Source organism: Jaculus jaculus, chromosome 6 (genome assembly GCF_020740685.1).
Source record: "Jaculus jaculus isolate mJacJac1 chromosome 6, mJacJac1.mat.Y.cur, whole genome shotgun sequence".
Taxonomy (NCBI): Eukaryota; Metazoa; Chordata; class Mammalia; order Rodentia; family Dipodidae; genus Jaculus; species Jaculus jaculus.
Window position 1 is genome coordinate 96942078 of NC_059107.1, and position 60948 is coordinate 97003025.

The 60948-nt window shown below is 49.0% G+C and overlaps 3 protein-coding genes and 1 long non-coding RNA gene across 4 annotated transcripts; 3 read left to right on the forward strand and 1 right to left on the reverse strand.

Annotated features, from left to right (window-relative positions):
• The first annotated feature begins 24927 nt into the window (after positions 1 to 24927).
• Positions 24928 to 31223, forward strand: Hoxc13 (homeobox C13). The gene is made up of 2 exons (XM_004649910.2): positions 24928 to 25654; positions 30967 to 31223. The coding sequence occupies exons 1-2, from the start codon at positions 24928 to 24930 to the stop codon at positions 31221 to 31223; spliced, it is 984 nt and encodes a 327-aa protein (XP_004649967.1).
• A 9215-nt stretch (positions 31224 to 40438) lies between these two features.
• Positions 40439 to 42061, forward strand: Hoxc12 (homeobox C12). Its single transcript, XM_004649911.2, has 2 exons — positions 40439 to 41045; positions 41823 to 42061. Exons 1-2 carry the CDS (start codon positions 40439 to 40441, stop codon positions 42059 to 42061), a joined length of 846 nt encoding a protein of 281 aa, XP_004649968.1.
• Positions 42062 to 48789: 6728 nt separating this feature from the next.
• On the reverse strand, positions 48790 to 57796 carry LOC123461654. The gene is made up of 4 exons (XR_006637777.1): positions 57727 to 57796; positions 51484 to 51593; positions 51030 to 51126; positions 48790 to 49294 (listed from the first exon to the last, which is right to left on the reverse strand). It is a non-coding gene; the product is annotated as an uncharacterized LOC123461654 (long non-coding RNA).
• Positions 57797 to 58102: 306 nt separating this feature from the next.
• Positions 58103 to 60628, forward strand: Hoxc11 (homeobox C11). Its single transcript, XM_004649912.2, has 2 exons — positions 58103 to 58992; positions 60390 to 60628. Exons 1-2 carry the CDS (start codon positions 58284 to 58286, stop codon positions 60620 to 60622), a joined length of 942 nt encoding a protein of 313 aa, XP_004649969.2. The 5' UTR covers positions 58103 to 58283; the 3' UTR covers positions 60623 to 60628.
• The last annotated feature ends 320 nt before the right edge of the window (positions 60629 to 60948 follow it).

Sequence of the window (60948 nt, forward strand, 5' to 3'; positions counted from 1 at the left end):
AAAATAATTACACTTGAGGCTAGAGAGAAGGTTCAATGGTTACAGACACTTACTTACACAGTCTGCCACCCAGGTTCAATTCCCCAGCACACATGTTAAGCTGGACTCAAAGTGGTACATGTGTGTGACATTTATCAATGGCAGAGTCATTGGCACCTGTGTGCACACACAAATGTACATGCAAATAAATAAAATTTTAAAACACAGTTGTTAAAAGAATCATCCTACTGGCCCAATGAGTCTCTCCCAAATTATTAGAGTCTTACAGTGTTTTGACTCTGATCATGTCTCTTTCACTATTATGTGTTCCTATTGTCCAGTATTACAATGACATCTTATTTTGATGTCCCAAATTAGCCAATGTTATTCTTGTTTACTTAGTCAATGCTTACTTAGATTACCTAAAATTTTTCCAGTTTCTTTTTTTAATTTATTTTTCTTTATTTTTTAGAGAGGGAGAGAGAGTGTGTGTGAGAGAATGGGCACACCAGGGCCTCTAGGCACTGCAAATGAATTCCAGATGCATGCACCACCATGTGCATCTGGCTTACATGGGATCTGGAGAATCAAACCTGGGTCCTTAGGCTTCACAGGCATGCATCTTAACTGCTAAGCTATCTTTCCAGCCCAATCCAGTTTCTTTACTAACTAGAACTATTCTTCAAGGTCCTGTTTATTTATTTTATTATTTATTTATTGAGAAAGAGGCACTGCAAACAAACTCCAGATGCATGTGTCACCTTATGCATCTGGCTCATGTGGGTTCTGGGGAATCAAACCTGGGTCCTTTGGTTTTGCAGGCAAACATCTTAACTGCTAAGCCATTTCTCCAGCCCCAAGGTCCTGTTTTTAATCTGTATCCTATTTTTCTTTACGTACTGAAATTTTCTTCAGGAAATTCCTAGAAGAGAAAATATTTAGTGGAAGATATGTTTGTGGTGAGAAATGTGTTTTTATTTGTCTAAAAGCTTTTTACTATCATTCCTACTTACCTCTGTTTCCTCTGCTGTCACGTGGAATCAACTCGGTCACCTAGACATCTCTGACTTGATATTCCACCACCTGTCACATGCTTCTTCTCTGTCACAAGCTAAGGATGACTTCTGGTTTGGGAACTTGACTGACTTCTTAGATCAAGTTGAAATAACTATCTAGCATGACATCCCCATACAAGATTTTCATGGCAAGGTTTCAATGTTCCATATCTACCTGCTGAAGCCACAGTCATGTTCTAGAAGGATATTGATCTTGTTTAAGAAGAGATACAATCCATCATGGCCAGGAAGGTATGGCGGTGAGAAAGTGAGGCCACTGGTCATATTGTATCCACAGTCAAGAAATAGAGAGTCTTATCACATAATGCCGCAATTCAATGTGCTTGCATGAAATCACACTTCCATCAGCACTTCATGAGCAACCTCATTCCTCAAGATTCCCCATCAATACTTCGTGTTATTATTACTTTCTGCTTGATCCAATCTGGCAATACATAATGGTGTCTTATAAAGCTTTAATATGTAAGTGATAATTTTACTGCTTGTCAATTAAATGTTACATGCCTATCCATTCCGCTTTTATATTTAGTGGATCTCCTAGATATAATCTATTGGCACTGAACATCCATTCCCATTCACTTACTTTTTGAGATGACAGGGTCTAGAAAACATAGCAAGGAAACACCTCCCTATGTTTCCCAGGATTGGGATTCAAACTAGGCTTAACCAAAAAGGATTAGAAGGCAGGAACAAGCAGGGGCCACCTTCGTGATACCTTTTATGCTGTCTCTCTAAAAACTAGGTCTAGGGCTGGAGAGATGGCTTAGCGGTTAAGCGCTTGCCTGTGAAGCCTAAGGACCCCGGTTCGAGGCTCGGTTCCCCAGGTCCCACGTTAGCCAGATGCACAAGGGGGCGCATGCATCTGGAGTTCGTTTGCAGAGGCTGGAAGCCCTGGGGTGCCCATTCTCTATCTCCCTCTATCTGTCTTTCTCTCTGTGTCTGTTTCTCTCAAATAAATAAATTTTAAAAATCTAAAAAAAAAAAAAAAATTTTTTTAAAAAAAGGTGTGTGACACCATGCCCAGGCAGGTTTTTTAAATAAATAAATAAATAAATAAATAAATAAATAAATAAAATAAAATAAAATAAAATAAAATAAAAACTAGGTCTAGCCAGGCATGGTGGAGCATGCCTTAACCCCAGCACTTGGAAGGCAGAGGTAGGAGAATCTCAGTGAGTTTAAAGCCACCCTGAAACTACATAAAAACTAGGACTGACAAAAATAATAGTACATTCTGCCTTCACTCCTCAGTTCACTCAGTGTTTGTAAACATCTAGTTCTCTGATTCCTTCCTGTTAAAACTACAGATTTCTTTGCAGTACTGAATACTGACAGATATATTAGTTGTATTACACATAACCCATGATGCTATTGAAGGTAAGAAACATCATTATTTTACTAAAAATACCATGAAAGAAATTGTGGCAATTAAACTATGGGAAGTCTGGAGAGATTGCTTAGCAGGTAAGGCACTTGCCTGCAAAGCCAAAGGACCTAGGTTCAGTTCCCCAGGACTGACATAAGCCAGATACACAAGGTGGCACATGCATCTGGAGTTCATTTGCAGTGGCTAGAAGCCCTGGTGCACCCATTCTCTCTATATATCTGCCTCTTTCTCTCTCTCTCTCTCTCTCTCTCTCTCTCTCTCTCTCTCTCTCTCTCAAATAAATAAATAATTCAGCAAGAAAGTCGCTTGAATAGCCTCAGATGAGTTAAAAAAAAAAAAAACTATGGGAAGTGCTTTTCTAATACATAGACTATTTCTCTTCCTATTTAAAGAAACATTCTAGATTTTAGAGACACATTTTATGAATTGTTACTTTTGTGTAATTATTTTAAAAAGAAAATATAACCAGGCATGGATGGTGGCACATGCCTTTAATCACAGCACTCAAGAAGCAAAGGTAGGAGGATGGCTGTGAGTTTGAGGTCAACTTGAGACAACATAGTGAATTCTAGGTCAGCCTGAGCTACAAGACCCTACCTCAACAAAGAAAAAGGAAGAAAATATAGGTGAAATAAATTAGTTAGGGTACTCCTAAACCTTTTTCACCTTCAGATTTGAACTCTTCTATTTGACCTTAAACTTCATGTTCTCCCAGACCAGGCTGTCCTTTGTGATGTCAACAGAATCAGTGTTACAATATTTTATGACAAGCATGCTCTGTCTTGTCTCTAGGACACTGACACATACTCTGTAAATTTTGAAGTGTGTACAAGCAATGACAATAGCAGCAAAGCCACCTAACCAACAGTAATGGCAAAAAATATCCTATTATCAGAGAGGCTAAAATGAACAAAAGATGTCCTAGAGTGGATGAAATATGGTATGTGTTTCAAATCTACAAATTCTTCTAGGTTCTTTTCCAAATTTGTCTATTTTTATAATATTCTGTTCTTTCTTTTTTAAAAGTCTTTATTTTTATTTATTTATTAAAGACAGAGAGAGGGAGAGAGAGAAAGAGATTGAGAGAGGAGAGAATGGGCATGCCAGGGCCTGTAGCCACTGCAAATGAACCTCAGATGCATGAGCCACCTTGTGTATCTGGCTTATGTGGGACCTGGAGAATTGAACCTGGGTCCCTAGGCTTCACAGGCAAGTGTCTTAAACTGCTAAACTATATCTCCAGCCCTGTTCTTTCTTATTTAAAAATTTATTTTTTTTCTTTAGTCATTCAAGCATACTTGTTGAATTACGTGGATTTGGTAGCATTTCACTTTAAATTCTTAAAAATCTAAACCTGCCATTTACTGTTATCAAGTGATAGTTGTTCCTTTGAATGATTTATTTTATTTTTATTTCTTTTTTAATTATAGAAAGAAAGGGAGAGAGAAAAATGGGCATACCAGGGCCTTTAGTCACTGCAAATGAACAAATGCATGTGCTATAATGTGCATCTGGCTTATACAGGATCTGAGGAATTGAACCTGTGTCTTTAGGTTTCACAGGCAAGTGCCTTAACTACTGATACATCTCTCCAGCCCCTTTGGGTGATTTTCTTGTGCCTTTTAAGTTTTGATTTGTCAGTCTAATGTGAAGTCTTTGTAAGGTTATGATGCTGACTGGGTTGAGGGTGTTTCCTTAAAAGAAGTTTTATATGTTCACTTCTGCCAATTCTGTTCAATTCAGCTTGGGATCACTTTAGATACTAATGTCTCAGTGCAGGGATTCCTATATCATGCATATGACGTAAACTTGAATCTAAAACTACTGTGCAGGGAGAGAGTAAAGCCCTTGTCCTAGGAAAATGTGTTTTGATGTTTTATAGTTCCTTTCCAGGCCTGACTAAGATCAAGTTAAACTTGTCTTCCCTCTCCCTTTACTAGTGGACAGGAAGATTTTCTTACTTTGGTGGCTGAACTTTGATTCCTTTTCCTGCCTGGCCATTAACACCCAATCCAATTGGTTACCAAGATCAGCACCTCTCTTCAAACATTCCAAGGAGCCTCCATGATCTGTTCCCATGCTCACTATCCAGATTGTCAGTTCTATTTTATTTTATTATATTGTTTTTATTCGAGGTAGGGTCTTACTCTGGCTCAGGCTGACCTAAAATTAGTCTCAGGGTGGCCTCAAACTCAAGGCAATCCTTCTACCTCTGCTTCCCAAGTGCTGGGACTAAAGACGTGCACCATCATGCCCAGCCCAAATCTTATATTTTACCCAGTAATTATAAGTGTTTTATACTAAAGCACTCCTGTTTGCTATGCCACTGAAGATAAATATCCATTATATTACTATGTGCTATAACATTCTCAGTCAACAAATGAGAAAGAAATAAGGCTCAAAGAGGTTAAATATGTTTTCCAAATTCACCCAAATAATAAGTGGCAGACCCAAAATTTAAATGAAGGTCATTTGTCTCCCAAACTTGTGCTCCTAGTATGAAACCACAACTATGCAGCCTCACTACTTTTAGTTACTTGGTGCTACTGTGATCTGTGGCACGCTCCTTGCTTATTAAATGATTCCATTCTTGTCTACAACAGAACATTTTGACTTCAATTGCCCATTATCAAAATATCACAGTGGCTGAGAAGAAGTGACAGAGGGGTGCTCAGCACTGAAATATCTCCATCACATCTTCCAAGGCTCAGGATCCACTGCAGAAGAGGTGGCAGAAAGAGTGTAAGAGCCAAAGGAAGGGTAGGACTCCTTACAACGTGCTTCCTCCAGACACAAAATGGCCTGGATATCCATGACCTCACAGTGCCTGACACTACCTACACAAGACCATCATAACACGAGGAAAAGATCATGACATGAAAATAAAACAGAGACTGATTGAGATGGGGAGGGGAGAGTGGAGTTTCAAAGGGGCAAGTGAGAGGGTATTATCATGGATTATTGTCTACAATTATGGAAATTGTCAATATAAAAATCACAGTGGGCTGGAGAGATGGCTTAGCAGTTAAGGTACTTGCCCGCGCTGCTTAAGGACTCATGTTCAACTCTCCAGGTCCCACATAAGCCAGACGCACAGTGACACAAGCATGCAAGGTTGCATATGTGCATGAGGGGGTGCATGCACATGTCTGAAGTTTGATTGCAGTGGATGGAGGCCCTGATGCACCAGTTTTTTCTCTGTGTCTCATAAAAAGGCAGTCTGTTGGGCATGCCTCAAAAAAAAAAAATCACAGTGAAATTTCAATGAATTTCTGAATATTCTATTTTTTAAACCAGACTCTGGGGCAGGGATACTACTTTACAAGGGCATCTTGTCCACCCTCTTGACCAGGCAGAACTCCTCCAGCCATCCCAGTCTTTATGGCACGGCAGTTACCTCAGGTTCTATGTGTTGTAGAAGACAAACTATGGATTCTTTTCTTCAAATTCTCAAGCTCATTGAATCTCACTGGCAAGATTTTTCTTCCTTAATTCTGAATCCATCCTCTCTTCTGCACCTTCAGTCACTGTTTACAGAAAAGCTTTCTTTGTCCTCTTCAAATAGTATTGTACCCCCCCCCCCATTTATACTAGCAAGAGCCCTGTGGAATGACTCAGACCCTTTAAGCTTCCCTGCTTTCTCTTTTTGGTCATGATTTTTTTTTTTTTCTCAGCTGTAACTCCTAGTGAGTTATCTCCCATTAATGATGCTGACATACAGAAGCCAGATAAAGTGCTATATAAATGCTAAGTAATCACAGCCCAGCTTGGCTTTGAGATACAGGTTATCTCGTGCTGCTGGGTTATGAGATCAGCCCCCTGTTGATATTCAGAATGAAGTCTACCAGCTGCGGACTTCTTGTCCCTGCAGTAGAATGCTGTACCAAGAGCTTTCAAGAGAGGACATGATATTCACTGATAGTCTTTCTCTTTTAACATAACACACACACACATCATTATCATTATCATCAATGTATACTGCAGTCTACCAGTAGGCTTTCAGAGTATGGATACCTCAGGATCCCTAACAGTGCTTCTTGGTGGGTATAGGGGTGATGGTAGAGAAGAGGAGGGCTCAACCACTTCTTAAATGGGCTGGGCACACTCAATACAGATGCTGACAGGAGCTGCTTAAAATGCTAAGAAGCCGGGCTTGGTGGCGCACACCTTTAATCCCAGCACTCGGGATGCAGAGATAGGAGGATCGCTGTGAGTTCGAGGCCACCCTGAGACTACATGGTGAATTCCAGGTCAGCCTGGGCTAGAGTAAGACCCTACCTTGAAAAACAAAACAAAACAAAACAACAACAAAAAAAAAAAAGCTAAGAAAATTATTTTGATTATCCAATGCCAAAATGAACAATCATGTAATTTCTTTCACTGGCTAAATTACATAATTCCATTGTTTTGACACTAAGTAAGGCCACCATCAAAGGGCAATATATTCAACATTTATGTAGACCAGATGACCAGAGGGCAGTTTATTCTTGGTGTGACTGTCTGTATGACCCCATCAGCTTTTGAAGGATGAAATGTCCAGTTATTAACGCCCTGGCCTTCATAATATCAAAAAGTATATTTTCACCCTGAGACTACATAGTGAATTCCAGGTCATCCTGTGCTAGAGCGAAACCCTACCTTGAAAAAACAAGTATATGTACACTTGCAGTTTCCCCACTAAGTTCAAACCTGAAACCTGGTGTGGTAGTGCATGCCTGCAGAAGGCTGAGGCAGCAGGATTGTCAGTTCAAGACCAACTTGGGCCACATAGTGAGATCTTATCATAGAAAACAACAGCTGGGTATGGTGTACGTGCTTGTAATTTCAGGACCTGGTAGATGAAGACAGGAGAATAAGAAACTCAATTTTATCTTTGGTTATATAGGGAGTTTGAATCCAGCCTTGGCTCTGTGAGTGCCTGTCTCAAAAAAAAAAAAAAAAAAAAAAAAAAAAAATATGGGTTGGGAAGTTGGCTCAGTAGTTAATGGTGCTTGCTTGCAAAGCCTGATGGCCTGTATTTGTGTCAGTATTTCCCATGTAAAGCCAGGTGCACAGAGTGACAAATGAGTCTGGAGTTTATTTGCAGTGGTGTGCTCATCCTCTCTCTCTCTCCCTCTGTGTGTGTGTGTGTGTGTGTGTGTGTGTGTGTGTGTGTGTGCTTACAAATAAATTTAAAAGATTTAAAAGCTGACCTGGGGATTTGGGGGTATATCTCCGTGGTAGAGCACTTACCTAGCATATGTGAGGCTCAGGATTTGATCTCTAGAACCAAATAAATGAGTAAATCAGTAAATCTTCCTGTATATGCATTTCCAATATCTGCCTGAGTATTATTTGACGTCGGCATGTTTATGGATATGTGGATGGTATAGAAGGAGTGCTATGATGCGTTCCTCCACGGCATGTAGGTTCCTCAAATCCCGTTATCAGTCTATCACACAAGGGGACCAATTATACTAGCATAATTCGTTGGTCCATTGTGTGTGTATTTTTTGCATATTTTTGTAAAGTGTAGAAGAAGAAATACAATTAGAACACATAATAACATGTCCGTGTAGCCTTTAACGTACAGATGAGGAGACACATAGATAAGACGAACAGACACACACACACACACACACACACACACACACACACACACACCTTCCCTAGCTTTTCCCTGGATACTTCTGCTATACAGCTGTGCCTGACAGAGTACCACTTCAGGCTGGAGCCAGTTCAGCAGCCTGCTTCTGCTATTTGCCCTAAGAGTTGACCAGATCTTCTGACTGCATTGCTCCCATCTGCTGAAGGAAAGCCTGAGCAAAAGCTGCTTCTTTTGTCAATATTTTTGGCAGAAATTCCTCTGTGGTGCATCTTATTCTGCCGTATTCCCATCTCCTCAGCTTTTCAACCTTCCTCCACCCTCCTCTCTTCCCCAGCACTCTGACCTGGGTTTCTGCTCAGACACCTGCGCTGTCCTCACCACACACATGGAGTCCTGTCTAGTCTCTGAGCTGCAGAGCCGTTGTCCATATGAGAGCACAAGACTTTCTCTACCTGCTGTTGCCCAGACTCTGAACAATCCTCCCACCTGTGGGGATTGCCACCTTGTTTAATTCCTCCAGCCCCTGCTGCAGCTCCCATGCTTCCCCTTGTCTGTGTGCCCATCCCTCACTTCCCTTATCCCTTAGTATGATCACTTGCCTTTCTGGCTGGGTCCTGAGTTTATGCTCAGTCTCCCAGCACAGATAAGGTAGACTCCCCACATGCAGGCATTGGCCTCAGCTCTTCCCAGCAGTCCCCTCCCACAGCCCAGGCAATGACTTCTTCCTGACAGGGTGTAGATTGACAGACTGGCTGGAGTAAACGCTCAGCCTTAATATTTCTTCTATCTATTTTCTTAATTAATTGGATGTGTTTGGCATCAGCTCTGCTGCTGGAGGGGTATTTTCTAGAAGGCAGAGGAGTGTCCAAGGCCTTGCTTCTTTTCCTTCCCTTCCCAAATAGACTAGTATTTCAACCTGACAGCTCCCAGCCGGTCCTCTAGCTATGGAGCATTGACTGTTTATTTTCATGATGTTTTTATTCCAAAGTCTTTGCCAGGGTCATGTTGTTGAAGTCTGCTAAGTGAAAAAGCCCCTGACCCTGCTACTAGATCTGACATGTTTTAAAGGTAAGCTGCTGTCACAAAATTATAGAGGCAAAAGACACAAAAAGAGTCCTCAAGAGGCCATTGGACATGTCCCTGCCTCTAGTCTAGGACCCATTCATTTTTACTGTAGCAAATTAGAAAAGATGTAGTATTCAAAGTGTCACAGAAGGGGAGTAGATGCCATGCTCTCAGCTACTATTGCATCATCTAGCCTCCCACACAGAATTCAGTATATGGAGCCACAACCTCCCTGTCTGTAGTTTTGGGAAAGTGGATGGTAGGGGATATAACACCTCATGTACTTGTTAAAGTGAATTCAGAGATTGGAAATAATGCAAAGAAATAATGCCACATGGCCATCCATGATGGAATAATTCAATCTTCAACACAATATACCCTCTTTCAGCAAATCAGAATAATTTCTAGATGGATTGCGCTATTAACTATGGACATGCAAGTCCATCCTGGCTTATAATGTAAAACAAGATTCCAAGTCTGAATTAGCCTCACTCGCAGATTTAAGTTCTTTTTCTTTGTCGACATCCTACCTGACAGTTCTTCCAGCTCAACCTCAGGGCATTGGTGCCACTGTATAGCCTGAATCTGCAATGAGATGCCAGTGTAATGTAAGGCAGTCACCTGCAGACAGGAGGAAATGTTTTCTGGTCAATGAAACCACTTGCTATCATTTATCTGAACATTTGGAAAGAGCTCAGTGAAAGACTGGTGCTTTCCATGATCATCCCACAGACAGACATAATTTTTGTTGTTGTTGTTTTGAGATAGGGTCTCACTCTAGCCTAGGCTAACCTGGAATTTACTATGTAGTCTTTCAGGCTAGCCTTGAACTCACAGCAATCCTCCTACCTCTGCTCCCAAGTGTTGGGATTTAAGAAATGTACTGGGCTGGAGGTATGGCTTAGTGATTAAGGTGCTAGCCTGCAAAGCCAAAAGGACCCAGGTTCAATTCCCCAAGACCCATGTAAGCCAGATGAACATGGTAGCGGCTGAAGGCCCTGGTGCACCCATTCTCTATGTCTGCTTCTCTATCTCTCTCTCTCTCTCATAAATAAAAGAAAATAAATTTTAAAAAGGTGTGTGCCACCATGCCCAACAGACCTAAAAGTCATGTATGGAGCAGCGTCTATGGGGAAAATGTCTTGCATCACTAATACTTCTTTTCTCTGTCATATTGTGGTTGACTGGCTTTTCCCCCACCTGATGACTGCAAGACTGACATGCCTGCTTTGGCACTGGTTGTAAAGAAAGATGTGATGATATGGGTGCCTCAAAAGTGCCAGAGAGTCTGACAGGAGCTGGGGTTAGAACGGCTGCTTTGACTTCTGTTTGAAAATAAGAAGCATGCATAAGAGAACTGCAGGGAGCAGGCTACCCTGCCCAGGTGCTGGTAGGGACCAAGAAATAAGAAATCATTTCCATTTTTTGGATGATGATGATGATGATGATTACTATTATTATTACTAACAACATATTTTGTATGGATACATCATGTTTTGGTACCCTCTTTTCCCTCATTCCTGCCCCCATTCCGCTGGGGACCCTCTTCAGTGGGGTTGGAGGTATTCAAGAAATCATTTCTTGAGAGTGAATCTCAGCTATAAATCCAGGGAAGAAGATTGAAAAATTTGAGAGAAGAACTTCAATGGTTCCTCATAAACTATGGAGAAAATGTTTTCATATCAGCTCTTTTTGCAAGAGACCAGCAGATGCAGTTCCTGGACCGTCAGGTGAAATAAATAGTGGTTCTTCACATAGGTTTGGAAATACACAGAACTGAATAACTCAGAAAATCTATTTTAAGTCCTAAATTTCCCAGATCTCTATTTCTATCTATATATCCAGATAACCAATTCACCAGCAAAAATGTGCTCCCTTTGGTGCTATGTCATTTCCACTGCAGTAACCCTGACCTTCAAATCACTTCCACAAGTTAGGATCACTGGAAAACTGCTTGAGCCGGGTTCCCACTCTCTTCATCACTTGAACTCCTGTGGGGCTGAAGTAGCAACTGAGGATGGGAGCAGAAAAACCCAAAGTTAAAATGTTGACCAGGCCAAATGCAGCTTCCTTCCCTGAGCATCCAGTCTCTCATATCCCGAAGCTAGAGCAGGGAGAAGATTCCATATTAAACTGAGTTCAGGATCTTAAAGAAACACTGGACAGGACATCCTAACTGCAGACTGACATGACCTGATATTACAGGACTGTTATGTCAGAGTTGACAGAAGAGTGTTGGTGTATCTTGATTTAATCTAAGGGTCAGGAAGAATTACCTAATTAATAGCTGTGGGTTGGCTATTTTTTTATGTTGCTTTTTGAAACAAAGTCTCACTTTGTAGTCCAGGTTGGCCCAGAACTTGATATATAGCCCTGACTTGCACTTCCAATGAGCTACCTGCCTCAGCCTCCCACATGCTGGAATTACAGGTATGAACCACCACACCTGGCTATTCACTAACATTTATAAGGGGTAGTGAAAGACAAACATTAAGCTTCATTTTTTTTACTTTTAATGGAAGCATGTTAGCAAGGGATGAACTGGGATGTGATAACTAAACTCCAAGATGTTCTGTGGTTCAAACCCAATCGAAGGTTGTTCCCCCTTCAGGGAAAGACCTGGTGGATGGTTCTGGTCACTGGGCAGCTTTCCTCTACATGTAATTCAGGGTTCCAAACTCTTCCCATCTCACACCTGTACTGTTCCCTAACGCCTTAGGTTCTGCTTCAGACAGAAAAAGAGGAAAGAAGGCATGAAAAAAAAATGGCTCTGGACATACTCACTGGTAAAGCTTTGGTCAGGAAATGACACAAACATTCCATGTAGCTAGAATTCAGTCACATGGCCACAACAAACAGAAAAGAAAGCTGGGGAATGTAGTCCAGCTGTGGGCTCAGGAAAAGAGCCCTTCAGATTTGAGAGGAGCGGTTGCTACAGGGACCAGCACTGGAGATCCCCGTACCAGTGGTCCAAGAGCGCTCTTGTAAGAGGACTTGTTCTCCCTTCAGAAAGGAAGTCATTACTGCCCAAAGGGACCTTTCTCTGGATGTGTTAATAGATGGTAGAGAGTACAGAGGGAATGAGGGACAAAAAGGACTCTGGAAAGGCAAGAAGCAAAAGCTATGATCAACTGCCGCACAAGGATGGACGTGTCTCCTGTCACTTGACTCCTAAGACTTTCACTTGCAAGGGGCTTTCTCCAGTGGAACTGTTATCCTCTTGTGTAATGAAGATATTCCTGGAACTCAGGGAGGCCAGAAGTGGATAAACTCCTTTAAAAAAAAAAAAAGTCCTTTTTGCTAATAAAAAAAAAATCCAGTAAAATTTGCCACTAGACACAGAAACCAATAAAATCCACGACAGCAGGATTGCCTGGCCCTCAAGCATAAATAAACTAAGCCAAGTTTACATTAGATTAATTCCAAAACTGAATTTAATTTTTTAAGTGTCTCATTTCGGTAAGACACATCTGGCGAGGATGGTCATCACCAGAAGAGACTGACTATTTACAGTAAGGGGAGAAAAGAAAACCCTCCCTCGATTGTCTCTTGTGGTAGGGAACAAACAGTTCCGCAGCGCTGGTCACAGAAGGCAAAGCTTCCAGCAACTCGATCCCCCCTGTTACCTATATTCCCTGCCTCTAACTTACTATTAAAAAATAAAAAGCCGTCTCCATTCTCCCCAGATGCACCGTTCTGCAGCGAAGCTCGACTTTTTATACCTGCGTGTGTGCAGTGAACATACATGTTCCACTCTCCCAGTCTCACAGAAGTTTTAGGTTAAGATCCTCCCTTGGCTCCATTTCTTGAGACAAGCAGGGAGGCGTTCTGGGGGTGAAAGTAAAGGGGTGAACCAAAGAGGGTCCGTGTGATCCCAAAGAAAACACAGCCAAGGCTTCCTCGTTGAATGTAGAGTTGGGTAAGAAAAGAGCCTTTCGTGCAGACTCTTGGCACGGATGGCGAGAAAGACTCCCACAAACTTCCTGCGGTGGGTGCAGCTTCGAGGGGGACAAAGATGCCACGTGCGGTCTTTGGAGGCCGCCCGAGCCGGTAGCCCCTCAATGTATTCTTCCCCACCTCGGTTCTTTCTCGCCAGGGTCGGCAGGTTTTGGAGGGGCCGCGTGAACCCCTGCGATATGACCCCCGCGCGCCGCCTGCAGAGGGGCCCACGCCCCTCGGGCCACCGCTTTCGGGGCGCAGGGGAGAGCGAACCCCGCTGCCTTCGGGAGGGGCCACGGCCTCGGGACCCGCTCCGGGGAGGGCTTGCGGCGCTGGACGGATGCCCAGCCCCGGGGCAGCGCCAACACATACAACTTCCTCTAGGTTAGGAATGTTTGAAAATACGAGTTCCCTCCGATTGAATTCTTTTTTTTTTTTTTCTGAAATGTATTCACTATTCACTTAAAAAAAAAAAAAACCACACATACACACACACATGCACAAGACGTGGACAGGCAGGCGCCACCCGGTCTGGAAGCGGAGGGTCGTGGCTGATCCAGATTTCGTTTGATTCGAGTTGAGAAAATAAGGGTCGCCCTGTCTTGGGCTGGGACCTTAGGGACCTCACTCTCCGAACTGTGCAAGCCGTGTGCCGCCCCAGGACAGGCAAGCTCCCCTCGCGGCCCGAAGCCTGGGGAAGCTTCCTGGGGGGAAGGGGGGCCGCTGGATACAGGACCCCTGTGCGGAGAGACCGAGAAATGCCCGAAGCGCTACGACGCACGGGTCCAAGCCGCATCCCGCACGCGCTGGTGCAAGGCTGCGGGGGTCCGAATAGCGAGTTCTGAGCCCGGGGCTTCCCCGCAGCCTGTCATACCCTCCGCCTGATTTCGGCTGGAGGAAGCTGCTGGGGAAACAGGATGATATTCCTGAGCTCTGTAAGCAGCCTTGGAAGAGAGAGAGAAAAAAAATTAAAGCCAACAATATGACTAGACTCGTCTGTGAGATGTGGAGTGGGAGTGCGACCCTCCCGGATTACCCCAGAACGAACGAGCCTGCACGGGGCAGAAGAACCGCGTGAGAAAAGGCATCTACTTGGCTTGGATTAGTCGGGGACTGCCCCCCCCCGCCCCCCGCATCTGTCCATCCCTGAAACTGAAGCTACCACTGAAAGGATGAAGAAGTGGTGAAGGAGATGCCAGAGGGGGGCTTCCAGAAAGTGCTAGGTGTTTCTAACCGAGGTAGATGTCGAAGTTATACTACAAATATGTTGCCTGTTCTGATAGGTGGACTTCGGTGTCCAGGCTCCACTCGAAGTAGGTCTCGGCCTCGGAGTCCCTGTGTTCTGTATTCCTAAAAACTGGCTCCAGCTCCAAGCCTCATCCTTGAAAAGATCAGACTCTTCTCTCCTACCTTTTGTTATTCAAATAATTCTCCAAAAGGCAAATTCTTTTTTTTTTTTTTTTTTTCTTGTGGAGACTAGTCATCGCTGGAGGGAAAGAGAGAGAAAAGGAAAAGCTAACAGATCAGCGCTGAGGTGGTGGAATGAGTCCTGGCATTCCCCCTGGCCCCTGTGCTAAAAGACAGTCTGCCTTCCTAGGGCATCAATTCTTGGGCGGGATGTTGTTTCTGTTGTGATTAAAAAGCACTGGACTAAATCAGATTATCAAAATAAACATATCTATTGGACACAGTGGCTCATTCCTATAACCCCAGCACTTAGGAGGCTGAAGTAGGATTCCCAGAGTTTGAGGCCAGCCTGAGCTATAGAGTGAGTTTCAGTTCAATACAGGCTAGAGTAAAACCCTGCCTCAAAAATGCTTGTGTGTGTGCATGTGTGTGTGTGTGTGCATATGTGTGTCCAAAACAATGTACAGTCAGTTCTCCATATCTATAAACTCTGCATTCCTGTATGTAGACAACTGTGGGTCACAAGCAATATATTTTAAAAACTGGGTCTATATCAAATGTGATAGACTTTTGTCTTTATTCCTAAACAACACAATGTAACAATTATTTTCATAGCATTTACATTGTAGTAAATATTGCAACTTAGAACTGATTTAAAGATTACATATGCATTATATGCATGGAAAGAGAGAACAAGAGATTTTACTTTTCCACTCATGTTGATAAAAAGCACATTTCTTGGCTAGGAATAATGCTTGCTCTTCACATAGTCTTTGAACTGAATACCACTTGTAGAGTGAACCTCAGGCATCACCCCACAAAGCCTTCAGGTGAACACTTAATGTGGCAGGTTCAGAGCAGACTGAGACCCATGTTCCAGACATGCTGAACAGAGCATCTGAGACACTTGCTGGAGATCAGAGCTTAAGAAATGAGCCCAGAGAAGCCGCCACAGGGACCTGGCAAAGAGCCCACTAGGAGTTTAGAGGGCTAGACCTAAGGAGGATGAAGGAGCATTCACCTTTGGAAGAGAAAGGGTTGGTTGGATTTTCTTCTTCTTCTCGGGATGAATCATATTTGGGAAACTTTATTCAAGGGTGGGGCTAAGCTGTGAAAGGTAATGAGTCCAATTTTCTTACTGGTAATATTCAGAAGAAGAAATTTATCACCATTTATGATCCTGATCCTACTTTTTAAAAACATTCTAAAAATAAGAATATAGAGGCTGGAGAAATGGTTTAGCGGTTAAGGTGTTTGCCTGCAAAGCCAAAAGACCCAGGTTCAATTCCCCAGGACCCACATAAGCCTGATGCACAAGGTGGTACATGCATCTAGGTCCGTTTACAGTGGTTGGAGGCCCTGGCACACCCATTCTCCCCCCTCCCTCCCTCTCTCTCTTTCTATCTCTCTCTCACCCCCTTCCTCCCTCTTCCTTCTTTCTGTCTCTCCCAAATAAATAAAAATAAGGGAGAAAAAAATAATGCAGAAATTTTGCAGACCTGCAATGCACCAAATTTAGAAGTATATTTGAGCAGGCATAGTAGTTCATGACTTTAATCCCAGCACTCAGAAAGGCTGAGATAGGAGAATTGCTGTGAGTTCAAGGCCAGCCAGAGACTAATTCCAGATCAGCCTGGGTTAGAGCAAGACCCTATCTTGAAAAAAAAAAGTATATTTGAAACAGGTGTGATGGATATTGTCACTGTGGATGTCTATATTAGACATGGCCATGCTATTTTACGTGACTTACTTGCAGCAACTGACGGTACATGCATACACAGCCACTCACTCAGAAGTTAATGCTAATATTCCTAAACTCTGAATAATTTTCTTTCCTCCTTTCCTGTTATGCCAGCTAAGGTTTACCCAGCTTTGCCGAAGCCTGTTCTGATGACTCTCTCCCTTCACATCCCAGTCTTTTCTATTTTTTTTTTTTTTTTTTTTTTTTTTTACCACCACCACCCCACACTTGGAAGCCTGAGCTTCCCTGAACCTTTTTGGAAAAATCTTTGTAGTGGGTCATTATTATTGAATCACGCTATTTCAAGACTGGGCACAAGGAAAAGTAAATGGGGTGCTGTTGTTGCTTTACTCACTTTGGGAGGTGCCCTTTTCCAGGTACCAGCCATCAGGCAGGGAGAAGACAGGCAAAGGTGATGCTTAATCTCAACTGTGGACGTCACTAACAGGAATTTGCTGGCGGAGGGGGGGGGGGCGGGGTAGGGAGTGGGGACGAATATGAATAAAGTATAATGGTGAAAACGTCATGATAAACCAAGCATTTTGTACAGTGAATACTAAAGGAGTTGACTGTTAGGACGTGTCCCTATAGATAAGCGCATGAGCAGCTGGAGTGCAGAAACCTAACTCCCAACGTCTCCATTTCTGCTCACACTGCCAACAGCCTAGGAATGCCCTGCGTTTCCCCACACACCCGGATCATCCAGGGATCCCACTGGAGTCGGTTCTATACCACAAACGACTGCACCCACCTGTGTGCTCCGCTATCGCGCCCAGAGTGCACCCCAGCGCCTCAATCAGGATTACTCGCGGGGTTCCGGGGAAACCGCGCGCTTCCAGCCCGTCCAGTGCGGGCTCGCGTCCCGCCGGCCTCCCGCCTCAGCCACTGATTGTCCTGTGTGGAAGCTGTTTGCCAAGCTCCAGCTTGGTCAGCCTTAGTGAAATACAATACTAAAGAATTACCACGTGTAAATTTTTTTTTTAATCGGCGTATTAAAATAAACTACGGGACTCTAAAAGACTTGGGAGCAACCCAAAAAGAAAGAAAGAGTTAGCTCAGGGCTGACGCCCCGCCAAGTTCCCGATGGAGCCAGCTCCGTAGTGACTCCCTTGGCTGAGCAGAATCGCCATCCTGGCTGTACAAGTGACCCAAATCTCCCAACATCTGTGCAAGGAAACTGGGTTTAAAGGACAGTGGCAACTCTCGGATTCTGCCACGTTTGGAGAGGTGACAAATAGTTTTCACTAGGAAAAAAAAAAATCCTCCCAAGTGAATCAGAATTGCATGCTGCATTCCAACCCGATGTCTTTGTTCTCCCCTAAAATAATAATAATGATGATAATAATAATAATAATAATAATAATAATAAAAGACATATCTGCATTTACAAATGAGAGAATACCATTCCCACTTGAGAGCTAATGGCATCAGAAAAATAAAGCTCAGAGACTATCCAAGATGTCTGCGCCAAACACACATCTTTACCTATAGAACCACCCATCACCTCCCCCTCCATCTCAGCATGGGCATAAAGATAACTAAAGACCTTAAAATTTTAAATCAATCATACCTAGGTTGTCACAATCAAGGGAAATACTCTGTTTGAAAACAAAAATAAGTAAAAATTACCTAATTGTATGAGTATCTGGGAGCACATTTATATTAATATTTACCTAAAATTCCCTTAACATGTAACAAAGCAGATATTGCATACTTATTTGTCTAGAAATGATAGGTCTATAAACAGATGGGAGAGAAATAAATCTGTGTTACTTTTCTGGAGGAAAATTATTGATAAGGTAAGCACTAGAAAGAGGACTACAAGTGCTTTAAATCACAAATACAGACTGAAGCAAAAAGAAAAGAGAGACTTCTAGTTCTCACAGTGGGAGAGGAATTACAGAAGGTCACTTAAAGTCTCAGCCTGGCAGTGGTGGTGCACACCCTTAACCCCAGCACTTAGGAGGCAGAGGGAGGATTATTGTGAGTTTGAGGCCACCCTGAGACTACAGAGTGAATTCCCGGTCAGTCTGGGCTATAGTGAGATCCTACCTCGAAAAAAAACAAATTAAAAAAAAAAAAAAGTCTCTCCGAAACTTGAGGTTGATCTTTGTCAACATGTTACAGTGGCTCAGTCAAGGGAGAGATGTTAGTCTATGGAGAGAACAGGGGTTGTGTATTCACGGGGTCCCCCCCAAGCCCCCATCTTAACCCTGTTCTTCCTTTTCATGCTCACCCTTTTCATCACCTGCCCCAGTCAGCCAGCACTCCGGTTGATATGATTCACAAATGCCTCCATGCTGAACAAGTGCAGTGCATACCCTCAGCACAATCACTATCCAAAACCCACACCCAACAGTTGTGCTCCCCAGATGTGCTGACCAACATCAGATCCGAGTCTCCCAGGGTGGCCTCTGTGCCTGGAACGATATTTCCCCTTATCTGAGTTACATTTTCTCTTAACCATGAAAGTGAGGGCCCTGATATCTGGGAAGACGGAAAATGAATGTCGCCATCTTCCTTCCTAGTTCTTCATATTCTCCTGCTGCAAGCACGAGGGAGCTACTGGGAGAAAAGAAGTGCCTCTAAGACTCCTGAAAGAAGGGAGTATTTGGAGAAGAGAAGGTGTGAGGCAAAGAGAGTCAAACAGGCCCCGCCCCCAGAATGATAAATCCCTCCAGTTGCTAAACTTTAAATTATACTTCACCTATCTTTTACTTAGTCACTCTCATCAGGAATCTTGTTCTAGAAACACAAGCTTTCTTGTGTCTTTTTGCCTCATGTATCCCAGTACTAGTTGGTTGTTTTGGCAGCAAGGGTTAAACCCCTCTTAGTTAAGCCTTGACTCTCCCCTTCTTTTTAGAGATAGGGGATTGAAATTTCTTTTGATGGGGCATCTTTTAAGGGTTCTTTGACTTCTTGCATTCTGCCCAGTGATTTTCAGATTGAAATGTTCTTTTGCCACAATTGCTAAAGGTCTGGTCATACAGAGAGCTAGGCTGTCACCTATTAGCTTATTATTTTCTCTCTTCCTCACAGTGAAGCATACATACTCTCCACACCTTCATACCCCACAAGACTCTGGTTCCCACATCATGGTGGCATTCTGGGGTCTCTTCCTCTAGTAGAAGAAAAAAGACTAGACCTTCAGCTCTGCTTTTTACTTATAGCCATTCTTTGAAACAGGCTAGTCTACCCCAACTCAGAAGGCTATTGGATTGGCACCCACAATTCCTCCCTGCCCTAAGAAAAAAATACAATTTTTCATATTTCTTTTAAAGTATCTAAATCTTTCCTTTTTAAAAGTGGTAAGTTTGCCTCCCTTTTAGGAGCCCCAAACCCAAACTTTAAAAGATGAAGGAAATGATGGAAAGTGATAAATACCTTTTCCAGGCATTCAGTTTGTTGGCTTTCTGACCAAAAGGGGCCTTTGTTAGATCTCTGCAAGGAAGCCAAATCCAGCCCCCAGCAAACACTCCTCCACCTCTTCCCCAACCCCCTTAGTTCCCTTGTCTAACTTGAAAATGAACTTGGACTTCCCTCTCAGACAGGCCCTAAAACTAGGAGAGATTTTATTTGTCTGTTTCTGAAGGGCTTCCTAAAGGGGGGAGGGGCTTGGGGGAGGGGAAGGGGACAGGGGGCCCTTTCCTGCAGCCTAGGTCAGAGTGGGAGGAGATAACTGTTAATTTCTTAACGCTATGTTTATTCTCCGAACTTCTGGGGGGGGGGGTTGGGAGGGGAAGCAAGTGACTGAAATGCTGCCAGCTCCAGAAGGGAGGGAAGTGTAAAGGGTGGAGATTGGAAACTGGCTGGGGAAAGAGCTGAAGAGCGTTGGAGAAAGGGCTCTGGGATGAATTTGGAGGAGCTAGGAGCCTGGCAAACTGGGGAAGAATGAGCGGTTGGCCTTGGAGGTGGCTGGAAGGATCCCCCTGGAAGGAGCCACCTAACTTCCTCGGGCCAAACCCATTGTACCACCAGAGTCTGCAACTGAGGATAGGCTGAGGAGAATCCAAGAAAGGATTACTGATGGCCTAAACCCAGACCACTGTATGGATTCCTGCAAAGCATAGAGGAAAAGTTTAGGATCTCCCCAAACTTAAACCAGCACTACAAGTCCTAGTGAGGCAGCAAAAGGAGTAGATTTCCCTGGTGCCTAAAAAATTGATGGCAACTTTGATTTGTAAGAGTGTAAAACTCTGAAACAAAGCAAAGTGAGGCCTCAGCCACCCTTCAATCTGGGAGCCAAGGGAGGGAAAAATATAAAGTGGAAGGTTTCAGTCAGCTACTATCCAGGGGTGATTCTTGACCTGGGAGAAGAGGACCAGTGGTCCTTCTTTAAGGCAGAATTGTGAGGATGGAAAGATCAAAGTAGAGCCAGTTCCAAAGGGATCCAGGAGCCTGAGAGACTCTTGTGAGCTCACACTCCTAGGCTGTCCAACCTTCCAAAAAGAGGCAAGAAGCGACCTATTACAGGGCTCAAAAACACCAAGATCAGCCACATTTCTTTCTTTCCCCACTACTGTCATCCTTTAAAGTTCACCAGGAATTTTCTTCAAGTGTATGGATCTCTGTTCTCAAACATACATCCAAGGATGTCCCCTCACGGGCCTTTTATGAACACCGATTCTCTTCTTCAGTCTCAAGCTTGGATAGCACGGACCTGTGTCTTCTTGTCCACAAATCTCTTCTGTCTGGCAGCCAGGACCCTGGACAGGAAAGCCCCCCTCCCCACAACTCTGTGCCCGCCCTACAAGGCCCCAAGTCTGGGCCAGAATCCAGACCCCATGGTGGTGAGGCTCTTTGTTCTCCTACAGCCTCAGCCCACCCCCTCCTTTTTTAAAACTGGAATTTCTCCCATAAAAGGGGGAACTGAGCTCCAGTAATTTAAGCACCCCCCCAAATATGGAGGAAACAGCAAAAGAGCAAGAGGAAAATCATCTAATGCCCGATTTCCAAAGGAGAGAATCTCAGTACCGAACAAGGCACACACCAATTTCATTCCTTTCATCCTTCTTCATCTTCCTCGCCTAGAATTCAAGCTGCAACCAAACCCTGCAGCGTATGCATCAAGCTCACCCCTTCTGCTGCAAATGCTGCGAAGTTACACCTTCGACTTTGTCTTTGGTACGGTGGGCCAGAAATTCCAGCCACCAACTTCAGAAAGACACAAATATCTACCGCTTCATTTTCTTTGGGGAAGTTTTTGTGAGCAGAGAGCAGGATAAGAATGTGAATTACATGTACCTCCAGACAGATGAGCAGACGAGCAGGGGATCTTTATTTATATATAGAGGATTTGGGCAGAGAGCCATGTTCTTCGTAAACACACTTGGCTGTGTCCACAAGGATGTGCTGAAACAGTGCACGTATCTGCCCATATCCCTAACCCATAGGCACAGGGTGTCACATGTACACACACACACACATACACACACGTGAAAAGGCACATGAAACATATCCTTCATATGCTGGAGGAGTTGAACTTAGCTGAATGCGGTTGGTAGGAACACAGGACGCACAGATGCCTTGGAGAAAACAGCCCAGAGTCAGGCTGGGCTTCCTGAAGCAGCCGAAGGCCAGCTTCCATTTTCCTTATAGGCTTCCTCCTTTTTGCTCACTCACATAGCAGCTCAGCTACACACTCCCGAAGCTTCATATCTTCACATTTCTCTTGATTTTTCTCAAAACTTCCAGTCTAGCCCTATTGCCCCATCCATGAAGCTGGGTGGTGGAGGTGTGGGGGGGGTGGGGGTGAGCGGCTCAGCCCTGGGTGGCAGTGCAGGGCTTTCTAGGGTGCGATTGCCTCAGAGATGTAATTACTATGTTTCCAGTGGGGCATATTCTCCTGGAGTGTTTAATTTGATTTTGCTTGTGTCTCAGCAAGATACACATTTTTTTTTTCAGGGGAAGGGGGAGCTGCGACCCCAGACTTAAAGTTAATTAACCAACAAGGCTTTCCTTCCCACCTCCTGCCCGCAGGCGCTGGCATACACGCCGCGGGATCCTTGCAGCTCCAATTGCAGTGTAGGCACCGAAGGTCTTGTGGAACCAAGCTAAAAGGGAAGGTCGACACAAGTGTGGGGACCTCTAAGTCGCTTTTTGGTGCTTTAAGCCCCCAAATTTTCTCTTCAGGCCTCCCACTTCTCCAGCTCGCTCTGGGGGAGGGGGCTACATCTTCAGCTGATTTCCACGAAAGACGACTTTGTCTCCCTCTGTCCTCATGCCGCTAAATTTTGGACGCCTGGTGCCCCTAATAAATGGAATTGTAAAGTTGCTGGGTTAATTAAATCTATATCTCACTGCAATAGGAATAGTTAATGTCCTTATATAAACCTGGAAAAGAACATACCATTAATTTTATTTATCACTGGGCCTCCCTGCACCCAGATCCTTCCCGCAGTCATTCTGACCTCTCCTCCGAAAGGCTGAGGGACCAGCTTTCGGGTATCCGACGGAAGGGGAGTCTGGCTTTAGGCCGGGTCAGTACAGCTCTGGGGAAAGAAGCAGCACTCTTTGGGCCCTTTGTTTCCCTAGCATCCCCACAGAGCCCAGTCCACGTTGCCCCCTCTCTCCACATGAACGTGCCACTTCACAGAAGAGGAAACCGCCTAAATCTGCCACCCTCGCTGGAAACCCAGCAGATCTTCCCAGCCACCCAACCCGCCAGCCTGCCTTAGACAAGGGGCCAAGGTCACACGGTCCGGTCTAGACTTGGTCAGGCTGTGTTTGCTCTCCTTGTTTTACCTTGACCTTGGACCTCCAACGTCCAGCCCTCCAGTCCAGCTCAGCAAGACCCCACTGTCCACCCGGCTTATCTCTTCACCATACCCTCAACACAGGCAGGCTGGCTTTAGTGTTGTATGTTTTTTTCCTCTTCTTCTCGCTGCCATCCCAGTCAACAGCCTGTTTCAGAACTCTGAGCTGACCCTTCTAGTTGAAGATTAGACTGATAAGAACTCTCTTTCTTACCCTAACTCCCTGAAGCCTGGGTGCACTCAACCATCAAAGACCACCTTCATCCTCCAGGGAGGAGGGAGGCAGCTGTGGGGGTCTAGGGGCAGGCCGGGCCATTTATCTCATATATGAGGGGTCTAGTGTGTTTGTTGGGGTGGTGGGGTCTTACTGTGTGGTGATGACCTGTATAGGCAAGAACACCCAGCATCTAAAACCTATGGCAGAGGCAGGAAAGTGGGAGATGCTTCACTCTCTCTGCCTCTCTCTCTCTCTTTCTCTCTCTCTCTTTATTACCTCTTCTCTTCTGGGAGGCCCCGCCTGAAAGGGAACTTGGCTCAATTCCACGGAGATGCAAAGGGCTGACTCTACTGAGACCCCCCCCCCTCGGCCCAGCCAATGGGAGGGGGTAGGAGGAAAGAAGGGAGGCGGTCGAAAAGTCAGTAAATTGGTGCTAATTTTCCTTTGAAATAGGGGACACTAGGGCATAAAATACTTGGCTCTAAAAAGGCGTGACTGTGAGAAAGCTGTGGGAACTAGAGTAAGGCTGTTCAACAAGAGAACTGCGTGGATCTGCGCTGTGGCCCCTCCATCCTCATCACTCTATCCGCCCAGCCCCGCAGGGCTGCAGTTGGCCCTCGGCGGAGTCCAAGAGTTGCACCTGTGAGAGATCCCTCCGAGGAACAGCACGGATCCTCGCGATTTTCCGCATTTCCTTCTGCATGCCTAAAGAAAGAAGGATGTTGTAAGACATCCATGCCTTCCCTAGTCGGAATCCACCTCCCCGTTTCGACAAGGCTTCTATTTCCACTGCATGTTGAAATGTGAGCCTATTCTACTGCCACCTCCGCATCCCCTTTATTCTCCCTCTATTTCTGGCTGAGAACACTCCCTCGCCGCATTCTCATCCCATTCCAGGATGAGGTCTGTGTTTCGGGAACAGTCACATACGTCTACCAACCCTTTCGGATAACCAGCGAGAAGCGCGGAGGTCCTTTTCAGACAACTTGGGCTTTGGGGAATGTGGCTGAGGTCGGAAATGGAAACCGGGTCACTGCATCAAAGGCTGGCTGCGCGGTGCCGTGGGCTCATTTCCAGCCGCGAGCTGGAGCGCTCCGGCCTGCTTTCTAGTTGATCATTTTAAAATTCCACTTTCGCCCTACTCAGCTCCCAGTCCCAATGTACAGGTTTCGACCATCACGGCCATCGCTTGGGATGGGGGCTCTCTGTCTTGCGTGTGCGCATCTTGAGTCTAGGGGGCGGAGCCTGAGGACGGTCCTCTCCTCCTTAGGCCCCTTTGCGTCGGCTAAATTCAGCCTCCCCCGCCCCCCTCCGCCTCCTCCCTCTGGGGTTCGAACCAGCCGAGGGGGGCGTCGCCCTGTCCCTTTAAATCTCCCAGTTTACTCCACCTTTTCCCTTCCGGAGGAGCCAATCAGTTAAGATCTCATTTCTTTCCGCCCCGCCCCGCCTCCAGGGGAGGGAACCCCAGGAGACCCAGGCCTGGCATCACGTGCGCTACCGCAGTCACGTGGGAGCCAGAGGAGAGCGGAGGGGAGGAGAACCTGGGCCGGCGGATTTCTTAATGAAGTGTCTCCGCATGCGTAAAGAGAGTGCGGCGGCGAGGGAGGGGGAGGCGCCGGGAGGAGGAGGGGGAGGGGAGTGGAGGGGAGGGGAGGAGAGAAGGGGTGGAGAGGGAAGGGAGGGGGGATGGGGGAGGGAAAAAGGGAGCGAGGTGTCTCCCCAGCTCGCTGCCTCTGGCAAGTGGAGTTTTTAAAAAGCTCGAGCAGATCATGTCATGACGACTTCGCTGCTCCTGCATCCGCGCTGGCCGGAGAGCCTTATGTACGTCTATGAGGACAGCGCGGCGGAGAGCGGCGGCGGCGGCGGGGGAGGCGGCGGCGCGGGTGCAGCGGGGAGCGGCTGCAGCGGAGCGAGCCCCGGCAAAGCCCCGAGCATGGACGGTCTGGGCGGTAGCTGCCCGGCCAGCCACTGCCGCGACTTGCTTCCGCACCCGGTGCTGGGTCGCCCGCCGGCTCCTCTGGGCGCCCCTCAGGGCGCCGTCTACACGGACATCCCAGCCCCGGAGACGGCGCGCCAATGCGCCCCGCCACCGGCGCCCCCCACCTCGTCCAGCGCCACCCTGGGCTACGGTTACCCCTTCGGGGGCAGCTATTACGGCTGTCGCCTGTCGCACAACGTGAACCTGCAGCAGAAGCCTTGCGCCTACCACCCGGGTGATAAGTACCCGGAGCCGTCGGGCGCCCTGCCCGGTGACGACCTGTCCTCCAGGGCCAAGGAGTTCGCCTTCTACCCCAGCTTCGCCAGTTCCTACCAGGCGATGCCCGGCTACCTGGACGTGTCGGTGGTGCCCGGGATCAGCGGGCACCCGGAGCCGCGTCACGACGCGCTCATCCCCGTCGAAGGCTACCAGCACTGGGCTCTTTCCAATGGCTGGGACAGTCAGGTGTACTGCTCCAAGGAGCAGTCGCAGTCCGCCCACCTCTGGAAGTCTCCCTTCCCAGGTAAGGAAGGGGCCTGAGCGCCGCCGCCGCCGCCGCGGGGACCCCTCCCCGCCCTGCCTGCCCCGCGGCTCCGCGCCCCAGCCACCCCCGCCGTCTGGCCCCGGCGCGCCGGCTCGGCTGGGCTGTCTATGGAGCCGGCCGGGCGAGCTGCGCTGAGGAATGCGCTGGGGAAGAAATCTGCTCCGACACGTTCCCGGGAGCTGCCGGGTCGAGAGTGAAGCAATCAGAGGCGCCCGAGCGCCGGCTCGGCTCGGATCGGGAGCTCTCCACCTCCACCACCACTACCTCCTCCTCCTCTTCTTCCTCCTCCCCTTGCCCGATCCAGCCTCACTCAGGGATCCTGGCCCCTAAACCCTCTGCCGGCCAGGAATGGGTTGAGGTGGGTCTCCTGTGCCCGGAAATCTCAACCCCCTGAGTAATTGTGGGGAAAGATAACCCTCATCTTGCCCGAGTTTTCAGGCATTCACTAGATAGATGATAGCTTAAAAATAGAGGTCTAATTTGCCAATCTGAAGGAGCACACCTTAATTGCTTTCTTGGTTCATTTTTTTTTTTTTTGAATTTTTGTTGAGAGCGGAAGACTCAAAGATCACTGAAGAGGGCTCGCATCCTTTTTCTGGGATATGAAATGTTCTTTGCTGCTCGGGTATACTGAGCTCAAATCCTGTGAATGTTTCCACCACCAAGTCCCCTAGAGGAAGATGGGCTGCGAATGAGAGGTGGAAAAGGAAGACATGTGCTGAGTGCAGGCCCCTGGCCAGGGACCCCTTGGGTCTTGTCTGGCTGTGTATGGGAGGAGAGAAATTACTTAGACCTTGTTTCCTCTCTGACTGAGTGGGAAAGGATCCTGCAACGCCCATCACTCCCCAGAGGAGAAAGGCTAGCCTCAGATTTCCCCAAATCACACCAGTAGCTTTGGATTCTATTCCGAGAAATTAGGTTTTGTGGTTCGGAGAATCCAACATCTGAGCCTGTGCTCCCTGTGAGCATAACCCAGTGGAAGAAGGTCCTCCCTTCTAATGGCTGCATTGATCCTCAGCAGTCCAGATCAGCAGTAGATGTCTCTGCATACTGTCCAGAGAGGTCCTCCTAGCTCCACATGCTCAGCCCAAGAATGTTGTCACTGGAAAGCATAGACCCAGAGACGTCCTAAGAGTGGGCCTGAAATTCCTCTGCATCAGGGTTTGGGTACAGAGAATGCAACAAACAATATTCTCATAAATAATATGAGGTACACAATTCAGCACCAGAGACCAGCACAAGGCACTCGCTTCTGACTGCCAGAATCGAGAATATGATTTTAGTATGTCCGCACTGGCTGTGAGAATTTTATATTATACAATTTTATTGACTAGCTAATATCAAACACATAATGATACATTTCTAGAAGATGGGCTGTTCAGATGGACGTATTATACTGTATTATACAGAGGTCACTCTTTGGGATCGCTTATCTCACTGAACAGCAAGTTCTTTTAAGAGATAAGGATCCGCCATCAAGAATCCTTGGAGCTGTGGAGCTGATGGGCCATGCCCAAAGGGCCCGGTGGACAGGGAAGCAGGTGCCTACCAGGCTCACTATGGACGGGAGCACAGGCCTAGAGCAGTAAGCATCCGGTTCGGTTCGGAGTGAAGAGAGGGGAGGCAAGAAGCTTCTCCAGTCACATTGGAAAGAAGCTCAGAATTATCTTTAGTAAAATAAACATCTCAAAGAGTCTCAGAAAACAACAAGCTCTGCTAAAAATAAACATTTTTTGATCACCTCCTAGAGAAGGATATCTTTGAAATAAAGAATACAACTCAATTGAGATTTAATACACTTGCAAATTATAGCAAGGAGGTGGTCATAAAACCCAGAGTGCCTCTGTGGCTCTGCTTGCACTCCCCATGCAGAAATAGACTGGAGCTGTTGTATGTCAGTACCTGCAGAGGTCCAGGCAAGAAGTAGATGAAAAAGAAATTATCTTCAGACACCCTCCATCTTTCTACCCACACAGGTCTTTCAGAAGAAGTGAGATTTCCAGATAACTCTGTCTATGCAATTGTGGTTTGCTCGGCAACATCTAGGCATAAACACCACTGTCTCTCTTCAGCGCCTCTGGCTCTGAGAAACCTCACCTATGATAGTCTGGGCTAGTGTGGGTGATGGAGGCAATTGTTCACAAAGATTCAGATAATTAGGGCTGAGCGATGTTGTGGCTTCTTTCTCCCAATTATATAGACCCTTGCTTCATTACTCAAATGTTCTCTCTTTCTCTCTCTCTGTTTTTCAACACCTCTTTTTCTTACTGAGACTGGCAGAAATTCTAGAAAAGAATTACAGGGAGAGTGAGAGGAAGAAAAAGAGGAAGAGAGTCAGGATTGAGAGGGAGAGAAAAAGAATAGTGGTTTGGGGGACCATGCTACCAGCCGCTGGTGATAAACCTTTGAATTTAAGTTGAAAAGAGACACTAGCTGGACAAGATAGTCTTCAGAGCCCAGAGCCTGCTAGTGAGGTAGGTGGGCTGTGGGATCCTGTATACTGGAGATAGCAAAGCACTGTTTTGATTTTTATTTCCTCCTCAAAGGTGTTAAATCAGGCTCCCAGGTTTGAAGTGGTTGGAATAGATAACCTGGAGAGAGACTAGGGAAAGGGTCATTGGGAAATTCATATCCAAAACCCTACTCACTTTAGGCAGTGTAAATACAGCTCAAGGTCTAAGACACCAGATTTCCTTGCATCTGTAGGCCCTGCTTCCTTTCCAGACAAGATAGACAATGAGATGAGGGCTTCTTTCAGAAGGTGAGGCAGGTGCTATCTCTCTAAAGGTCAAAACAATCTGCAGTTCAGTCTGACTCAGGAAAATTTTGGTCAAGCCAATCCTTGACATCCCATAGAGAAAAATAACCATTTAAGGCCAGTTGTCTACTTTTTTTTTTTTTCAAGGTAGGGTCTCACTATAGCTCAGGCTGACCTGAAATTCACTCTGTAGTCCCATGGTGGCCTTGAACTCATGGCGATCCTCCTACCTCTGCCTCCCAAGTGCTGGGATTAAAGGCATGCGCCACCACGCCCGGTTTCCAATTGTCTACTTTTAAAACTGATTTTTTAGTATTGTGTTATTAGGCCTTATTGGAAATTTAGAGTTGGAGTTTTAAGGAGCAAAACCTGGTTAGGTAATTGTGAGGTTTTACAGAAAGTAGAGTTTTAAAAAATCAATCAGGAATAATAACTTGGCTAATTCAGAAACTAAAACCTACTTTCATCCCACTTTGCCCTCCGGCAAAAACAGAGGTGTTTTAAAGAAGGTTTTATTAGGTGGCCCATTTATATTTTAAAATGCATCATGTCTGTATGTGGAGAGTCAGAAAAGTCTAGATTCAAAATTTAGTACTGTCATTTAAGTTATTTTACCTACTCTAAGCCTTTGATTTCTGATTTTGTAGAATATGTTTAATAAAATAAGTCTGAATAAATGTTCTTAGGATTTAAAAACAAACAACAAAAGAACCTCATAGTATTATTACTTACCCCATTCAGGAATTTTTTTTTCTTGTCCTAGAATCATTACCTTCCCAAACCATGGTTGCATCTATAAGGGCAAAACAAATTAAAGAATGAGGTCTTTAAAAGATTATCTTGTACTAAAAAAAAAAAAATCTATTTTAGCCTGACAGATTTTATCTGCTAAAGTGAAGTTGTTTTGTTTTCCAGATTTAAAAAAAATATATCTTGGCTTATTTACACAAAGGCAGAGAAAAGTGACAAGTTGGACAATTTTCCTGAGAAATTATCACCATGGAGGCAGCCAAAGCAGGCCATGGGAACCTCTCTCCTATTTTCTTCCTGGGCTCTTTATTTCCTCTCTGCATTGATTGTGACCTCTTCTCTTCCTCTTCCTGTAGAGACAGATATGAGTCCCTCAGAGAGGGCTATATACCCATTGGGCATGATATAACTGAGGTGTTTGGAGAGTGTAAAGAAAGAAACATTTCAAGAGATGCTCTCTACCTTCCAGCTGGCTAACAATTCCAAAGGAGGGTCAGAATGAAGATGAATCCTCAGATTCATCTCCGTTAGCAGCTGCTCCACTTAGCCTAACAATTACATACAGAAACCAAGGGCTGAATTACTCAGATAATCTCCCTAATCCTCCCACTGTCACCTCTCACTATCAGGGATGAAGGTGAAGAGGAAGACAGATATGGGGGACATACACTGTGAAGTGCTCCAAGCCTGAAGAAACTGAACTGGCGGTGACCAGGTCAAGGCTTAGGGTGCTCAGAATGTAAAGGCTTGCCTTTAGCCTTGAAAGAATGAGGGGAGGAAAAAAAAAAAAAACAGAATCTACTTTTTTGTTGGGGTGGGGGTAGGACCTGGGCATGCTTACAGGGGCCTGACTTGATCTGCTAGAAGCAAGATTCCCTGGGTGGTGGTTCACAAAACCGAGTCCCAGTTCCAAAGAGATTGATCCCCAAGCAGGCTTGCTTCATCTCTCAAGTTGGTGCCTCCTCTGATTCCTAGTGCATGGCTAGTGCCCAAGGGCCTGAGGATCCACTTCAGGGCCTGGGCTCACTGAAGCCATACTTTCCTCAGGCATATAAGAGAAATCGTTCCTGTGATCATGGGATGTATTATAAGAGAATGCAGGCTGATAGGTACTCAGATGAGCTAACTGCAAGCCGAAGAGATTTTTCTGAATGAACACCCACACTCCTACAGACATGGCAGAACTGGAGTGGAATTTGGAGGGTCCATTCTGAGGATCCAAGGTTCCCAATAGTGTGCAGAGCCATAGTGGAGACTTAGGCAAAAACTGAGGGAAAATCAGTAATACTAATTCTATGTTTAGTTTTAAATGACATTTTGTTTACCTTGGGGGTTTTTTGGGCATTCTTTTTGACCTTTTAAACACTGCATTAAAATATTCTCTTGGCTGAGCATGGTGGCGCCTTTAATCCCAGCAGGAGGCAGAGGTAAAAGGATTGCCGTGAGTTCGAGGCCACCCTAAGACTACATAGTGAATTCCAGGTCAGCCTGGGCCACAGTGAGATCCTACCATATATATTGTTTTTTTTCTTGACTTTTTGGAGCCTCCTCCCTTAAAGTTTATGCCAGAGACTAGTATCCCAACAGCCTCACCCAGTTCTTGGCCTTGCAAAGGATTAGGGGTTTCATCAAGTAGAACAATGTGCCGGTGGTCTGGTGGTCCGGTGGTCCGTGTCCGAACTCTGTGCCTGGGCAGGCAGCCTAGCAGAGGGACAGCATCGAGGTGGGCTGGGGTGTAGTCCCGCACCTCACCTCCTCCCGTCCGCCTTCTCTCTCCCCCCAGACGTGGTTCCCCTACAACCCGAAGTGAGCAGCTACCGTCGCGGGCGCAAGAAACGCGTGCCCTACACTAAGGTGCAGCTGAAGGAGCTGGAGAAAGAGTACGCCGCCAGCAAGTTCATCACCAAAGAGAAGCGCCGGCGCATCTCAGCCACCACGAACCTCTCGGAGCGCCAGGTCACCATCTGGTTCCAGAACCGGCGGGTGAAAGAGAAGAAGGTGGTCAGCAAATCGAAAGCGCCTCACCTCCACTCCACCTGACCGCTCACCAGGCCACCCGCCCCGTCTATTTATGTCGCCGCTTTGTATCATAACCGAACCCGTGGAAGGACGCTGCACCGCACTGGTGCAGATCAGTATTTAATCTTAACAAGAAAGAGGGAGAGTGCTCCAGGAGGCAGTCTCCGAGGCCGTGCTCAGCCTTACCCTACCCCCCCACCCGACTCCCAGTCTCAACCCCATCTGTACCCGCTGAGCATCTGCTCTTTGGAATTGGGTCCTGGTGGGTTGCTGGAGGAGGAGTGCCAGCTTCCACTCCCCCTGGCCTTCGTGGCTCGCCTCACCAGAAAGCCCAGTCATTCGTCCAAAGCAGAGAGTAGGGGGAATTCCAAATGATTCACTTCTTCCTCATCCTATGTCTAGGATTGTAGAAGACCCTGCTTCAGGGGGGCTTGGGCACAGGATTTGGGGAGCCCATGATTTCTTTCCAGTTCCTCTTACTTCCCTCATCCCTCCACACTCCATACACAGGTTTTCCCAGTTATGATTTCTGTGCATATTTTTAAAGTCATGTTAATAATGATTCTTAGGGGCCTGGAAGCAAGACTGGAATACAGAAGACACTTGGAGTTTGTAGGGTTTCTTTCTTTTCTGTTTCAATAAAAGCAGTAATTGGTGCAGCCTCTAGCCCACCCCTACCCAGCAACAATTTCCTGGGAGGTGCCTTTGACCCACTGCTTACCCTGCTCTGTGCTCTCAGTTCTGGGGAAATCCAAGGAAGACAAAAACTCCAGCCACAATGCTAAGTGCGGCTTATCTCTCCTCTCTTTCTGTCTTGTGCTAAGATTTGGAACTAGGCCAGGCCCAGAATCAAAACTTTTCTAACAATGAGTTTCTCTTTCAAGGGGATGGAGAGTGGGTCCCTCAGCAGAGTCCCTGTTCAGTCACATCTCCATCAAAGATAGCTCAACAGAGAGACCTCACACTTTCACTTTGACAGATTTCCTGAGGAAACCTTGAGCTGGGAGACTAAAATAACTGGCCCCAAATAAACCAGCTAAATGGAGACTCTGCCTAATTCCCCCCTCCTCAAAAGCCAACTTGGTGCTGTGGGGTCCCCCTCACCTCCTTCCTTCCCACTGGCGCATTACAAAACAGTGTTCTTTTGAAATGTCCATCAGAAATAGGCTCTTTTTTAATGTTGTGTATCTGTATATAGTATTGTGGTGTCTGAATGACAATGTACTGAATGCAAAAAGAAAAACCCAACAAACCTGTTTTTAAAATAAAATATCTCTTTTTTTTTTGCCTTGATTTTATTGTTCAAATTCCTTCCTTCCGAAGCCCCTCTGTGCTCTGGCTCTTCAGGGAAGGCAATAATGCCCTGATTCAGCCTGGCTGGGCAGGGAAAGAATGTAGACATCACCCTTAGCCCGGTAGTTCCCCAACCAATTATTTTGCTCCACTAAAGTTTTTGAGCTATCTGCGTTGTCTGTAATATCTAGATAGAGAAATTTTCCCACCCTGTTACCCAACTTAGATGTTGGGTAAAGGAAAGATGTGATCTCCATCATTGAAGAGGGCTGAAATTGGATGTACTAAAAAAAAAAAAAAGTATATTGTTAGACAGTTTGTAGCTGGGGGTAGAGTGCTTACCTCATATTTGCAAAGGCCAGGGTTTGGTCCCTAGCAATAGGGTGGGGAGTGTTTTTTTGGTGCTGAGAAGGCAGCACCTCAGCTGGGAGCTGAGAGGGGCGCTTGCAGCAGAGGGGGTAGTGAGCTAACCTGAAGTTCCTGGGTTCCTGCTGCCCCCGGGGGGTTTCCAGATTCCTGTGGCTGATTCAGAGCTGGGGTTGCATAGTCTACATAGGGCAGCTTGGAGATCAGCTCCCCCTTACTGCATTCTTTTTTGCTTCATCAACTTATACAGAGAGGTGTGAAGGCCAGGGCCCCTTGAGCCTCCAGTTTGTAAAGTCAGCCCCCCTTCTACTCTCTAGCAGTCCTGAGAACCCCATCTTCCAGGCGATCAGGAGCCTGTGTAGATGCTGCCACTAATTTGTTTCCCTTGTCGCGTCTGTGCCTATCTCCCTATCTAGTGGAGTTAATGAGATCGTTAAGTTGTCAGGTTAAGAGACTTTTAAAAAGCAATATAGCCTAAAACAATGTTATCTCAGATTAAATCTTTACTGCAGCAATTTTTATTTATATATAATATTTCTCCTCTCCCGAGAGACAGACAGACTGGAGGCATCAGGTTGGAAATCAGAGTTCTCCAGGATTTGCTTTGCGTGATGGGGGTGAAGCTTTTACATTATCATTTAAATAAATAATTCTGGAGCTAAAGCATGCACGGAGTCTGAGAGACAAAGAGCCTGCAAACTTCAGCCTCTTTGGAGGCTCAGCTACTGAAGTGACTGCCAGTCCTCTTTTCTGTCCTCTCTGTGTTGACGACCAAGGACCATCCACTGGACAGTGGAAATTGGAGGGAGTAAGTGAATCTCCCGGGAAGAAGATTCACTCTTAATTTCCTCTCCCCTTCCTTCAATCAACCAAACCAGCCTCTCCAAAAGCCCCTAGATCTCTCCTGACACAGAAATAATTGAAAACTTAATGTGTGTGTTTAGTAAGAGAAAGGAACAAAGTGGAGAAGAAACCTGGGGCTCTTTTGACGTGGGTCCTTAGGCCTCTTGAACTTTTGTGGTACTTCCATACACAGATGTAGTAGTAGTTGGGGACTCAGTGGGTAAAGCGAAGTTCAGATTGCCCTAAGTGAGCCATCCACTTCTGCACACAAGCCCACCCTCAATCAAATGGGCAAATCTTAGCCTGTGAGGTGGCATACATACAGTTCATCCAGCTCCTAAGAGGCCAAGACAGGAAGATTGCTTGAGCTCAGGAGTTCATAGCCCAAATGGACAACATAACAAGACCCCTTCTCAAAGAAAACCCACCCTAAGGTTCCAGAAGTGGGTCATGGAAGAGAGAAGAGGAAACTTTGTGCAGGCTGATGGAGCACACTGGCTAAGGTGACGGAGGATTGTAGTTCCTCTGAGTGCCTGTGATCCCAGTGTGCCAGGACATTTACAAAGAAGTCTCACCCCCTCATTTAGTTACATATACAGGGTTGATTTTTAAGAATTATCATGCCTGGATTAATTTTGTAGTTGTATCTTCCATCAGAGTGAACACATTGTATGAGTGTGTGTCAATATATGTGCTGGAGAGGCAAAATTGAAAACCATATTATTTCCCTGATTGTGTTGTTAGCCCTTTCCTTCTCCTACGATACTGTGAGATTCTTGTGAAGGGGTGTGTATGTGTACAAAATACATGCACATTGCATGTGCGTGTAGATTTTGAGCAGTGAAGAATGTCTTGCCTGCATGTATATAAGTGTATAAAAGAGTATTGTTAGCATTGTGAGTATTGTGTAGAGTGTATTTTTTTATTTACACCTATAAAAAAGCTTCCTCTTCAAGGCCAGTCTCCTAGTGTTTGGTTGGAGTAAGTCCGCTTGAGAAGGCAAATATGAGGGCACAAGGGGTGAGGGTTCTGAAGGGCTGTGAACGCAGAGCTTCCCCTTGGAGACAGAGGGGCCCCGAGGCTCCTGTTATCTTCATCATTAATCTGATGGCACCCCCAGCCTCTCCAACTTCCCAAGGCCAAGGCTGGGGTGTCTAGGAGGAGTCTCATAGGACTCGCCCTTCAGGGGTTCGTCACTTTCTCAGGCTGCTAGAGAGGGCTCAGCAAGATCTTTTTCTGGGTTTGAGGAAATAAAAACCTTCCCCATTTGAATTGGTTTCAGACCTAGGGCAAGAAGGATAGGCCTTCCAGCCAGCAGTCCCACAGCCAGGGAACCCACCTGAGGGAACAAGGCCAGCAATTCTCTCGGAAGATCCCTGCTTCAGTCACCATCTTCTGCTGAGTTTGGTCCACAGGCGGCTGGGCCAGCAGTGGGGATGAGGTGGGGTAACAGGCCAAGTAGATGTAAGGCACCGCCATCTCAGTAACAGGCCCTCCTGTTGGAGCTGGGGTCCCTGCAGCAGCCCCCTCTGAGGAGCCATCCTGTTCAAAGGAAAATCCCCCATCCCAAGACCGGCCTGAGTCTTTGCATGATATCAGAGCCCACCCTCAAGAAAAGTCCAAGCGCAGATGAGTATCTAGACCTGCGGTGGGGGTGGGTTGAGGGGCCCTGGGGAGCGAGGGGCTTCTGGGAGAAGGAGGAGGAGGAGGGGGCCGGAGCCTTTTCACAACCAACCAGGCTCTTCCTCTTTTAGCCTTGACCGTGACTAGGTCTTTCTGACCTTGACATCACTGGAGCACAAGGAAAGGGGGAGGGTGGAAAAGGCCTTGATCTTCCGGTGGCCAGAGGAGGGGAGGGCCGCTTGCCCCCTAGACGCGCCATCCCCCTTCGCGCCAGAGCCCTCCGCCTCTGTTTACACACAGAGGAGGTGTCGTCTCCAGTCTAGACAGGGGCGCTAATAACGCCCATAAAAGGCGGCCTCTCCAGAGATGCTCTGGCAACTCAGCTCCCGCACGCCGGCCTCTGGCCGCTCCCTCTGCCTCTCGCGCCCCGCCCCTCGGATACCTTGGCTGGGCCTGCGGGCGGCCTTGGGGTGAGGGGGGGATCCAGAAGGTTTCTAGAGGCTGAGAACCCCCACCTTTCGCTCTCCAGAGCCTCTTCAGTCTCCAAAGGTAAGTGGATCCCCCGTTCTCCCAGCACAGTAGCCTCGGGGTTGGCCGCGTTTCCCACCCTCTACTCAGCCTCCTGTTCCTGCCGCCGGTTGTTCTAGCCCTAAAATGTACCCCTCGCTTAGAAGTGCAACACTGAGTTTGGAAACAGCGGGGTAGCTGTTTCTAGCAAACCTCAAGTATATATCAGGCCTTCCCCAGAACTGGACCTTAGCCAGTGGACACTATCAGAGCCAGAGGGCCCAATCAAGGAAATACTGCACCAAGGCAGTGCTCACTGCCCCTTCCAACCCAGCTTTGAAGTCCCTGGATCCCACAGGCCTAGGGCTCTCCGCTGGTTATAGGCGGCTGTGGGTGTGGTGTTTATGCGCTTTTTTTTTTTTTTTAACTTGGTCCCCACACCTTGCCTGACACTCAGTAATTCACTAGGCGAGGAGATCCTCTGCTGGTGGAGGGGGAAAATGTCAGAGCAGCGGTTCTATTTAACTGTTAGCACGCCACTGAAGGGGAAGATATTCTCATTTGGAGCTATTGAGTGAGGAGTGTGAAGAGCTAGTCCCCCCAGATGCTCATGCCTGGGGGCTTTCACCCCTTCCCAGTTTTCTGAGTGGAAATTGGGTTGGGATCTTTCTGTGGGAGGGGATCCAGAGGAGTTCTGAGCCTGAAATCGCAACATATCCCACCTCACAGCTGCAGGTCACTAGAAAGCAGCACTGGGGAAGAGATTGCCCAATTTGCTCCTTGGGTTCTGGGTTCTTTCAGCAATAGAGGGAGCCAAGTGGGCTGCAGCCCTTAGAGGAGCCAGTGAAGTGATCAATTAGGAGACAGAGCCCCCTATCTCTCCTCACTATCCCTGTATGAATCCCTGTACAGGTCCATCTTAAACCTGAACTGCCCTAAAGTGACCACATAAAGAAGGCCAAGGTGGGGGGCGGGTGGAGAACAGGCCTTCCCAAGCTGTTACTTCTCCCATCTCCCCACACAGCTCCTGCCTACTCCCCAGGCTCTGCCTCATTTGCATACGCAGGAGGAATTGCAATCTGCGAACTAGACAGTGACCTTGAACTGGTTCTCCATGGCCTCTGATCCCACTGAAGAGGAGGCCATCCAGTACCAAATGTTTCCCTGGCCTTAGGCTAGCAGGACAGTCTGAGGGTAACCTGCCTAAGACTATTCCCATCACCACCCATGCCTCTCACAGTGGCTTTACCTCAGCCCCTAGATTTTGTCATTAACTTCCGTGGGTGCCTGGTCGAGGCCAAGTATACAGGAGGGATGGATGCACAGACAAGAAGGAGTGAGAGAGCTGGAAAGAAGAAGGGGCATCCCGCTGGTGGATGATTCTGAGGGGAGCGGGTTGCCTGGGGTCTTCAAGGAAAACCCTGAACTGTATCCTTGCATGCAGGTTTAATTAACCTCTGAGGGAGTGAATAAGCCATGGTTGAGCCTGGCCCGCTGTGTTAGGAACCAGTGGCCTAACAGACAAGGCTTTCTGGCCTTATGATTCGATTTAAAAAAAGAAAAAAAAAGCGGGAGAGTTTTGATACCCCAGTGGCTCTGCTGTTGACCAGGGAAATTTGTGTGTGGGTAGCAGTTTGCGGGTGGATCAAACCAGGCTAAATGCAGCTGTCCGATGCCTCATGTCATCACTCAGCCTGAGGCAGCTCCTGGGAGCAGCTCTTGATCAGGCTGGATTGAGATTTGAAGCTTCGCACCCTAGCCTCCCGTCGGCCCTGGGGATCCAGGTTGGGAATGGTCTTTTTTGTTTGAGCCCAGTTCTGGAAGGCGCGCCTCAGCCGTGAGCCTGGCAGGTTTACTCAGAGATAGATGGGAAAATGGACGCCCAGGTTGCCTGGGTCATCGGGTAGGGTCCTGAAAATCCCTTTAAGGCTTTGGGGAACAGCAGAATTCTGGGGATTCGAATATTGCTGTTGGCCCTGGATAGCTCTTCTTGAGAGAAATTAGGATCATTTGCACCAAAGGAAGAGCGCTTTGTGCGTTGGTCTGTGCCCAGTCTGAAACCTGGAGAAAATGGCAGGGAGAAATGTATGTCTGGAAGAGGAAACCCCTCACCCCATTCTCATCTTCCTGGAGCTGCATCTGCCGCCCTGTGGCCGCCGCTCTGATCGGTGCTCCACGCTCTGACCCTGGAGGACGGCGAGAAAAGCTCCCGGCCTCAGATTTTCAGTACAGGGACAAATGCGGAGAAGCCAAGACCTTATTCCTGGGGTCTTTTTCCTAGGACATTAGTAGGATCCGGAAAGGGGACAAGAGGGGACTGCATTTCACGAAGGCTTGTGATTATTGGGGGTGGGGGGTAGGAAACCAGCTAGGCTTATCCGTCACCACCAGCCAACAATAGCGGCTGCGCGCCGCCGAGGCCTGGAGAGCCTGGGCGTAGACCTCGCTGCCAGCGCAGTGCTTGGATTGAAATCAGTCATAGTAAAGTCACACCCTGCTTATCTTTATGACCCAAATAACCCTCAAATAATTTTTTTTCAAAAAGTAGATTTTTTTTTTCACTCGTGCTCATTAATGCACTGTGAGAAAAAGGGAAGTAAACGAGATGTTGGAGCTGCTGCGGCAGGAGGTTTGCAGCTGAGGGGTCTCCTCTTTGCAGCCCTGCAACCCCTCCTCAATGAAGCCGAGCAGGCTGGGCCTCCTCCGCGACCCCCGCTCTCCCCACTACCAGCGGAGGTGGACTGCGGAGGCTGGCATCCCACCCACTAGGTGATTCGGGCCCGTGGGCCAGGCGCTGGGCGGGCTCTTGGGGGCGGGAGGGGGCGGCCGGGCAGCCTGGCAGGCCCGGGGCGGGGAAGGAGAACCGGCCAAGCGGGGCGAGGGCGAAGGCGAGGGGCGGGCGCCGAGCTGCGGGGCCGCGAGCCGCGCGGGGCAGGGCGGCGCCCGCGGGGACGCATTTCTGTCGGAGTAAGCGGCTATGGTTTGGGACGTGAAATCGCTCCGGGAGCCGTGGAATTCAAAGAATCTGCGTTTCTCTCCGCCGCGTCCTGCAGGGGAGAGAGAGAGGGGCGGGAGAGAGTGGGAGGGGGGAGAGGGAGATGAGACTGTCCTGCGGTTCGGGCTGCTTTTGTAGCTTGGCATATTTAACTCGCATATTTAACTTTCACCTACACGGGGTTCTTTCTCTCAGTGCTTTAATTTTCTCGTCAAAAAAAAAATTCTCGTGCTTTTGAAATTTACACGTCGTGGAACTATTTACCTGACCTTACACTACTTAAGCCGGTGCCTCGGATGGAAGTCCAAAATAATGACATAGAAATATTGGTGCGTTCTCTACTACATCTGCTTTGAGGGGTATTTGCTGTGCGCACTACTTGGGATCCCAACGTGGGTTTGCAGACGCTGACTGTCATCATTGGCCAACGCTGGGTTCTCAGCCTTCTCTGGAAGAAGCGCCTAAGAGTTGCACCACAAATATAAATATAACAGCCCCTCCCCAAGATCCACAGGCCTTTCCCCCCACTCAGCCGCTCAGGAGGCAACCCACCGCGGGGCTCTGCGCTGCTCTGTGACGGTCCCTACTGCAGGGTTGGACGGTGGACGACTCCTTTGCGCTACGAATATGGCATCTTTCAGGTTGGCCAAATCCTGCTGGAGACCCACGGTCTCCTGCCACAATTATCTGGGATCCTCCCCCCAAAAGCTCCTTAGTCCCTTAGCTGTCACAGCGGAAGAACAGTTTAAGCCACCCCAGATTTTTAAGAGTAAGCAGGCGGAACCATACCGACTCGGGTGCCTCTTTTTGCGGCATCCTTCCTCTACTGGTGGGTGGAGGTGTGAAGCTGGAGAGGCTGTGGGCTGGGGCGGGTGTTGGCAGAAGAACCGGCTTTATCAATTGTCCCCAAGCCTTTCTTTGGTGAAAGGATCCCCAACATCTCCTCAAATCCCCAAGAAAAGACGCTGAAGAGTAACGCTGGGGCGGCAAGGCTGCGCGAAATAGCTGCAGGGAAACCTGTCCTTACCCCCACTTCGCCTCTACTGTAAATAAACCCTGAGCCAAAGGGCTCATCCGTCTCCTTAAACAGCCAGTAAACTTTATATGACACAATATCTAATAGTAATTTATTGGGGAGATATTGTAAATTCCAACGGTTTTAGTTAATAAAGAAGCTAATTAAAGAGGGACGGGCTGTACTCGGCCAGCTGTTGGTGATAAGATAATACATCTGGGGTGGGGGTGCAGGGTGCAGGGGTGTGTATGTGCCGATATTTTTTGGTGTGACTTCCCCCCCCCCCTTGCCCCGCGTTGGACGATCGCTTCACTATCTGCACTAGGTTTTATATGGTTAAAAAAATCCAGCGAATAAGTCTGCCCCTGCCTTTCGTCCCCCCACCCCACCCCACCCTACCCCACCCCCACCGGGGCTTGGGGAAGGGGGAAGTTGGAGTTGGTGCCGAGTGGGGGGGGGGTCGGCTGTCCCCACCCCTCCCCCTGGCGGCGGCGCCCACGTGAGCAGGGCGGCCAATGGGTGGCCGGTGCAGGTTTAACTATGTTTAATGTCAGATAGCAATAAAGTAGAAGCTGCCGGTCGGGCCCCGCGGAAATGGGCGAGCATAATCTCCTGAATCCAGGGTTTGTGGGGCCGCTGGTGAACATCCACACGGGAGACACCTTCTACTTCCCCAACTTCCGCGCGTCCGGGGCGCAACTCCCCGGGCTCCCTTCGCTGTCCTACCCACGTCGCGACAACGTGTGCTCGCTGCCCTGGCCGTCGGCTGAGCCGTGCAATGGCTACCCGCAGCCCTACCTCGGCAGCCCGGTGTCCCTCAACCCGCCGTTCGGCCGCACGTGCGAGCTGGCGCGAGTGGAGGAGAGCAAGGGTTACTACCGCGAGCCGTGCGCCGAGGGCGGCGGCCTGAAGCGGGAGGAGCGCGGGCGCGAACCGGGGGCCGGGCCGGGGCCCGGGGCGGCGCTGCTGCAGCTCGAGCCGTCGGGGCCGCCCGCGCTCGGCTTCAAGTACGACTACGCGGCGGGAGGAGGCGGCGGCGGCGACGGCGGCACGGGACCCCCGCACGACCCGCCTTCGTGCCAGTCCCTGGAATCCGACTCCAGTTCCTCCCTACTCAACGAGGGCAACAAGGGCGCGGGCACGGGCGACCCTGGACCCTTGGTGTCGCCGTTGAACCCAGGCGGTGGGCTCTCAGCCAGCGGTAAGGACCCCAGCCCACTCGTGTGGCTCCCTCCGACTGGACGTCGTGCCAGGGCTGGCAGGGTTGGACTGGAGCTAGGGGTGACTGAATGTGTGGTGAGCAAGTACTTCTTTAAAGAAAAAAAGTACAGGGCGGGCGGGGGGTGGGAGAGCCCTATAAACATGTAAATATCCCCATAAAAGAACTGGAGAGATTTCCTTTTTCATTCCCAGAGGCTGGAGGGGGCCGGGAGCATAGAAGAGCGGGGATGGGGTTTGGAGGTGGGGAAGGAGATCCGGGTTCTTGCTTTCCCAGGCGCCTCTCCCTTAGCCGGCCCACAAGCCCCCAATTACCGACAGGTATTATCTTAAGCAGCATGGCGACACGGTTAACTCTTCACCACTTGTCCACTCCGTGTTAACTAATGGAGATCCAGTACTGCAGGATGTGGGAAGGCCGGCCCTGGGGGTAGGGGGGGGGGAATGAAGAAAATGAGGTAGGGGTTTTGGAAAAAGTGGACAGATAGGAACATATAAGACTTTGGCTCTTACCGTAGGAGGTAGGGTTGAGAAAGCAAGGACAAGGAGTCACAGAGAAGAAGACCGCTGAGGTGGAGAAAATGGTGGGGACGGGCGTCTGGGTAGAGAAGACTCTTGGGTTGCCAGAAAGCAAGAAGGTAGATGAATGGTCTAGGGTCTAGTATGGGGCCAAGGTGAGAGGGTCTGGGAATTGGCCCAGGCCACTGGGATAGTCACCCCTCAGATCCTGTGGCCAACCCTGCGGTTCATGTCTATCCAGGCGCGCCCTGGTACCCGATCCACAGCCGCTCCCGGAAGAAGCGCAAGCCCTATTCGAAGTTGCAGCTGGCTGAGCTGGAGGGCGAGTTTCTGGTCAACGAGTTCATCACACGCCAACGCCGGAGGGAACTCTCAGACCGCTTGAATCTTAGTGATCAGCAGGTCAAGATCTGGTTTCAGAACCGGAGAATGAAAAAGAAAAGACTTCTGCTGAGAGAACAAGCTCTCTCCTTCTTTTAGGGGGCAGGACACGGGTGCTAGCCCCAGACTGAACCTGTCTTGGTGGAGAGCAAGAGGGGGCGCCGCCTGGGACACAGTCCCGCTTACAACGCCAGGCCAGGCGTCTCTGGCAGGCCCTCCCTGGACGTCCTCTTGTCTGTTTTGTTCGTGGTTCCCTCCCACACACACCCCCAGCAGGCAGGCCCTGCCAGGTCCACCAGAGAAGGGAAGAACCTTCTAGTCCGAGTGACCACAAGTCGCTGGGGCGGCAAGGGGCAGGGAAGGCTAGAACACAGCCGAGAGACAGGTTTATTTGAGGCGGGACTGGGGCGCTGCGCCTCTGGCTGAGAATCTGGAGAAGCGGCAGCCCACATAACCCCGTCCTTCACTTCCCTTTGGTGGTCTTAAGTCTCTTTACCTAGAGGAAGAGACAAGGGTTGGGACAGTAGAACGAAGGTGCCCATACTCACAGTTGATGGGGTTAGGGAAGGTTGGGAGGACGGAGCCAGATCAACAGAGAGAGTGGGTGGGAGGAGGGTCAAGGTAGCTCTGGCAGGGCCAGAGGAAGGAAAGAACTAAGGAGGAAGGGTGGTTTGAGAGAGAAGAACGATCAGCAAGGCCCACAATCCACCCGGATCTGAGTCGTTCAGGGCAGGACATCAAGTGGGTTGAAGCGCCTGTGTTTGGCAAGGCTAGGCTATGGACAAGGAGATAATCAGCCTTCTGTTCCCTCTAGGACAGGTTGCCAGAAAGTCTCTTAGTCCCCAGCTCTCTCCCAAGACCCCTGCCCTTCCCAGGCGGGGTGAACGTAGACTCACAGGTGTGCTAGCCACTCTTCCCGTTCCTTATGCAGCTGCCAACTGGAAGCGGCAAGTGAGGAATTGAGAGCATAACTCACATGGGCACAGATCCAGTAGCCACCCCAAGGACCCCCACCTGTCCCTCTGGGAAGCCCAAAGAGGCAGTGGATGGGGCTGTGAAGCACTGCATTGATTGGTGGGGAGAGTTTCCGGCATCTACAGCAGCGGGCTGATTCTCCCTTCCCCGCTGGCGTTCATGGTCATGGCCGGAGGCTGGACCAGTGTAATTTATGAGGCAGGAGGCGAATCTGCCCTTAAAGGGGCTATGGGCTGCACAGGCCTTGCTAGTCTGTTTCCCAGGCTGGCGACAATGAAGAAGGGGGGAGCTGCAGTTCCCCACCCAACTCCTTTCTCTCTTTTCCCTACCCGCCCCGCAACATAGCCCTTTGTCTCAGGACGGGCTGCCTCCGCCTCCCCAGCCAGGGAGCAACAGAGTACAAGGGCCAGAGCAGAGGAGGAGCACACTAGATCCAGTGGAGGCCAAAGAGTGGCTACTCCAAGCGGGAAGGCCTTTATTCATACACCCCCTTCAGCCCAGCCCCAACCCTGTAGATGGGGGCTAGCTGACTGGCTGGCTCTTGAGAGAAGAGCAGTAGTTGAGAGAACCCACCAGCCCTCCTCTGCCCCATTTTTATTTCTTTCCCTGAGAGTCCTCCAACTTCCCATGGGCTGCCCCACTCCTGCGAAAGCATGTGTTGGAAGCAGGAGACTGACAGGAGTGAAGTGCAACTAGGACAGTTTGGAACTGGCCTGTCACATAGGAAGAGTCTCCCCACCCTTCAGGGGCAATCCACAGAAGACTAGGCTCTCCCAACAACACATGGCTTCAAGTTTTTCTTTAAAAAAACAAAACAAAACAGGGTGATGCAGAGGCACAGGAAATGTGTACACACACAGTTGAGCCCAGCAAACAACTGGGCCCACACCCTCTCCCTACTAGGAAGTAGGCAGCTTCAGTTTCCATGTGGCCCTAGTGAGGAGATAACAATCACATGCCTTGGTCCTCCACTGGGCACCTGATACCTGACACCCCTCCTCACCCACTACACTTGTTTCACCCATGTACAAGTTCCCAGAGAGCATCTCCTCCCCAACTGTCCACAGCTTCCTGTGAGCTGGCAATGGGAATGAAGCACTACCCACCCCAAGCCTGTACCCCTTCTTGTGTAAAAGCCTTTCCTATGACTTGGTGGGCTCTGGGGTGCTGCATTCAAGCTCCACCACTGGCTTGACTCCCAAGGCCTAACAGAGGAGAGACTAGAACACTCCAAAAGGAGGGGAGAAATATATGCAATATTCTCTTTCCTTTGCTTTAAACTTGACTTCTGTGAGCTTCTCTGTCAATCTGTGTCTTGTTCTGTGTCTGTCGCTGGTACCTACTGTAGTCCCTGTGGCAGTTGCCTTCCCTGACTTTCCCTCCCAGCTCTTTGTAGTGTGGCCTCCTAGCGAGCATCTGTCTGTAGCACGTTTTCCCTTTATATAGTCCTTGTACAGAGTTGCTTCATCATATTAATATTAATAATTAAAACATGGATGTATGACAATGTGATTTTTTTTGACAACAATTCTTAAAACTGGGCCCTTGCATCCTCAGTCCAGAAAGAATGGGAGTGCCAGTCCCTTTATCTGTTCCCCATTTTATTTTTCTCCAGCTCAGGTGAATAATAAAAATAATGAATGTATAATAATAAAGGAAGAATGGTTGCAGGGGCAACAAAAATATATAACCAACCAAGATCCATTGATGGCTGCCATCTCTAGTCCCAAGCAATTACTGGCAGAGGGGAAACTGTGGGATGGTATACTGGGGGAGGAGAGAGAGCTCTAAGGAGTCACGGGGCTGTAAAAAATAATACGGTCAGCCCAGGGGAGGTGGAAAATAGTTCCAGAAAAGAAGGTTTGCAGTTTAGGGGCTGACAAGGGGGTGGTGGGAGGGGACTGGGGTGAGATGGAGATTGGTGGGTCCAGAGCTGCAGCCGGTGGTTCTGATCCCGGGGCTTTACTCGGAGAGGACATTTTGTATATTGTGAGATGACTGGAAAGAGGACTCAAGAACCCCTGGAACTAGTGAAGTAGTCTCCACCCCTTGAAGCTGGCAGCCCTCTCAAGGCTTGCCAAAGATAGGCCCAGACTTCCAGCTGGAGTGGGAAGCACTGTGCCCCTGAGCCCGCAGACCTTCTTCCTCTAGGAAGAGCATTCCCTCTGCTTCTAAGCTCTTGCCTGCTTTTTGCTCCTCCGCCCCAGTTACCCTTTTTATTCGTTTGGCTCCAGTCTTAGGATTCTACTCCAAATTCCCCCAACAGCCTGTGCAGGAATACCAGCGGCCCCCACTGAGCAGACCTCTGAGCCACACCTCCTGCCCTGAAATCTTTTTCCCTCCCAGGGCCCAGTTTGCAACTAGAGAGACTAAAGATCTCAGACCAAGTCTCATTCTCCCTTAACCCTTAATTCCCAACTGTCTGGTAGAAAAGGGATGCAGGCAGGAAGGAGACTTCAACCTTGCTGTGTTCATATAAAATCCCCCCAAAAAAAGTGCAGAAGAGGCTGGGGGTGACCAGCTTCTGGTAGCTATGAACTGGGGGAGGGGCTGGTGGCTGTTCGTGGATCTGAATAAAGTGGAAGAGGTCTGAATCTCAGAGAACCCAAGTGAAGACTATCCACCTCTTAAGACACGTCTACATAAGGAAGGTCAATAGTGGACATTTTCTAGCTTAAAAAAGAACTTAGGGAGAGCATGAGCAGTAACCAGCTCTTCGTTTACTTCCTTGATATGTTCCCAGACACTGCCAACCAGAGAGCACCTTGTTGAATAGTGTCTGTGCCGGCTTCCAGATTCTGTAACTGAGGAAGTTAAGAAAAAACATGCGACCCCTCTCCTCAGGCCTGAAGTGCAGTCCCTCGAGTCTACAGGAGGTCAAGGCTGGAACCAGAGCCCAAATAATCAGTGTGTGGCTGATCTGAGTGAAGAATTAGTCAATGTTGTAACTATGTGTCTAGTTTAAGTCCTAAAGTATAATTTATTCCACTGACTGGGTCTTAAAAAAAAGCAACAAAAAAATGGGTGAGTTGTGTGGATAAGCTAGGCAGAAAAGCTATTCTTCTCTTGTGCATATGTGAAAGCTCTAATCACCAGAATGAGCTCTGTTTTGGACCTGAGTCTCCACGAAGCTGTTCTCCTCGCTGATGTACACAGCTGAAGCCCGGTATTTCAAGCCACAATGGAAGGAGAGGGCAGGAGGTGGGCCGGGCGCCGGTTTCTGTGGATGCTAATGCAGCCGGAAGCCGGGCGCGATCGATGACCCCGGCCCGGCGAGGAGCGGGAACCGCCGGCCCAGATCCGATCACGCCGCAAGCCCGGGAGACCTTGGGGTTCCGGCCAGGCCCGAGCCCCCGTCCGGCCTTGCTCGGAGAACCGGAAAGCGGGAACCGGCCTTCAGGATCCCGGCGGCTCCGGGCGCGGAAGGTTCTGGTGTGATGCGGCACGCGGGTGCCGCAGTCCCGCGACCCCGGCATCCCGACGGTCTGGGGCGGGCGGGGAGGCCCGCGGCCCCGGTCACCCGCTCGCCCGCGCGCCAGCCCGGGCCTCCCGCCCGGCCGCCGAGCGCCGCTGCCCCGCGCCGTGCGGGGAGGCCGCGAGACAAAGGCGGGTCGCCGCCGGTGGATGACGCGGGCGACCGGGCCCCTCCCCAGTCCCAGCCCCGAGCCCTCTGCGCCCCGGCCCCGGTGGAGAGCCCTGGGAGCCTGCGGTCCACTTCCGAGTCCCTGCGGTTCCGCCTCCGCTCCACGCCGAGGTCCCGAGCAGCGGAAGCCCAGCGCGCTCGCCCGAAGCCCTGGCTCTTCCCGGGCGCAGCGCGCGGCAGCGCAGTCAGCTCTGGTCGCCTCCCAGGGCTGCCAGGACCCCGCCGAGGACGGGATGACCCCTGCTGGCCGGAGCAGTTGACTCTGTCCGGGACCCGGTGCTGCCCGGGAGTTTGCGGGCGACCTTGAGGAGCAGCCAGGGGCTGCAGCAACCTGGTCTTTCTCCTAAGAGTTCTCTTCTGCGGGACACGCGGCCCTCCAAGCCAAGCTTCTGGCCGCTGGTGGTTGTGTCCCAGCGGTTCCTAAAGGCCTACACAGTCACCAGCCAGAACATGGCTTGGGAGCTTAGAAATTGGGCCTCAAAGAGACCTCATACAGTCGGACCTTAATTTAACTAGTCGGATCTAAAGCCTTGCACTTGTGCAATTTCTCCTCAAGTCAAAGCTCTTACTGGGGAGTTGGAGGACCGTCTTCACATGTGATCAGGAATAAAGAACTTGTTTCAAGGACGGACCGGTCAGTGTAGATGGAACCCATCAGTAGTCCTCTTATTATGAAAGACTGTCCTCAAAGCACATCATCCACACGAAGGATGGTCCACACCAAAAAATACACACCAACCTGTGTTGTGGCCATAACCAGTATATGAAAAAAGCTTAAAATGTATAGATACCCATAATTGGAGGTACATTCTGGGCACGCAAAAGGTTTCTCTATAAAATATATACACAGAGACACTTTCATCTACTGCATAGGAAAGCGATGTGTTGGGAAAAGAGTAAGCATAGCATATATATTCACCACATATAAAATTTTATTTATATGTGCAAACAGTACATGTGCATGTATCCCTATAAGGGGGTGTTACAAGTCTGAGTCTATTGAACTAAATGTTTGTATTATCCATAAGACATGTAGAATCATTGTATGAAAATGCATACAGATATTAATATATCTATTTGACGGTATGAAAATCATATTATAATAAATATACAAAGTGAATACCTAGTATACAGAAAAAAATCTGTAAATTACATCAGCACATGTTATCTCTTTAATTATATATTAAATGCATTTGGGCTCATATATTCTACTTACACATTTCTCTGTAGGTTTAAAAATAAGCATTATAATTGGAGCTAAAAGGCTGGGTTCAGGGACTGCAGCCAAGTTTGGGAGATGCAGAGAAATGCAGAAGGAAGCTCTGGCATTGAAAATGCCAATTTCCAACTGCTGCACCTTCTTATGTTCAGTGTGTCTGTCCAGCATTCTTGTCCCCCTCTTATGTCAGCAAGCATTACTATAGATCGTGGTGTCTTCCATTTCCCTGCGTCTCTTGTATGAAGTGGGGGTCAGTGTTTAGAACACAGCCCACTAAGTCCTCTTTGTGGCAGGGTTCCGTGCATATTCGTCCTGTATAAAGTGGGTATTATCAAATTGGGTCATCTCACGTGTTCCAAGGTGCACTCTTGTAGGCCTAATGCAAGTAAACATGTCATAGCAACATACCGCTGTCAGGTAGGAGGGGAGACATGGCGATCTGGGAAGGTGTGTAACAACAAGCTGGTTGATTCCGGATGTGTGGCTGAGCTAAGATTGTTGATTTTTTTAAAAATTATTTTACAATCTGGAGCCTAGGCAGCAGAAGGAAACAAAGGCTGGAAACAGCCCACTCCCCTGCTCCCAGCAGAGGCCGAGGCTGCCTGCTTCCCAGCCTCTCAGACCTCATTCGGATCTTTAAACTTAGCCAGGCAGAACCCCATCTCTGTCTGTACACAAGAAGCAAGGAAAAGCTATCCGGTGCCCCAAGCTTTGTCAACAAAACCCACTCCCAAGGCTTTTGCTGATGGGTTTTCTTACGGCACTGAGCTGTGTTGTGGCTGAAAATTAATCCTACCTGAGTCTTAAAACAAACAAAAAAAAATACAGGACTTTGACACATACCTATGGAAAAATTCTTTGAGAGACAGTGCGCTCACACCCAGCACACATATTGTTTACGAGTCCACGGTCCTGTGTGGACGCGGCCGTATTTTACAGTCCAAAGGAATCGATTAATTAGCGCCTCCCTGTCCCCCCGCCGGCCGCTGCTCGGCTGAGCGCGCGCGGTGGAGATAGATGTGCGTGGCCAGCTCGCTGGTCTTGTTAACAAGGCTCGTCATAAAGATGGAGATGATAAGGGGAGCCGGGTGTTCCAGGGGGGTTCGGGCCCAACCCGCCCTGTGTGGGACGGCGCCTGACCCGCGCCGCTCTGCCGCCCACTCGGGCTCTTGAGCCTCTCTGTCGTTCACGCTGAGAGCTAGGAGCCGACAATTAATTCTCTTTCTGCTCCCATGGCCTGAATTCTCCCTTTTCTTCATAGAGCCCCAAATCAGATTTTAAAAAGGCGATAATACATAAACCTCTTTGGGTAAGTGCCCTCTGCCGCATTGGTTCAAGGACCTGCCACTGGCTCTTTTCCGTGTATTTCTCTGCCTGTGGTGCCCTTTCATAGACTGGCGCTTTCTTCCCTCCTCAGGGTCTCTCTCTCTCTTTTTCTCTCTTGGTTCGTGGCTGCCTTCTCTATCAGATTGGCGCTGGTTCAGTCTCCAAGAAGCTTGTAAAGAGAAAAATACAAATACCCCCTGGTTATCTAGCACCAGAGTGAACACACCCCAGATAAGCCAGACCCAATGAAAATAAAATTAAAAAAAAAAACACCTTGGGTGTAATTGCTGGTTTGGGTTGTAGCACTTAATTCTGTTTATTCTCACTGATGTGCATACTTAACAGAGAGATATTGATATTAAAGGGCAAGGGGGAATTAATTTTACTTTTATAGTCATCTATTAAGTGCAGAAGATGATCTGAGTCTCCTTTAAAGGGACCAAAAAAGAGGGGGGAGGGAGTGAGAAAAAAAGGGAGGGGGAAGGGAGAAATATGACTGAAAGAGAACAAAGATCTTTGCCTGAAGAAACAATGTAACACTAGACAGAACTATAAAGTCTGGGAATGTAAGAACGCAGAACTCTCAGCTTTCCTCCATTTGGAATCCTGTCCTCTGCACTTCCTGCTGAAATCTGGGCTCTGACTACACAGTGGTATTCAAGGAAGAATTCATGTAATTATCCGGATAATTGTATGGGGGGAGAGAGAAAGCATTTCCCTTTCATTGTCTGACCCGCTTGGTGTCTGTGCGGAGGAGAGGGAGGAAGGCATGTGGTGGTATGTCAGAGATGGAGGGAACGGAGTTGGTAGGGTCTCTCAGCATCGCCCTGCGTCCTGTGACACCTCTACTCCTAAGTGGAGGAGGTCCTAGGCAAGAGCTTACAGATTTGAAACATGCTGAAGAAACTTCAAGAGTGTAAAGGTGAGGGGCTTGGATTCAGTTTCATTTTTGACATTTGCTTGGCTTCAATTTGTCTGCATAGACCTGCCTTCCTTAGTATTGTAATCACCACAAGGAAGTGGATAATAGATAATTATAGGGGTGTTGATAATATTATTTTATAGCCACACAAGATATGATTAGAGTTAATGTTGTAGGCTCTACTGGAGCCTGGGAGGCAGCAAGAGGCAAGGTAGAGAGAGATCCTGAGTCTTTCCTATTTTTACATCTGGAGGAATCTTCAGAAATCTCTAAATTCCTTCCCTGGAGGTCTTAATTGGGCAAACAATAATCTGCCCCTCTTAGTTTAGGAAGCAATGAACCTTCTCTCCTTCTTCTCCTTCACTCTGAAGTTTAACTCTCAGTACAAGGCCACCAAGGTTATGGAGACATAGCAGATGAGGTCAGTAAAAACAAGACCTGAGTGAGGGGTGCTTATCAAAATCAAGTTCATTGTCAACTCCAAGTGGGCACTGGGCCCAGAGTGCAGCCTTTTTAAAATTTTAATCCCAAATTAGCCTTCTTCCCTGGAGTCCACTCCTCAAGGACACCTGGGTGGGGGCAAAAGTCAAGGTAGGGCTGTGGAGGTAAGTTCAAGGTAGGGATGAGGATGAGGGGAGGATCACTAATATATATATTTTCCCCCTGGGTGAGGTCTGGTCCTAGAGACCTGAAAACTATAGAAAGGAAGAGGCTGAGGCAGAGAGGGAGGCATGAGAGGATTGAGAGAAACCAGGGGCAGGGAATACATGAGCAAAATGAGGCAGGAAGAAGAACAGGAGGAGGAGACAAAGAAAAGGAGAAAATAAAAAGAAAAGGTGGGGGGGGTGGAGAAAAGATAGATTGAAAGAGACCAGGCAAAAGCAGTGCAGGCAGGGTCAACAGTTGCTTTGCCTGGCGGGTTTGCAGCAGTCTGGGTGGGCGGGGGCTCCATGACAAAGTGAAGGTCAAGTTAGCATCGTACCTTATAAGGAAGGCGACAGTCCTCCATTTCAGCCTTTCTCACTAGAGGGACGCGACAGTGGCATTTCTGGTCTTGTAAACACAGGACTCCATGGGACCTTAAAAAAATAAAGAACCCCCCTTTCCTTTATTGGGGGTGAGTTCTGCCGGCATGGAAAGCTGCCGACAGAGAAGTCAAGTAATGAAGACTCCAGGAAACTTTTCTCTCCTTTTCTGTCTCAGCTCTGCTCCCTGCCAGCTGGGACTCACCCCCACCCCTTGTCTTCTGTATCTTTCATCTTTCACCACTGTCTATAACTCTGGGCTCGATTTCTTCACTCCCCCTCTTGCCTGCAGACTTGTAAATCCCTTCTGTTCCTCCGAGAAGCTGAGCCGGATGAGCAGGATGTAAGAAATGAAGAAAATTAAGCATCATTACGAAAAGTTCATTTACAGCTTAAATATCTGAATATTACCGTTTTCTTCAGAAAACAAAGCAGTGTGTTCGGTAAGGAGGCGAAGTGAGGTAGTAGGGATGGGGAGGGCTGGTGCGGCAGGAGGCTTGGATTTATTCATTTGTCAGATCCTGAAGCAGAAAGAAAGGGAGAAAGAATCAGGGAAGTAAGAGAAAAGCATTTTAACCAGTCTACTAGGGAAGGAGGAAGAGGCGGCAGCTGGTGAGGTTTGGGAGCAAATTGTGAGCGGCAAGGATCCAGTTCTCAGCTAGCGATCTCCGAGCTCATTCAGCCAGGCCTTGGTGTGGAGAAGCAAGTATATTAGATATTTGTTGATTTCGGGAAGCAGGAATGGAAGGAGGCCTTGTGCTGCAGGGGTACTCTTAGAATAAGGCGGAGCCATGGACAGACACAGAAAGTGAGTTCCGGGAGCTGAGCCGCTGAGGCTCTGGGAGGAAGGAGCCTGAACCTGGATCCTTGATTCTTACCCTCCTGGGTAGCAGTGAGATTGGAGGTGGAGGAGAAATTGAAAGGGGACATTATGGGCATAAAGTATCCGTAGAGAGCTTACCTCCTTTTTTCCTAGATCTCACAGCTTGTTTTCGCAGAGCCATTTTAAGGCCCAATTATTTCTTTTAAAATTGGAATTCTAATTGAAAGGGAAGGATGTCCAGAAAGCAATGATGGCTGTTTCTGGTTGAATCTGTGTTCTAATACCAACCTCCTCCCCCCCATTGTTATCACTTTCACTCTTGTCAACTAGAAAACTGACTTCTAGAATCAGCCTCTTCCCACTTGCCTCCCTGGTTGGGAATTTCTCCAGGCGATTAGAGACCAGAAGTGGAGCAGAGGCCTGGGAGGCAGCAGACTTAGTGTCAAAATCTTGATGCCTGATATCCTCCTACCCTGTGTTCTCATAATGAAAAATAAATAGCCAGATTTGATTGTTTCTAGTGCTGCTAAGGGGTACTGGTTTTATTCTTCTTCTTCTTTTTTTTTAAAATGCAGCATTTGACCCTAAGATCAAGACAATAAGTATTTTCCCCATAGATATTTAATCTGAGCAAAGTGCCACTATGTCACAAAGTACCTGGATTCTTTGAATAGGGGCTGAGAGGTTAGCCGAGTTGAGGGTATCTGCTGTCAGGAAGCCCCAGGTAAGAAATGGCAGGCTTTTCTTTGACTGAAGCTAGAACTCTACCAAGAATATTTTAAATGGTTGAAATGGACCGGGGAGGCCCTTTGGATGGTCTTTCAGCTTGTAAAGGGGAGTCCCATGAAATGAGGCAGATTGCTAGCTGGGACATATCCTCCTAGGGTGAAAAAGACAGCGAGACACCCAGACTTCCACCCTGCAAAAGTGTTCTCCACGCCTGTGACAGAAAACTGGTAGGCTCTTTGGAAATTTGGGGACTTGAAGAGGGTGAGGGAGGACCAGGCACCCCACTGAAGGCAGAGGTGGGGAAGAGAACCTGAGCCGGTAAGGCTGGAAGATCTCATTTCCTTGAGAAGCCAAACATACACAATGGGCTCTCCAATATTGAAAAACACCAGATGATCTGCTTCGAAGGGAATAAACAGGCCAAGCGGATGCAGGTTAATAAAACCCCCCAAAGCCCAGACAGGAACCACTTAAAATGCCCAGAACAAAGCACACCGTGACAAATTCTCACCCAACACACAAGTACACGCACAGGAATGTTCCCAGGCAGAGAGAAAGAGAACTTCCCTACCTCCGGCCTCCACCCACTGGTCTCTTAGGTATACCTGGCCAGCTCCAGGAACGGATCTGTGCACTCTTCTAACCTCTGGGGATGGTGGGCAGGCTCCAGCAGCACTGCCCACCCCACAGAGCCGGCCTGTGTCCCTGGAGCCTCACTAATGCAAGATCCAGATCCATACCCGGAGAGGAGATAAAAGTCTAGACAATAGACGGCTGTTTATGACAAGGAGGCTCTCCAAGTTTGGGGCCAGGCGATAAATCTCTGGCGAATCTTCCTGTAACTCAACTTCTGGCTGTAGTGATGAGAGAACCGCAGAGACCCCAGAGGAAAGCAGCAAAATGGGGGAGACTTGAATCTTGAGCAGAAGGCGGCTTCCTTGAGCAGTCCTAGGCCCGAGCACCGACCCACGCAGGGCGTCCACACTGTGGAAGCTTTCGGGTGGAGCTTCCTAGCGCGGGCAGGTCAGGGCTCCTCTCCACCCAGGAACTAGGGCTGCTGGAAATCCGGCGAATGTGCAGTCAGAAGGCAGGGCCTGGAGGCTGAAATAGACCCACAAGCCATCGTCGGGGGCAAAGAGTCTTTTGTGGGTGACTGGAATCTCCTTGCTCTGTCACCTTCATTTTTTATATTCTTATATTCCATATTCCCTCTTCTCTCTCTCTCCATCCCTCCCTCCTTTTCCTTTTTGGATTGATGGGCTGTTCCCTTTTGCATTTTCGACCCAGGCGTCTGATTACAAGTAAAGAGCCACTGAAGTTGATCTCATAAAAATGCCGCGAGCTCACTTTGATCAGCGCGGACTGGGTCCGAGCCTAAGTAGGCGCTAAAGCCGGGGAATGGCGGCTCCGGCCAACCCGGCTTCGGCTCCACAGCAAGGCGGGAGATCCGGGTGGCCCAAGAGGGTAATCGCACCCACAAAAGGTATTTTTCTGAGGGGCTGCAACTTGCTTTGGAAACCAACATTTCCACACTGCTTCTCAGACACTTCCTTCATTTTAGAGCATTTGGTTAGGGGGGGGGCAGTGAAACTGGCTCGTAAAATGGGGCTTTTATGGGAAGAAATGGGGTCGCATTGCTATCCTCTAGGGACAATCTCTCTGTGGAGGAAGCTGAATGGGGCTGTGGGGTTGGAGGAATCACTGCCCCCCCCCCCCACTTTACCCTCAGGCCTGAGGATCCTCCAGTAGGGTCCACCACTTAGATGGCCTGATTTGGGGCCTTGGCATACCCACCACTAAGGAGAGGTGGGAGATGCAAACCCACAGTCCCCTGAATTCTGACTCCTTGTGGCTAGAGTGAGATGTGGGTGTCTTGGGTGCAAATAAAATCATGAGCCTAAAAATACCGAAGTACACTAAAGGATTTATTCTATGCTTTGATATTGCTGTTTAAAGAGACAGAAATAAATGCTAGAAGGGGCAAGCCCAGTTTTAATGAGGGACCCCCTTGCCTGCCCAGCCTGGGAAAAAGTGAGGGTGTTCATGTGTTGGAACCCCTTTCTTACATCTTTTATTGACTCCATACGGTGCTGAATTCACAATCCAAGCACCCGCTTTCTCCACCCAGACTTTTTGTCCTAGCTCGTGGTGTGTAGGCTCTTTAACCTATCAAGATCTGCTGACCAGAACTCAGAGGAGCCTGGCAGAGGTAGAGAGGCTACAGGGCTGCCCTGGAAGCCTCACAGGCTGAAAATTCGGTAGATACTGCCCCCTTCTGAAGCCCCTGTTGTCCCTATGTAATAGGGAAGGGCACTGGAGTCTGTCACAGCCCTAGCCAGACCACCGAGGCAGCCGGTCAGACCACAGCTGCCTGCTAGCGGCCAGGCAGGCGGCAGGGACTGAGACCACCAAGAGCTAGTAGGGAAGGCAGGATGATTCTGCCAAGGAGGATTTCAGGTGAAAGCTGGGACTTCAGACTGATGGAGAGACCACAGACACCCACCAGGAGAGGGGATTAAAATGAAGAAAGAAAGAAAGAAAGAAAGAAAGAAAGAAAGAAAGAAAGAAAGAAAGAAAAGAAAAGAAAAGAAAAGAAAAGAAAAGAAAAGAAAAGAAAAGAAAAGAAAAGAAAAGAAAAGAAAAGAAAAAGAAAAAGCCTCCTGGAGCAGGATCTGCCTGGCTCAGGATTGGGGACCACAGATGGGTCCCATGTCCAGGAGGCAATGGATGCTCTGGCCAGAAGCTGCAGAGTGTACAAGCTCAGCAGAGGCTTCCAGGTGGCCTAGACCCAAGACTACGCAGGGAGGCCTTACCCCACACCTTGGGCATTTTTGCTAATCAACAGCTAGCTGACCTCAGAGACCAGGGCTTTTTTCTCCTTGACCTTAGCAGCCACTGCCAGTTGCTGGGATTTTTAACAGTTGTGGAAAATTGAAAGTCAGAACAACACCAGTAAAAAAATTAAACTTCATGCTTTGCCTTTAGAAGAATATTACTTCCCTCAAGTCTCTGTTGGAAGACCCCCAAAGTTTCCTAGATGTCAACTCCCTGACATCCTTCCTCCCCCCCCCCTTTTTTTTTGTTTCAATGAAATCAGACCGCCAGCAGCTCCTTACAGAGTCGCCTGCCTCACTTTTATGGTGGCCCAGGGATAAACTTTGGTGGTCAAATTCAAGTGCTCAGGCCCACAGCTGTCTCCTCACAGGAAGCAGCCTCCCCCTCTGGTCCAAGCTGTGCAAAACATGCCTTGGGGGATTGGGCCCCACATTGCCCAGGAGGCCAGGAGGGGAAGCCTGCAAAGCCTGAAGAAGTTGGGAAAGCAGAAATAGAGACTGCTCTCGTTCAGACCTTTGTAAGGGATAAGGGTGCCTCTGGCCTTCCTCTTGCTGGCTCCTATCACTGTTTGGGGAGCATTTTGCCTCCAATAAACTCAAGTTTAATGAGGTCAGCACAAGCCCCATAAAAGCCACAGTCCATAGTTCCCCACCATTATAATTAAAATCGTTGCCCCCAACTCACCCTATAAAAAAAGGCTAAAGGAAAGAGAAAATGCAATAGATTTTTCTTTTTGTGGCCCCTTCCCTACGGAGATGTCCTACACTTTAGCAAAAGCCCTACCTAATCCAGTTCCTCTTTGCCCTCCGTTAAGATCTGGCCAGGACTAAATAAGTCAGGAGCTTTGACCAGAACTGAGTGGGCAGAGGAGCTCTGGAAGTCTCTGGTCCCAATGGGACCCATGGTGGAGGCAGACTCCAAGTGTCCAAAAGGCTTAGCAAATCTGGGGAGACAGGAGAGTTGAGAAGGAATGGATTTGGGAGACTATTTGGCTGTAAGGTACCATTTTGTGTCTTCTCTGTCTGGTTTGGAGGTCTCAGAGCCTCTCTACTGAGCAAGGAAAATCAAATCTAAATAAAAATTTTACATGAAAGCCAATTTTAAGCAAGGGTGAAGAAGGGTATAATGAGGGTTTAGACTACTTTTGGTTTTCCTTGAGAGTGCAGTAGGCTGAGTCCTTGGAGCTTTCAATCTTCTCCTTCTCTGACATACCATGTCCTGATCGCTCGGAACCAAGGTTGCCTTCCTCTTATGCCAGTTGCTGTGGCCCCTTGGAACTAGTCCAGACCATTCAATAAACTGATTTTCAGCTGTCCAGATGTGCGCTGTGATGCTCAGAGGGACAAGAGGCTGGGAGGGCAGAATCTCAGTGTTTATCCCTCAGGCCACAGCAATCTCAGGCTGACAGGCTTAGAGGAAGGCTGGGCAAGACTGAGAAACAGGAAGAAGGTACTGAGGTCTGCCTTCAGCCCCAGCAAAAAGGTCTAGGGGCTTTCATTAGGAAGTGATCCTTGATTTTGCCCTGACCAGAGCAGAGTCCAAAGCTGCTTTCCACTGTCCTGCTTGTCTACACTAGAGATCTATACCTGGCCCCATTCACCCATCTTCACCACCTAAATAACTTAGAGATAGCCCCCAAGTCTAATGCCCTCACCATATCTTGCCTGGATCCCAGTGCCAGCCTTCTTCTCAGCTTAGTAGCTGAAGCTGAGCCCCAACTGATAGGACTGGTGATAGAGAAGATACATAGCTCTCATTCCAATCTTTTTTCTTTGGTTTGGGATTTTAAAACCCACAGTGGATGTAGCTTTCTGCACATTGATTGACAATAAAGGCAGGCATGAAATATTCACCCAGGGCCACTCTCTTGTACTAAATATTTAACACAACATTAGAGAAGGTTTTTCCCAGACTTCGCCAGGCACCAACTGGGCGGCTGGCGCACTGCTCACCACTGGTTTATGACTAATCGGAGTCCCTAACCGGGCGGGAGCGCAGCACGCCAGACAAAGTTGGGACACTGGCTCATGGCAGGGCTGCCTCACCTCACCTTTGGGAAACTTCAAATACTTTTCCGGGGAGCCTCTCCTATAAGGGAGCTCATCCAACTCTGGCCAGGAAAATAATCGAATGGACTTCTTCAAACTCTTGTAAACAAGCGGTGGCTGACTCGGCGGGTTGGAGGGGTAAGAGTCCCCAAGACTTGGGGAGAAGGTTCACCACTCTGGGAGAGATCAGGTGTGTGGGGGGGAAGTCCTCGCTCTTACCCCAGTTTTTCGCTCATCACCAGGAGGAGGCAAGACCCCTATTTGGAAAGCTCTCTTCCTTCCCCCAATCCTAGGGGGAAAAAAAGAGCAGCAGCTAGAAAAAAAATACAATTACCCCCTCCCAGCCACCGCCCCCGCCCATCCCACCGCCCACCCCACCCCACCCCAACCCTCTCTCTCTCTCTCTCTCTCTCTCTCTCTCTCTCCTCCTTTGCTCGCCCTGTGGAATGGAGAGGAGGGGAGTGACGAGAGAAAACCGAATACAAATCTGCAATTGATTTTCATAATGTTTCTGCGGTGTTTGCAAACCAATCGCCTGAACGTCCCCGATCTTACCTAAGAGAGAACCCCTCCTACGTCTGCGAAGTGCTCCGAACTGATATATGACAATATCTACTTTGGATCACGTGCTCGGGGGAGAGGAGAGGAGAGAGAGAGAGAGAGAGAGAGAGACTAAGACGGATAACGCGTCATCTCGCCTTCCCAAAAAATTTTCCCCCCCTCGCTAGACCGGGTCCAAAACCTCCATCCGGAGCCGGCAGGAGAGGAGGAGAACGATGTTTAACTCGGTCAACCTGGGCAACTTCTGTTCGCCGTCGCGCAAGGAGAGGGGCGCAGACTTCGGCGAGCGGGGGAGCTGCGCCTCCAACCTCTATCTGCCTAGTTGCACTTACTACGTGCCCGAGTTCTCCACGGTCTCCTCCTTCCTGCCCCAGGCCCCGTCTCGCCAGATCTCCTATCCCTACTCGGCCCAAGTGCCCCCGGTGCGCGAGGTGTCCTACGGCCTGGAGCCCTCCGGCAAGTGGCACCATCGGAACAGCTACTCTTCGTGCTATGCCGCGGCCGACGAGCTCATGCACCGCGAGTGCCTGCCTCCCTCCACGGTCACCGAGATCCTCATGAAGAACGAAGGCTCCTACGGAGGCCACCACCACCCCAGCGGCCCGCACGCCGCCCCCGCCGGCTTCTACTCGTCGGTCAACAAGAACAGCGTCCTGCCCCAGGCCTTCGACCGCTTCTTCGACAACGCCTACTGCGGCGGCGGCGGCGGCGGCGGCGGCGGGGATGCGCCCGCAGAGCCCCCGTGCCCGGGCAAGGGCGAGGCCAAGGGGGAGCCCGACGCGCCCCCGGCCTCGGGACTGTCGTCGTCCCGGGCTGAGACGGGGACCGAGGCCGAGGCCGAGGAGGAGAACACGAATCCCAGCTCGTCCGGTTCGGCCCACTCGGCGATGACCAAGGAGCCTGCCGCCAAGGGAGCCGCCCCCAGTAGGTAGCGGCGGCCGGGGACGGGCGGGCGGGCGGGCGGGCGAGGGAGGGAGCGGGCGGGCGGGCGAGCGAGCGAGCGAGGGAGGGCTGGAGCAGGAGAGGCCCGGGCAGCGGGGACAGCCTCGTGTTTTGGGTCAGTCTGATTTTTATGTGGAGTTTTATAAGCATTCAAAAGGATTTTATTATAACCTACAAAGCCCTCTCTCCCAAAGACTCGACTTTTTACGATGGAGAAGGGGTGAGGAGGGGAGGGAGCAGAGACTCTTTGGAAAAGCCGGGTGAACACCCCCCCATGCACACACACACACGCGCACACACACACACACACGCGCGCGCACACACTCAATCTCCACCCCACTCCCCCGTTATCCCCCTTCGGTCTGTGAAATTTTTTAAAAGTGACACCATTGCAGGCGATATTAACTTTGATCGTGAACTTTGAGGAGCATTTAGGGGAGGATGCGGAGCCAGGCTGCCGGGGTGGGGTGGGCTGGGGGGTGGGAGGGAGGGGAGGGGGAGGAAGGGGAGGGCAGGGGACCGACAGGGAGAAATCCAGAGAGGGGGGGGAGAGGTGGGTGGGGGAGGAATGCAGCCGAGCACCACTGGAGACCCGAGAGGCGCGCCTCGGAGGCCTCAGCGCTTCTCTTTTAAACTGCATTTTGAAAATGTTCATACTATGTGTTTGTGGGTCTTGGAGTAGAAGGAAGCCGAGCGAGCTGGAGTGGGGGTGGCGGCTGCACGGGTGGGGGTGATGAGGAGGGGGGAAGCGGAGCTCCCCTGCGCTGCAGGCGGGGGTCTCGGCGCCTCCCCTCTGGCAGCGGCCTGGGGTCCGGCCTTAGCCCTGGCAGCGTGCGAGGCGGGCGGGAAGGCGTCCCGGCGTCCTGGGAGAGGCCCGCGGGTGTCTAGGTGTCTCTACTCGCTGGTTTCCTCCCTATGTCCCCCCCCCCACCACTGCTCTCGCCAGATCTCACTACTTTGCGCCGGTTCTCCGCGGTACCCCCCTCCCGGCCCCCGGAGTTCTTGGGGAGGAGGAAAGTGAACTTCCAGGACCTTTAGGAGGGCAGCTGGGCAGGGGAGCCAGGCAGGGGACCCTGGGGGGGGGGAGCACGTGGCCCAGACAAGCTGTCTTCCTCCCGCTGACCCTAGCAGCCGGCAGGACTCAGGATTGAGGGACAGGGGGCGTGAGTCGCTCAGTAGCCCGAGCTAGACCTGGCAGGGGGGTCAGGCTAGCCCCAGAGCTGCGGCCTGCACAGAAGCTGACCTAAGGGAGGGCTGGCCCGGCGGACGGACGGACGGGCTGGGAGCAGGGCCGCCGCGGTGCCCAGCGGCTGGGGTCTCCCGGGTCTCACGTGTCTCTCTCCCCTCTCCTCGCACTTGCCCCCCTCCCCTCCCTCCAGACGCCCCCCGCACCCGAAAGAAGCGCTGCCCTTATTCGAAATTCCAGATCCGGGAACTGGAGCGAGAGTTTTTCTTCAACGTGTATATCAACAAAGAGAAGCGGCTGCAGCTGTCGCGGATGCTGAACCTGACGGACCGACAAGTGAAAATTTGGTTTCAGAACAGAAGAATGAAAGAAAAAAAACTGAGCAGAGACCGGCTGCAGTATTTTTCAGGAAATCCGCTGCTGTAACTGCAGACTGGGCCCTTAGGGAGGGACGGGAGGGAAAGGGGGAAAATTATTTTATTTTATTTTTATTTTTTATTTCCTAACTCGTCTTTTTTTCCGCGGGTGGAAAACTGGACTGCCCAGGGCTGGGCCCCCCCACCACCACCGCTGCTGACACTTCCTTCCGGAGCCTCCTTCACCTTGGGTCTGACTCTCTCGCGGCGGGGACAGAGACCCGGCCTGGAGAAGGTGAAGGGAAGTGTCCGACCCTTGGGCGAGTGGACCCCGTTGGCGCCAAGGCCCCAAGACTGTTTATTTAAAAGAAAACACACCTTGCGACAATTGTCTTG

Excerpts from the sequence above, each read along its gene's own strand:
- Hoxc11 (XM_004649912.2), top strand. The coding sequence starts at position 58,284 with ATGTTTAACTCGGTCAACCTGGGCAACTTCTGTTCGCCGTCGCGCAAG. Across the intron at positions 58,993-60,389 it reads CGCCAAGGGAGCCGCCCCCA|ACGCCCCCCGCACCCGAAAG; the intron begins GTAGGTAGCGGC and ends CCCTCCCTCCAG.
- Hoxc12 (XM_004649911.2), top strand. The coding sequence starts at position 40,439 with ATGGGCGAGCATAATCTCCTGAATCCAGGGTTTGTGGGGCCGCTGGTG. Across the intron at positions 41,046-41,822 it reads CGGTGGGCTCTCAGCCAGCG|GCGCGCCCTGGTACCCGATC; the intron begins GTAAGGACCCCA and ends ATGTCTATCCAG.
- Hoxc13 (XM_004649910.2), top strand. The coding sequence starts at position 24,928 with ATGACGACTTCGCTGCTCCTGCATCCGCGCTGGCCGGAGAGCCTTATG. Across the intron at positions 25,655-30,966 it reads CTGGAAGTCTCCCTTCCCAG|ACGTGGTTCCCCTACAACCC; the intron begins GTAAGGAAGGGG and ends CTCTCCCCCCAG.